This window comes from Nuphar pumila, chromosome 6 (assembly GCF_984573655.1).
Source record: "Nuphar pumila chromosome 6, dmNupPumi1.hap1.1, whole genome shotgun sequence".
NCBI classification, from domain to species: domain Eukaryota; kingdom Viridiplantae; phylum Streptophyta; class Magnoliopsida; order Nymphaeales; family Nymphaeaceae; genus Nuphar; species Nuphar pumila.
Window position 1 is genome coordinate 15,814,989 of NC_143254.1, and position 72,089 is coordinate 15,887,077.

General features: G+C 36.5%; 1 pseudogene; it reads left to right on the plus strand.

Annotated features, from left to right (window-relative positions):
- The first annotated feature begins 39,748 nt into the window (after positions 1–39,748).
- On the plus strand, positions 39,749–40,225 carry LOC149834093 (E3 ubiquitin-protein ligase RHA2A pseudogene; annotated as a pseudogene).
- The last annotated feature ends 31,864 nt before the right edge of the window (positions 40,226–72,089 follow it).

Sequence of the window (72,089 nt, forward strand, 5' to 3'; positions counted from 1 at the left end):
ATAAAAAAGGAAACCCTTAATTATAGGGTTGGACAAAAGGGGTTGAACCTCTTAAAAGTTTAAAAAAGATTAAATTCCATATCAAGGTGTATTATAAGTTACAACTCTATTGTATAATACTTACAATGAAGGACCATGCAACCCTGAAACCAGTTTGAGGGGTACCATGTCGGTTTTGTACCACAGTAAAGATTTCTATCCTGTTATACATTACGATGTTTACAACCATATGTCATTGGATAATGCAAATTAAAAACTTATTTTTCCATCTGTTTTGGTCTTTAAATTTAACGAGTGTATTGTGTAAGATCGTTTCTTGCTTGGCCAATCCTACAGTTTTCCATTTTTTTTAATATGAATAGATCATGGTGGTGATTGATTATTGTCATAACGTTTCTTTTATTATGATACTTGACCTTATATGCATATTGCAAGCCACCAAACAAACAATGCAAGGGGGAAAAGTTTGTTGAAAACACAACTAAGGCAGGGTGGTTTTAAGCCAATAAGAGCTAAATATCTAGAAGTTATATAAAGAGTAAGAGGGACATGGAAAATTGATGATAGTTTTGGAGAAAGACTTTGAAAAATTGTCCACTTACGCTTAGCAGCATGCCAATGATAGCTACAAATTTATTTCATGCCTCATGCATTTTCACTAAACCAATCAACATATTGGTTCTGGGGATATCCCAAGACCTTTGTGATGATTCTATGTGTATATTTCAAGCAGTAAAGTTCACCTAAGTCTATGTAGACTTATTTAAATATTGAATTAATTTGTCATTTGTGTAGAATTTACTTAAAAGTTGTTTTAACCCATATGAATTTGAAAAGCTGAATAAAAGACCCATTGGTTCTGGGAGCCTTAACATCAAGCATTTCCCAAAGAATTTGATTGCTCATATCAATTGGTTCGCTAGACTTCCAACATTGGTTATTCTCCTGTTCTCATAGCCAACACTCTAGACTGTATTAACTTCAACTGCCCTCTCATCCATTAAGCTAAGACTCCAATTCCAAGGCTACCATGGTTCACGGATAAAGGAGAACAGATCCCATCATCTGACCTATGATAAGATCCATCTTATGTTTAATCTTAGCCATCCAACCAACGGCCAGGCTTAGTCCACATTCTCACCTGGATTTCAGTTGGACATCAAGGATCAACATAGATCCTAAAGAGAGGATGTCAGAGGATAGGATCCACTTTATGAGTAAAATGACTTGCTTTCCACTCCATTCCAGCCATCTTGCTAGAATGGCTGCTGCCACTCCATAAGAGTTATCTAAAAATAATTATTAGTATTTTTCTTAACTTTCTTAGGAATGGAAAAAAAATTGATAAATGACGGGAAAGGATGCTTGCGAAGACATGACAAATGAGGGTTACCCTATTTTGCAAATGAAAGATATCTACCTAATCATCTTGGCACCTTATCTATCTCTTAGCTTGTCCTCTGCTTCACATGAGATCCATTTATGAAGAGATAAGCCTAACTATCTCATAGTAAAGAGTTCTCAACTTACATCCAAAGATTTTACAAGCTGCAACCACTCGTCTCTTTTTGGACATTGAAGACAACTATATTGCATTTTCTTCTCGTTAATTCATAATCCAGATATAGATGCTCAAGATAATACTAATATCTCCATAGGTTGTCTATAGAGGCTATATAAAAGATTATTCGCATAAATTTCTAACAGTCTGGGATCTTGGTGTTGCCACCTGATTTCTTTTGTGGGCTATTTGGTGCTTATTATTTTTCTTCTTTCATCATTCCAAATATATTGGATGATGAGTTTTAAACTGCCCAAGAACACTGAGGCCAAAATTGAAAATCTGCTTTATTCTCTCTTGTCAGATCAAGTTGTATTCTTATCTCTCTTGTCACATTGTTTGTTGCAGAAGGATTTTGCAGTTTTAAACAGTGATTCTTCAGTGCAGTGCCTGCTTCATTCGATCCTATGCACACTAACATTAGTCCTATGTTGGGGGAATGAAATCTGTTTCTCAATTGGCCTGGTCTGGTCTTTTGTTGGGTGGGCGATGGCAGGCACTAGCTGGCCCGGTTTCCTTTCTCATATTGCTCTTGTTTCGGCTTGACAGATCTACCCCTTCATTTCGACCATTCAGGGTCGTTGGTTTCTCTAGTTTTATGTCTGTTTTTACGGCTTTATGTTTGTTATAGTTATGCTTTGTTTGGACTACCTGTTATCTGCGTATAATGGGTATGATATCTCATCACGCGCATTCATATGTTCTTTGTGGTTTATCTGCTGAATCAATAATACTTAATTTTTATTCAAAAAAATTTGAAAATCTGCTTTGTAATTTCCTTTAGATTGACCAGAGATGCAAAAACATCCTCATCTTTTGGCATGGCATGATGTTTGCAAGCCACTTGGGATGGATCAAAGCAAACATATAAATCATTGTGCAGGATAGTTGGAGAGTGGGCTTCACAATTAGAGATCATGAGGATAGGAATTTGCAACTTAGATGTTTATCAAACTTTGTCTGAAGGGAATGGGATAGGATAGGAATTTGCAACTTAGATGTTTATCAGACTTTGTCTGAAGGGAATGGGATTTGTGGAGACATTCTTTCATTAATTCCCATAAATTTGAAAGTGGTACCGGGATAGTCTCGGCGGGACTTAGTGGAACCCATGAATCGTTCTTTAGAAAAAAGACATTCGATTCAATAAATGCCTCATTGTTTTAGTGATCTTGTTTATCAGTTTGCTTGTTTCAAGTGCAATTAATTAACATTCTCGGTGTGGAAATCCATCCGAATATGGGAAAGAAGTCCACCCCTTGTCAGGATCATGGTTTTTAGAGGCTATATTTAAGGTTTTAGAGGCTTATGCTTTTATGCCTCATGGGTTGATGCACCTCAAGGCCTATGCCTCATTGATATATAAGGAAGACTATGCCTCTTACTTAAAGTGGCTTAAGCGTTTATATGAGTACTCTTAAGCCTCTATAAAAAAGCTTAAGCTTTTAAAAAATGAGTTGTTCATTAAAAAGTCTTTGTGCAATTTAGTTACTTCTAGGGTTTTCTTTTTAATTGAAATAAAGTTATTTAGAAAATAAAAAAACTTGATGTAACTACAATTTATGTTGATAAAAAATAACTTGATATTTTAAATTCAACATAAATAATCACCAATAAAATTGTAAATAATTCAGATTTAAGCTTGATTTAAGTGGATGACTCTTATAATGATTGACTTGCTTCATTATATAAGATTTAGGTTGCACAGCTACCACAAATTAACTAGAGTAAAAGAAGCAGTTAAACAAAAGATAACCATATTTCATATTAATTACTATTTAGTAGAAAAGGACATAGACTAATATTTAACAATTATGTTAATACATTAATTTAAGAAATTCAATTTTCACTATTGTCTGATTTTGCAAAACATTAAATAACAAACTCTATAGTTGCTTATATTTATTGTTATTTATGTGTCATATAAAAAACAATATTATTCAATGTGTTAATTTTTTTGGATGAATTAAGCTTTAAATCTCAAAAAAATATTAGGCTTATGCCTTGTTTATACTTTTCAAAAAGCCTCACGCCTTTAAAAAGCATGGTTTGGGTTGGAAATGATGTTCTCTAGTTCTAAAGAAAATGATTCTGAGGAGAACCAAATTCCCATTTGATTGCAAATGTGAGAAAATGGTTCTTTTATGATTGTGTGAGAGATCGTGGTAGAGAATAAAGATTCGCCAGTTTTGAGAGAGTCATGGTAGACCCTCCAACTCCTTTTCTAGATTACAATGGGGGCTCCTCGTGGTTGGTAGGAGCTGTCAGTGCACAGCTCTCTATGGTGGGACACTGCTGGTTCAAAACCCCAATGCTACATTGAATAATAACTGGTGGGGGTTTGCCTAACCCCAACTCTCCTTTAAAAAATGTTGTTATTTGGTTCAAAATATACCTCTTTGGAACCAATGTTCTTAGCAAAATAACTCTTTCTTCTAGTCTTTGAGAAAAGTTTTTTTTGAGGGAATTGCCCACTTTATGAAAAAGAGCTTAGTCTCATATTGATCATCTTTGGAAAACTCCATGAGTTTAATACGAGGAGAGTTGCCTTAGATGGCAAGGCCCTCAAGGGGCATTAGATCTTGGGCTTATCAAATGAATTTTGAATATAAATATTACATATTGATATTGATTTGGATTTCGTTTTGGCTTTGGTTTCTGTTTCAGTTTTGGTTCAGTTCGATCAATTTGGATTTGGTATTACCTTTGCCCTATCTTTTTACCACTCTATTTATGACTTACAAAATTCCTCATCTTGCAAAATTCATTTGTGACTTGCAAATTTCCTTTATGACTTGTGGAACTCATTTGTGACTTATGAATTTCCTTTGTGCCTTGTGAATCACTTTTGTGACTTATGGATTTCCTTTGTAACTTGCGAAATTCCTTTTGACTTGCAAATTTCTTTTATGGATTGTGAAATTCCTCTTGACTTGCGACTTGCAAATTTTCTTCCTTTGTGATTTGCGAAATTCCTCTTGACTTGTGAATTTCCTTTGTGACTTTCAAAATTCCTTTGTGTCTTGGGACTTTTGAGTTAGCCGCAATGTGTCTATACATTGGGATGGTATTGCATGTGGCACCCATGTTTGGGTAGTGGCCATTCATGATGGGCCAGTTATATTGCACTTGCTTTGATTCTGTCAGTTATTTTTTATGGTCCCAAAAATATCAAATTTAAGAGACAATAAAAGGGAATGCAAGAATGGATTCTTTGTTTTTTGGTTTTCCTGTGGTTCTTCTTCTTCTTCCTCTCCTCCCTTACCCTGAAGTTGTTCAGGATGGCAAAAAGGTCAAATTTAAGAGACAAAAAAAGGAGTGTGAAAATGGACTCTCTGTTTTCTGGTTTTCTTGTGGTTCTTCTTCTTCTTCCTCTCCTCCCTCACTGTGAAGTTGTTTAGGGTGGCTATATCATAGAGGCTAACCTACATAGTTTCAGGGGTGGTTAGTATAGCACGAGAAGGTGCAGGCTTGGTTGTATCCCAAAAGTGAAGTTGTGCACAACTCTGTTGCACTCAGGTTCATTCCTAGTGGGGAAACTATCGATTATAAGAGAGTGCATTGTTGCATGCCTCCAAGCATCATTTCCACCAATCAGAGCAGAAAGGGTTTCATTTCTCCTAAAATGGTTATCGTACGAATCGTGCAGAAGAGTGTAAAAATTTTCAACAATTTAAAAGAGACATCATGTTACATGGTGACCGCGTATATAGATATTTGATCGATCATACGAAATCAAATGAAGTAAGGTACATTGTTAATCCTATTATTGTTTTGTCCTCTTGGCAAGAAGCTATAGCCTACGCATTTTTTACCGAGCGGTTGCATGCTCATACATACTTGTTCTTACTTATGGAGGAACTATGAGATTTCTAGTGGGTATTCCTTAATCTCTTGAAACCACTTTCATATAGATGGATTATATTGGTGTTTTCCATCATTAAAATATAAAATATTAGTGTTACATGCTTCTTTCTTTTAGCCTTATTTTTAAATCCAGATTTGGGTTTTTTAGATCTACTCTATGATCCATTTCCATATCCTAATCTATTTTAAGATTTTTATTCTTGCAAGATCCCTTAAGTTATGTGATTTTTGTGATCTGAGTTTTAGTGTTCACTCAAGGTCATGTATTGGGTCTTTTTCTACATGAAGCATGTTTCTCATGATCTTGGATCTATGTCCATTTTCATGTTTTTGGATCCATTTGAGATTAATGTTCAGTTATGTATACTAATTAACCATGAAAGCTTAATTTTATATGTTGTGATGATCGAAGATCATTATTAATTTTTGATGGGTCTTGTTAGTGGCATGGTTTATAATCCCTTGGTATTGGATCCATATTAATATCCCTTATGATGTTAGATTCTTTTTTAGATTAATGATTCATATCTATGCAAGCTGAATTTATGTGATTATATACTAATTATAGTTGAAAATGAATCTTGCATTGGGTTCATCTCATATTCGTTGAGTTATGTGTTTGAATCTGAACTCATATCCATTTGATTCATTTATCTAGATCCTATTGTTGTTAGTGTACCTAAAAGGGTTATATGCATATGCTAATAATTTTTATTTGTGTGGAGGTGGTTTAGACCCTCCAAAACCATTTTGGTTTAGACCCCTTTTTTGTTATGTTTGGATCTTGACCCATATTCGAATTTGTGAATCCTAGTATGATTTTAGATCTATATTTGTGAGTTAGATTAACTTTTTTATTCGATATGGCTATTTTGATCGGATGTATCTTGATTAATAAATGTATGTAATGTGGGGATTATTTGGGTATGGATTTGTGAATGCTCACATCTTATTATGTATAGATAATGCCCTTATTATAATTGTGAGAGACATTTATTTAGTATCTCAAGAGTTCTTTGAAGTGTATATCCAAAGTTTTTTCTTAAATGATATGATGATTGACTCAATAGCTCTTTGATGTATATATCCAAAGTTTCTCTTAAATGACATATGGCATTGTGGCTTTTTCTTTAACCCACCTATATGGACCTAAATGAGACTCTATATGCTTATGTGTTAATCTAAAGAAAATTAAGATATTTATTTATTTCTTGAAAATGGTTCATGATTCTAGCATTGGATTTTCATCCTTGATTCTATTTTTGAGAATATGAATTTTGATGTTTCTTGTGTTGCAAATTAACTTTAAATTTAAAAGTATTTTTCATTTATTTAAGATAACTCTTTGGCCTTTTGTAAATTAAAATGAGATTGTTTGAGAGACACGTGTGGTTATATTAAAAAACCATATGACTTAAACTGTGCATATACATGTATTGGAACATAAGAGAGTTTATTGTGTTTGATCCTTAGGATCAAGAATGAGATATTTTATCATGTTTCATGTGTTGCTCTCATTTTGTGATAAAATGAGTAATGCTGATTGGGAGTGCCAATTCATGTATTCATGTGACATTATACCCAATGACATACTAATGGTAGAAATGGTTAAAGATGCTTTGATTCAGATAAAGGGTGAAACATGGATTTAGATCTTTGATTCATTCTTATATATGTAAATTACACTTTATTGTGAGGATAGACATATAGTCTTTATAAAGACTATTGTGGAGCCAAATGATGACAATATGGGTATAAAGTTCTAATTTACCTATGTAAATGTCCTACCTTTTGAAATTTGTATAGTGTATTCACCGTGGTGAATCTGCTCATCTACTTATTGTATGGTTAGTAGGTTAAACTTACTTGATGTCTTGAGAGAACTAATTGTTGAAGGTTAGTGTGACCTTGTAAAATCCAAGTTATATATTAAGTTAATGATATTTTGCCTGCACATTTAACTTGAGAAGTATGTTAATTATTGAATGAGATCCTTAGATGCTTGAAAGTATGATTATGTTATGTTTTGTTTATGTATCATTATCAAGCATGGATCTACATGTGTAGGACATCATAGTTAAAATGGCAAAATAATTTCTCAATTATAATTAGTTTAATTTTTTGCTAGATTGTTAAATGAGTTAAATGAGATCCGTTATACGTGCCAACTCGTGGGGGTAAGAATTGATTTGATAAGATTTACAAATGTATTCATATCTACCATGTTTGAAATCCAAGAGGGATCTTAGTACTCATATTTTCTTTAAAAAGAGAAAATCTTTCAAAAATTTATTTTATGAGTTGTTAAAACTTAAAGAGGTTAATCTATTGATCTCGAGAAGAAGTTTTTAATCTTGAGATATCCACTATATTTATATAGTGATGAATTTGAGAATGGTTCTCATCGAACAAGGATATATCATTTTGAAAATTAAGTTTTTTGTTATCCATGAATTTTAATATATTTCATATATGAGATTATGAGTAACATAATGGATTGTAATGTTACCTCTTGCCTATTTTCATGTTATGAGATTGATTTAATGTGGTGTGTGATAATTATAGTATCATGCAATAGATTATAATCCATTCATATTGAAAGGCTTTAGAGAGAAGTCTAATCTTTTATGTATGGTTTGATCCGAGTGTTATTTTGTACTAGAAGATATTGGTTCTAATTAAAGTGTGTAGATATTATTGAGAATTTTACGTGTGATGTGTTGGAACTAAACCAATCATATCTTAAGTGAGATAAACCAAATGATTGATAATCTAGAAAAATAAGCAACGTACATGCTATTCTTGTTATGCCCTAAAAATTTTGAAATTATGAGACAAGATGTACTTAAAAGTACAATGATGCGAATGACAAATTTTAATCTAATTTTATTGGATAGATGAGTAGATGAATTTTATTCTTGTATATCTAGATGTTCAAGTATCTTGGACATCCAAAGACATGGTGACAACCCACTCGATTTCGTAAATTCAAATGAGGGTACTAATCTTTATGTAATGCCCCAATTTTGTAAACCAAAAATTTAGATATTTTTTTTAAATCTCTTAACACGATTTTCAAGGATACAACGAATTTTTTTTTTAAACGCAGTTCAAGCCTTGAGTGGGTTACAGTTCTCAACTCACACGTGTAAGACTAAAATTAATTAAATTAATCCATTGATTTAACTGAAGTCAATTTAAACCACTAGTTTTTCTTAATCAAAGTTTATAAAAGAATAAAATTGTCTCAAATCATAACTACTAAAATAACTCAAGTCCTCCCAAAATAACCTGAAAAGAAGGTGACTCTCCAAGAATTTCCATAAGCCTCTCGCCATCACTAGCCAACTTACTCGCTAACGGAAAATGTTAAAAGTAGGATAAGGTAGGATGCACCCTACAACATAAACATGGAAATAATACAAACTCACAAAGCATACATCTTTTCAAGGATAGTTAATTCCTAGCTTGATATTAACATAGCAATCAAATATCATAAAGTTCCTGATTACCACAATATTAATCATAAGCGTACATGCATTCACAACTTACCATCATTACCCTTAAGTATGACACCTGCATCCACAACATTAGTAATTAAGATCATATCATAACTACATAACCAACATATGCATATAATCCAAACCATACATGCAATGCATCGACATTTATCACTTAAATTCTTGTGAATCTCATTTAATGCATTATTACATTATTGCTTTTTCACTATCCTGTGAGAGTATACTCTGAGGAACTTAACTCCAACTCAATAATCACATGGGGTATACTCTGAGGAACTTAACTCCAACTCAATTTTGGTTACATTTCTCATTTTTCTAGATGGGTTGAGGCCTTCATCTCCCATCGTGACACCTCAATGTAGCTTTAATGGCGGCTGGAACACCTACCTAGGTATGAGAAAGGATAGAGAAGAAAATGAATTAAAAAATGAGGGAGAGAGAGAGAGAGAAATGGGTGGGCGTTGGGATAAGAGAGAGAAGAGAGATTAGAGGGAGATCCCTCTTAACAAGGAGAGGTGGTTTCCCCCAAACCACCTCCCTCTCTCTCTAATGTGGGCCCTACCAGGCAGGGGTGTCCAGCCCATTCCCCAGAAAATAAGGGAGAGGTGGTTTCCCAAACCAAACCATCTCTCATCTCAATCCTTGTGGACCTCACTAAGGGTCAACCCCTATTTCCTCTCTTCTTCTTTGTTTTCTAACCCCCACTAACATAATTAACTAGGTAACTAACCTAGTTACCATGTGGAGTCCACTAGGGGGGCATCCCACCCTCTTCTAGAATCCTTTATTAAAATTTATTTCTTTATTTATTTGAATTTCATTTACATACTCAATAAAAGATAGAGTTACCAAACTCTGGTAACTTCTCTATTTTACTAAATCTCCTAATTCTCTTTGTTTAGATAATCATTCTAAATTTAAATGTTATGGGACCCACTTGAAAGATTTGTATGCATATTGAACTCGCCACTTGGCATAGAGAGGGTGTAAAAGATCACTATACTCCTTGCCACCTTCACACCCCCTATGGGCCTCCACATTGACACATGGCACCCCATTGGGCTGGGCATGACCCACTGGGCCCCATATGTCACAAGTGGCATCCCACAATGTGTCTGGATTGGTTCCAAAATACAGTCCCATCATTTTTTTTCAAAACAGTTTCGGGATTCAATCCTAGTTTAAAATGAACCAAAATGGATGTCAGTCCATTTTGAAAAATGCATTTTCTAATCCAACCCAAATACAACATTGCTAAATTTGGATCTCCCAACAAATCCACAACCCATTTTGAATCTAACTAGCGTCCAAATTCAATTTAACCTCTTGATTTTCACTTGAATTTAACTTGATTTTAATTTTGAATTTCGCTTTCACTTTGCATTCGACTTAGGCATTAATTCAACTTCAATTTGCATCTTAAATGAACCAAAATTACTGAATTAAATCATACATTAAATCAAGATAAATCAAGAACCAATTTCAAGTCATAATTATACGAAGATCCATTTTAATTCATTTTTAATTCATTTATAAATCATCAAAAAATTGTGGGTATTACACTTTGCTAGTATCAAAATTACATTTTATATAGTTCAATATAAAGGTGAAAAAAATGAACTTGGAGAAATCTAAACTTATAAAGTCTAAAGCATAATTTTGTGAACCATTACTCAAGCAAGGAGTAATGTTTGTTGATTATGAAAAGATCGTGCAAAAAACTACGCAGATCCATAAACGAAAGGTCTTTCACGAAAAATCTTAAGTGCATATGAGGGAATGAGATTAAAACCCAATAAAGAGATTACTCTTGATAGGAACCCTTCTAAGTGACTCTGATTGCCTGAGTTCTTGGCTCAAAAGGAAGAACAAGTCACTGAAGTAATTAGGTGAACACTATAATATATATATATATATATATATATATATGTGTGTGTGTGTGTGTGTGTGTGTGTGTGTGTGTGTGTGAAGATAGAGTAGTATCTTCATGTCCCATTCTGATATAAGTGCTCGAAAAAACCTGCGTTATGAGGATGAGTCTCTTTTACTCTTAATGTGATCTGTAGTCCACATTGGCTAAGGTATTTGAAACAGGTTTTCACCTTTAATAAACTCACCTATATGAGTGTGAAGGTGTGGGTCATCTTCTATGAGATGAAGGTTGTCTCTAGAACATTCATGAAATGGGATACTGCATAGGACCTTTTTTAAATGCAGCATTTATATATTTATGACACAAATAGTTACTTGAAAAGAGTGTGTGTGAATAGGCTCAAGAAGTTCACATTTGGGACTAAGTTCAAAGTTGCTAGCTATTTAGTTTTTGAGACCGTGTGAATCTTGTTCACACTAAGTGCAGGTTCAAATCGAAAGGTACCTTCATTTATGCATATGGCTTTCATGAACAGCTTTGCTCTTCCCTTCTATCCTATATTTTGACCCACATGGGGGGGTTTTGTTATTTGGTTCAAAATATACCTCTTTGGAAATAAGGTTCTTGGCAAAATAACCCTTTATTTTATCTACTTTTTTAGGAAAAGCTTTTTTTGAAGGAAAAGCTCACTTTTTGAAAAAATGTTTAATCCCATATTGATCATCTTTGAAAAACATGAGTTTAGTATGAGGAGGGTTTCCTTAGAGGGCAATACCCTCAAGGGGCATTACATCTTGGGCTTGTCAAATGAACTTTGAATATAAATATTAAATATTACATATTGATTTGGATTTTTATTTGTCTTTGGTTTTGGTTTTCCTTTGGGTTTCGGATTCAAATTTTGATTCGGACCTGTTCGGTTCGATTCGGTCACGGTCTCGATCTTGGCCTTGGATTTGGATTTGATCTGTCTTTTTACCACTCTATTTGTGACTTGAGAATCTCATATATGACTTGCAAAATTTCTCATGTCTTGCTAAATTCATTTGTGACTTGGTAATTTCTTTTATGACTTGTGAAACTCATTTGTGACTTATGAATTTCCTTTGTGCCTTGTGAATCTCTTTTGTGACTTGTGGATTTCTTCAGTGACTTGTGAATTTCCTTCCTCTGTAATTTGCGAAATTCCTCTTGACTTGCAAAATTCCTTTGTGCCTTGTGATCTTTGGGTTAACCTCAAGGTGTCTACACGTTGGGACGGTCTATGCATGTGGCACCCATGTTTGGGCGGTGACCACCCTTGCTGGGCTAGTTACATTGCAGTTGCTCTGATTTTGTCAGTTACTTTTTATGGTCCAAAAAAGGTCAATTTTAAGAGATGAAAAAAGGAGTGCGAAAATGGGCTCTCTGTTTTTTTGGTTTTCCTATGGTTCTTCTTCTTCTTCCTCTCCTCCTTACCCTGAAGCTGTTCAGGGTGGTTGCATCATGAAGGTTAACCTACCAAGTGTTAGGGATAGTTAGTATAGCACCAGAAGGTTCGGGCTTGGTTGTATCTAAGAAGTGAAGTTGTGCACAACCTATTTCACTCGCTCAGGTTCATTCTTAGTGGAGAAACTGTGGATTTTAAGAGAGCACCTTCTTGTGCACCTCCAAGCATCGTTCCCACTGATCATAGCAGAAAGGGTTCCAGTTCTACAACGATTGTCTGATTGTCGTAGTCATACGGATCATGCAGAAGAGTGTAGAAATTTTCAAAAAAAAAAACTCCTTTTCTAGAGTAAATCTCTCTCTCAAAGTGATTACAAATGTGCCCTTTTCTACCATTGAAAACCCAGGAATCCATGAAAATTATGAGGTTTTCTTTGCATCACAGACAAACGTCAGATATATTGGATCTGCAGAAAACACTTGTTCCTGACGTGTTTTAGTTCTGTCTTTATTATCTTACCCTGTTTAGATTGAAACACATATTTATGACCCACAGAAACAGGACAAATAGTTGAAGTAATACTGATTTTCTGTTGCAAATACGTTTTTATGTCTTTGCTGCTCGTACTTCTGCAAATACTATAATTTGACAAGTTGAACCACAGAGCCAAACCTGCGTTAACCCCTGTGCTTATATCTCTGTTAACGCCTGTTGAAATAGTGTTCAACTGCTGTCAAGATTGTGTTACATGAACTGTATTTGGCGGTTACTTGATTTTTTCTGTTTACGCAGAAAATTGTACTCATTTGTTTCCTGCATGTATTTTCTGTTCAAGTACCTGTTAAAAAAGTCGGATTTTTTGTTTGGGAAAGAGAGATCTGATCTTTCGAGAACATTTGCTGTGTTTACTATTTGAAATCTGTTCTTATTTAAATATTGGATCTTTTAGGGGGAAATTCACAATTGAATATTCGGGCGAACCGTTTACATATCACTGTTGGGATGTCCCTTTTTCGATTGAAATCAACCCTATTGCGTTTAATTTTGAGAATATGAAATTTTAGATATCTTTAGGGTGATTCTCATATATATATATATTATCGTTTTAGTTTGCCTAGGTTGTAGTTTCGTTGGATTTTGCATTCGATCAAAAAATGACTAGGATGGTTCCGCTTGGCAAGGAAGGAACCATCCCAGCAATTTTCCGGCAAATAATTGGTCGGAAAATGGCTGTTGTGTAGGGTTTTGAAAAATAAATAAAAGCACACATTCTAGCCACTTTTTGGCCGGTAGAGTGCCGGAAAGTAGCCAGCCATCGTGAAATTAAAAAGATGATCGAAATGGCACCATCGTCGCTGGAGATAGCTGGATTAATGTTGGGATTGGTAGAGGGCGTTGGGGATGAAGTGAAAAGGGTGGCGGTGACCGGAATGATTGGTGTGCGCAAAATCACTCCTGATAGATTCACCGATTTGAGTGTGGAAGTGGGGCCAATTTCTCCCCTCTGCTTGTGATTTCCATAGAGAACGATAGGTAGGAAGACCAGAATGTCATACGATTAGCCAGCCTTGTGAGACGTTCCCCATGCAACCCCCCGGAAGGAGGCCTTCTTCGCCTTCTATCTACGCTTCACTTAGGGGACGTTCGGTTGGATTATTCAGAATCGCTTTCTCAGGGGAACCTGAGAAAGCGATTCTAATAGCCTGAAATCTCATGTTCTGTTGAACATGAGATTTCAAGCAACCCGTAATTTCGAATCACGGGATTTAGAATCAGAATGATTAGATTTAGAATTAGAATGATTTCTTCATGTTCTGTTGAACATGAGAGATTTCAAGCAACCCGTAATTTCGAATCACGGGATTTAGATAAATCTAATCATTCTGATTCTAAATCCCAGAGCAACCCGTGAGATTCTCAATGTTCGTGATTTCTAATCAGAATGTTTAGAAATCACGGGTTGCCTGAAATCTCATGTTCGGTTGAACATGAGATTTCAGGCTATTTTCTCAGCTCTCCTCAGAATCATAGTGACATAAATCTCGGGATAATATCGCGAGAAATTGCCTGAAAGTTTAAAACAGCAATTTCTCTCAAGATTTTCAAAATATCACGAGATTTATGAAAAAACATAAATACCACGATTTAAACCTGATATTTATGTTTTAAATGACTATTTATCATGAAAAAACCGTGTATTTTTATTTTTAAATATTTTTTCTAATTTTTTTTGTAAAGATTTTGCTGAAAAAAATGCAAGATTTATGAAAAATTTTCAATTTCTCGCAAGTTTTTGAAAAAACGAGCTCAAAAAAAGCGATTCTGAATTATCCAACCAAACGTCTCCTAAATCTCACCAGTTGTCCTGGGATTTAGAATCGGAATCATTGTGATTCTAAATCTCGTTGAGTTGAGGCACCGGAACATACCCTTAGTGTTTTTTCTGGAAAGTAAACTTTTTTTTTGAAAGGCAAGAAGGGGTTAGGCAAACACATTTTTCAGGATTCTTTTATATAGATATTACTGCTCTTGGGACTACAGAGGGTTTGGGATCCTTTCCGCTTGAAGGGGGCGTGCAGGTACTAGCTGACCGGTGTTTGACGATGGGTCTACCGGAGATTTTTTTTTTTACCCCATCATTACGAGATCACCGCTGTCTGGCTGATTGCATAACCTTCGGGAGACGTATTCTGTTTCCCGCACTCCTCAAATCGTGTCCACCCGTGTATGTGTGAATTGCTTGGTGTCATTCATCACCGAGTCCCCTTCGCGTTATTATCCTCAGATGTTCTTCACTTTGCACTGAAATCAAGAAAAGAGCATCTTTCAAAGCGGCCATGGTAAGTCCATGCATGGGGGCCATTGTGCCGTGAGGGCACCAAACATGTACTTGTCCTGGATTGGACGGTCGTCCAAACCACCCGAGAAGCCTGCAACAACCGTCCACCGGTGGGGTTCTATGAGCTGATCATACCGGTTACTTGTGATGGAGATCTTTGCCCGGTTGTTTGAAGTACTGATCCGTATGGCCTTGATCGGCACTTTCCGACTGGACTGTTGTTTTCCAACTATTGATGCCTAGGATTTATTTCCTGGAAGTAGGTTTGCAATACGAGGATTTCTGCATCCAATGCTTGTCTGGTCATCCATGAACATGTTTCCATCATTCACCAGCATCGATCCTTATTGAGTTGCCCCTTCCTCCAATTTCCATTTCGGGGCTGTTGCTGGCGCCATTTGGGAGTTCAGGGGGTTGCTTTGCCTGCACTTGACTGCTAGTTTCCCTATTAAGACTACTCTCATCTTCCCAAGCAGCCAAAAGGGAGACTCAGCCTACCTCCACTCTTACCTTCTTCTCAAACTCAAATACAGCACACCACAAGGACAAGTCCACAATTTTAAGGGTGGTAACAGGCTTTTTTTAGGAGGGGATTTGCTTTTTTAGATTTGGGTATGTATTCTGAGTAAGCCCTCTCCCTCTTTTAAGGAAGAGATTGAGGCTGGTGGTTTTCACCCTTCTGGGTAGTCGTTACCTAGCTCATGTGGGAATCACCGAGGTAAATTGTTTCACAGTGAAGCTTATCCAAATGAAGTGCATTCAAATATGCTTCATTTAGATAAGGCCCTCCACTGCTCGGTTTCATGCGTTGGAGAGAGAGTGGGCCCACCTCTCTCCTCAACGCATGAAATCCTGCATAAAATATGGCCACTATGGTCATATATGACCAACATCTCCCACTTAGCCATGTGAAACTAATCATGATGCAGGATTTTATCTTCCACTATTAGAGTATTTCACTTACATCAATATTCCTCGAATGAGTTCTATTCCTTGGTTACTCATCCAACCGTACGTCTTATCAGACATATCTTAATCTTATGCAAGATACATGTTTAGAGAACATTTCCTCTGATATGTTCTTTGTTAAATGATCAACAATCATACCAGATGTAGGTAAGTATTTGACTTTGATTTCATTCCTTTTAATCATATCGTGAGTATAATAATATTTTACCATTATATGTTTACTTTTGAAATTGTCTGCTCCACTCTTTATAAGAGAGAAGACGGTTTGGTTATCACAATAAATTTCGACTAGCTCGTTGGTTATATTCGGCTTCAAATCATTAATGAAGTGGCTTATCCAAATGGCAAATATGGCAGTTGCATTGTATTCAATATATTCTGCTTCCTGAGTATGTTGAGCTTTGTTTCTTACAAGACCAGAAAATCGCTTCTCCTCTAAGAAGAAAAATATATATCCATAAGTGCATTTACTATCATCTCTGATGCCTGCAAAGTCAGTAACAAAATACTCAGTTAATTCTAAAGAATTAGTTTGAAAACATAATTTTAAGTTTATAATCCATTTTAAATATCGAAATATTATTTTTACTACTTATGAGTGAGGTCAACCAGGATTACTTTGGTAGCGATTAACGAGGCCAACAACAAAGCTGATATCAAGCCTTGTGCATAGCATAGCATACATCAAGCTTTCAACAACTTGTACATAAGGGACATTCAGTCTTTCTTGTCTATCACTAGGATTATCATTCTTACTTAATTTGACACCTTTTACCACAGGTGTTCTAAAAAGCTCGCAATCACTCATTTTAAAATTTTTTAGTATATGATTTATATACATGTCTTGACTCAAGCTTAAAAGTTTAGAATTTTTATCTCGGATGATTTTAATTTCAAAAACATAGATGTTTTTTCCATGTCTTTCATCTTAAACTGAGAATTTAACCATGACTTGGTTTTCACAAATCATATCTTCTCCCCCATGTCTTTCATCTTAAATTGAGAATTTAACCATGACTTAGTTTTGACAATTACATCGTTATCGTTTTTAGTCAAAAGAATGTCATCCACATATAGTGAGATAATAACAAATTTACTCACTTTTTCAAACATAAACACAGTGGTCAAATTTATTTGCCACAAAACCTAATAATGTAATTTCCTTATAAAACTTTAAGTACCACTGATGTGGTGATTACTTGAGTCCATACAAGAATTTTTTCAACCTATATACTTTATTTTCTTTGCTTTTTATTATACAGCCTTTAGGTTGTTCCATAAAAATGGTTTTCTTGAGCTCACCATTAATAAAAATGGTTTTAACATCTATTTGATATAAATCTAGGTCGTAGTAAGCTACAATAGCAAGAATTATCTTGATTGAGGCAAATTTTGCAACATGTAAATATGTGTCAACATAATCTAATCCTTCTTTACAAGAAAATCCCTTACCTACTATCCTCGCTTTAAATTTATCAATGCTACCATCTGACTTGAATTTTTTCTTTAAAATTCATTTACATCCAATGACTTTCTTTTTCTCAAGTAAATCAGTGAATTTCTAGATCTATTTTTTCTCAATAGACTCAATTTTCTTATCCATGGCTTTTACCCAGACTGTTGACTCACATGATTTTATTGTCTCACTATATGATAGGTTATCTTTCATGTCATCTATGTCTAAATTATAGCATAGTTCCTCTGACAGGTAGACATAATAATCATCTAAATAAAATGGAGGAACTTTAGACCTTTTGTACCCCACCTGAGACTAATAAGAAGAAAGTGAAGAATTTATAGAGGGTTCGTCATTACTTAAATGTTCTTGCGAGTCATCAGAATCATAATACAAATCAAGAGGATCGTCTCCATTTATTTCAGAAATAATTTCTTCCATGTTTTGATCTTCCAAGAAGATAACATCTCTACTTTCGATTAAACCCTTATCTAGATGGTAAAATCTATAACCTTTGGATCCTTTGGGATATCCAATAAAAATACACCTTATAGATCTGGTATTAAGTTTATCCCTTAATCGTTCTATAACCGTTATATGAGCTACTAAACTCCATCTACGAAGATGACTTGGGTTAGGTTTTCTTCCTATCCAGGATTCATAAGGTGTATAGACAGTAGCTTTACAAGAAATCCTATTTAAAATATATGTTGTTGTACGTATTGCTTCTCTCCAGAATACTTTGGGTAATAAAGCATTAGATAACAAGCATCTAACCATGTCGAGAAGGGTCCTATTTAATCATTCAGCCATACCATTTTGTTGAGTTGTGCCTGGAGTTATAGTTTGAAGTTTGATCCCATTAGCTTTACAATATTAAGAAAATTCATTTGAAGTATATCATTCTCCTCGATCAGACCGAAAACCTTTAATTTTTCTAACAAGTTGGTTTTTGATTTCTTAACGATATTCTTTAAATTTATCTTATGCTTTATACTTATAAGTTATAAGGTAGACATAATTATATCTTGAAAAGTTATCAATAAAAGATATAAAATATTGCATTCCTTTATGAGTTTGAGTCCTGAAAGGACCACAAATGTGAGTGTGTATGATTTTCAATAATTTATATGCGCTAATTACATTATGTGAAAAAGGTTTTCTTGTCATTTTTCCATAAATACAGAGTTCATATCTATAAAATGAAGATTTATTAAAGTCGGGTATTAGATTTAATTCAACAAGTTTATTCATTTTCTTTAAATCAATATGTTCAAATCTTTGGTGTCAAACATTTACATTCACATTAAAGACAGTGTTAATAAAAGCAAAAATTAAAGGAATTTTATTCATATCATAATCATAAATTTTGAACAGACCATGATGTTTATCGAAGACCCCATCAAACAAGACTTGGCCGTGTTTTTCTATAGTAATCTTTTCTGGTAAAAATCTTACTTAAAATAAGGCCAGAACATACACTAGATTGCGTCTCATGGATGGTACAAACATGACATTTGACAACAGAACATTGTTTCTAAAAGTTTCAATGTGATAAATCCTGACACCCATAACATCAGAGTAGGTGTTGTTGTCCATGTACACCTGATGTTCACCAGGTTTATATTCGATCATGTTCACTATTCCTTTCTTGTTCATTGCTATATGATGTGTCGCCTTAGAGTCCACCCACCATCCAGAAAGTGCCTGGTTCGCATATGAGCTTTATGATATCACACAGATTATATCGCATCTCTCCTTTTGCTGGTCATTTTTGTTGTTTCTGTCATTATTGTTCGTCTGACTCCAACAATCTTTCTTAAGTATCCAGGTTTTTCACACTTGAAGCACTTTACCTGGGAGGCGGTTGCCTACGGCTTACTGAATGTTGGACATTTTCTGTTATCAAATTTACCATTACCTTTAAAAAAAAATCTTAAAATGTGGGTGTCTAGAAGGGTTATGGCTGCGGTTGGGAGCATTTTTTGTGAAGTGTGATTCACTTTTCTTGTCTTATTGTATATATTGCTGCTCAATTTTAAGTTGAGCAGGAAGTACTTAGAGGGTTAGATTTTTTGAGTTTAATCTAAGAGCAGTTTGCAGCATCTTTCATAAAAATGGGAGAATATGCAGAATGGTGGATATCTGCATACGATCAGGAATCACATTCTCAACTATCATCAAGTCCTTTTCCATTACTAATATTTTGTTCACATGGTCAACTATGTTATCATTTTTTTATATCCTGCATGAATTATATTACTCAAAAAATAATTGAATGTGAGTTTCAGAGATAGCATCGTATTTCCTTGAAATAGCATCAATCATAGACTTTATTGTAGGCTAATCTTCGAACACCTTAATTAGATTGTCATCCATGTAGGCGAGCATAATGGTTCTAGCCAACATGTTATCTCTTTTATCTTTGAGAAAAGTTTTTTTGTCTTCTTCGGTAGCTTCATCACCAGGGTTCCTCATTTAAGTAGTGAGGGCATTCTCGGTGCCTTCTAAGGTTAAAACAAGAGGAATCCTCCTCTTCCAAATATAAAAATTGATTTCATTTAGTTTATCAGTTTTGGCCGGTTCGGTTGCACAAACCTTACTTGTCATTTTTCTAAATTTAAGTATTTTATGATGGTAAAGTATGATAAATATATGCCCAACATTCAACAAATAGATAAATAAAACAATATTAGCCATGAACTCATAAAATATCATGTTCATATTCAGCAAATTCATAATATCTAACTTATTTCGCCATGCAAATACAAAAAAATTGTATGACAATCACTTTCTTCTTATTTCAACTAAAACAAAAATCAATGAGACAATTTGCAAACTCTGAACACTTTTCTGTAATTTTAAAAAAGTCAGAGGTGAGTACAGCAAAAGAAAAAAAAATAGATCCCCCAAAATAGGACTTAAAAAAAATCCAGAGGGTTTATGCAAAAAATAAAAAATATAACCTGTTTTGAATATATGTCAGAGTTTAGGTCTCTTTTTAGAAATTACCAAAAAATTAAGAACCTGTTCTGTAAATTTAGGAATAGAGACGTCAAAAATAATAAAAAACATGGGCAGAACAATATCTTTATTATAACAGGATAGAACAAACATTAACATAAAAGAGTAGGGACAAAAATGTAAATTAACTGAGCAGGGGCTTGACCGATAAATCTAGAAAAGACCAAGACAAATATGTAATATTACCTTGAAAGGGATTTGACTATAATTACCAGAAAAAGACCAGGGATAAATAAGTAATATAACCTTGACAGGGATTTGATCAAAATTATAAAAAAAGATCAGTGGTAAATAAGTAATAGAACCTTGGACTTTCGAGAAAACCAGAAGCTTTAAGAGAAAGCTTCTGGTCTGGTGATTTTGAATTTTTATTTTCTTCAGTCGATGAAGAAGATGTCAATCATCCAGTCCAATTGACTTGTCGGTTGGGATGCCGAAAAGCAGGGATGATGGTTGTGGTGATGAGCCAACAACGAAAAAAAATAGGTACTCCCCTTTACCAGTGGGCTGACGGGGTTGTCAATGGGTCACTGGAACGTCCTCACCCACCATTGTAGTAGTGGAAGATGCGGTGGCGACGAAGAGAGGAAAATGGTCATCTTCTCCCTCAAAACTTTTTCCTCCCCTTTGATTTTTTTTTTAAGAACAGGAGTCACTTGATATCGACGACCAACTGTGTTTTCTCTTCTTTTTATTTTTGTCATTTTTTTTATGTATCGAGGTCACCGAGTGTCGGGGACCTTCTGCAACAAAATTTGAGTGAAGAGAGGTCGTCGGTTAATGGCGACCCCTCTGGAAAAAAAAAACTTTTCCTTGTTTGAAAAGAGAGAAAAAAATGTTTCTTTTCAGGGTTTTTTTTTTTTTGAGTAGAGAGGTCGCCAGATACCGGCGACCATCTAAAAAAAAAAACTTTTCCTCTTAATCGAGACCGAAAAAAAAGAGAAACCCCTTCCCCCCCCCCCCTTTAGTTTTGTTCCTTTTTTCTTTTTTCTTTTTTCTTTTTTTGAAATGATCACTACCAACAACCGGTGCCGACGATCGAAGACCCTAAAAAAATTTGGTGAGCCTCTGGTGTCTGACGCAGACCCCAGATGGGGTCTGTGTTCTACTTTTTTTACTTTCTACCTACTCGAGAATGGCCGCAAACCCCAATTCAGGGTTTGTTGTTTTTTTTAATTTATATAAAAAAAAAGTCTCAAAAAAATGTGAGGTTTTCCCCAAATTAAAAAAAAGTTGAAGGATTTTTTTAAAAAAAAATTGTTTTTTTTATTGTCACGAGAAGACCTGATTCAAATCTTTTTTTTAGATGCAGACCTGATTCAAAGGTTTGTTTCTTTTTTTTAGATGCAGAGACGGAGGTCGTCGGAATCCACCGACTTATACGTCTTATAAAAAGAAATGCTCCTTTTCAAAGAAGAGGTACTAACCTTTCTTTTTATTCCTGTTTTGATTTTTGGTGTTTGCCTGAACTGCGAACGATGAACGACGACCCTGAGCGGTGATCTGCAACCCCGATGATCGACGAACTTGAGTTGTAACAAAAAATTATGAACGAGTCTCTGAACGCAACAAGAACCCGAGCTCTGGTACCACTGAAAGATCAAAGTACTTGATGCGTGCAGACGAAAGAAAGAACAACAGTGAGGTAAGGCCATAACAAGCCTTCTTTAGGAGGGGGTCTTCTTTCTCATATTTATGTATGTATTCTGAGTAAGCCCTCTCTCTCTTTTAAGGGAGAGATTGAGGCTGGCGGTTTTCACTCTCCTGAGTAGCCGTTACCCAGCTCATATGGGAGAGAAAATCAGTAAATTGTTTCATATCCAAATGAAACACGTTCAAATGTGCTTCATTAATTTGGATAAGGCTTTCTATTGGGAGGTTTCACGTCTGGGAGAGAGAGTGGTCCCACCTCTCTCCTCAATGCATGAAATCTTGTGTGAAATATGATCACTATGGTCATGTATGACCAACACAATTAATGAAGGTCGTTCATGTTCTAAACTTCTCTATTAAGAAAATGGCATTTCTGTTGATGTTTTGAAAGACATTCTAAACTGAGTTTTGCTAAGTACCTATGCGCTGGCCTTGTGCATTATTTGACCAGGTTAAAATATATTTGTTCCAATTTGCCCAAGACCCTTTGGACGAAAAATGTTTATTATTTAGATTAGAACAATTTACAAAAAGCCTAATGTTTGATATATTTACAAAAACAGTCTGTCTTTTTAGTACAAACACCTGCTTGAGTTTGTAAAACAATTCTCAAACACACGCCCCTTATGCCCACCATGGTCAGTTACGTGCAAATACCCTCACGTTTTTATCATTTAACCAAACCTAAAAATGAGGATTTCTTTTCTTCCAAAAAAAACAAAGAGGGTTTTTCAGGGTTTCTTTATTCATTTTGTTTGAGCAAACCTCTGCAGAGCTTTTACGAAAGAATGAGAACAAAGAAAGGTGAAAGGAAAAGAATCAAAACCATTGCAAACAGAAGGTATAAAGTGGACTAGAAAAGTGAAAATGTTTGTGGTTGGTGTGCCTTGATGCTAAAGGAGAACCAACAACATGATGCACATACTTAACCCATGGTAAACCCACTTTAGTTGAGGGAGGCTTGTCTTTCATTGAGCATTATTTTGCTAACCCAAGTGGGTTTTTTTTTAGGAAATTTTTAAAAAGGAAAGCTCATTTTTGCAAATATATCAAACCTTAGGCATGTTTCTGTAAATTTTTCTTTAGGTTATTTTAAACATCCGTGTGGGACGCAGGAACGTCCCTTACGGTTATGGCAAGGTCCAAGCTGGATGTACTTTCCGGTGAGCACGAGGAACCTCTAGGGTTTTATCAACTAAAGACCTGTCAATATGCAGTTGATGATCGATAGGGAGTTTTTCCTTAGCTTAACCCTTAAAAAAAATGCAGAAGAAAAAATAAACAAATCATTTTCAAGTTTGATCTCAAACTGGAAACACAGATCCAGTAGGCTATGACATTCCTAGATTGGTTTTAGTGGACCTTCTAAACTATACAAACCCACTACCAGACATACATTTAGATATACATCCCAAAATGGTGCCTGGATCTTATCAGTGTAATATAGAAAATATATATATATATATATATATATATATATATATATATATATATATATATATATATATATATATATATATATATTGCAAAAGCCCTTTTTCAAATTGTGATATATTGAAGATGTTTTGACAAAATCTCAGGAAACATTGCCATATAATTGTAAAGAATATATAAAAATACAAAATACTGCAAAAAGTATTTATTGTGTTCGTATCGATAGCATTCTATAAATATCCCAATTTTCAAGCGTATATCAGCCTTTGTAGATATCAAATATTGATAATATATTAATATCATGGATTGGAGTTAGATTTTACATGACATAATCCAAATTAGCATGCTGCAAAGAGAAGCCTCCACATGCAGATCATGTGATCCGGTCCATTCTACTACTCGTTGCCCAACAAATGCATAACCTGCCAGTCCTCTCTGACTGGCAGGTGGACACTTGGCACCAAACAAGTGGATGAACAACGACAGAGCACGCATGATCCAACAGATAGTCAATAATAATACAGCAACTAGAAGAAACTAGAACATACATTAGCCTCTTATTAAACCAAAGGACTGGTAATTGAAGACACAACTCAAAGCCCAAGGTCTCAAGCATTACCAAGGAGATGCCCCACCATCCTCACCATCCTCATGGTCCCCCACCACTAGGGCCACCATTCCCACCTCCAGATCCATTTGCACCACCGCCACCAGGGCCACCATTCCGACCTCCAGATCCATTTGCACCACCACCACCCGGGCCACCATTCCGACCTCCAGATCCATTTGCACCACCACCACCCGGGCCACCATTCCGACCTCTAGATCCATTTGCACCACCACCTGGTCCACATCCACCCCCAGGACCCTTTGGGCCACCACCACATCCTCCTGGGCCATTTGGACCCCCTCCTCCAGACCCTTTTGCACCACCACCTCCAAGACCGCACCACCCGCCGCCTCCATGGTAGTCCTTACTAGCAGGAAGTTCTTCATAATATAGTATCATGGCAGCTGCTCTTTGTGTTTCAGACTTTCAGTTTGTGCAATAAATATTGGGTGTATGTTGGTGCTTCTTCTATGTATCTAATATAATCCAGTATCTTGATTGTTGTCCAACTCTTGCTGTTAGAAAGTGCATGTGATGTGGTAATGTTTTGAGTAGCATGTATATATTTCATGTATGGACCGACCATATGGATTATGATGCTTGATCTTAACCCGAGTTTGTTTTTCACAAATCCATACTTCGAAATGTCAGATGAGTTTTCTCGATCAATTTCACGATAACAAAGGCTTGAAGCTTATGAGGGTTCCGCTCATTTGGTAGATGCAACTCATCAATAACATCAAGCTAAAAGGAAGTCACGAGTTCGAAACATGAGCAGAGCCAGTGATAGCGGCCGAGTACTTATAAAGTGTTCGGCCACAAGCAACTGCCCCTATTAAAAAAGGGGCCCTAGGCCTCGTTACAAACCCACATGGTGCATCCATTGCCATGTGGCCAAAGCTGGGCAAGGGAAACCTGGGGGCCGGGTTTCATACCAATCAGTTTGTGAGAGTCACGTGGTTCTCTTCATTTATCCCCCCAAAAAAAATAACTTGAACAGAAAAAAAAAATCTCAAACATGTACTTCAGTTTTGCAAAGTAATTTTTTTCTTCAACAATTAGTTATGGCGTCAATTTCTTAAATGATTTTTTTTTCTGAAGCTTACAGGAAGAAAGCAGTTAGGAAAAAATCAATGGAAACAGCTCATAAAGATGTTAAATATCCTCTTTTTTTAATGAATAAAGATGCCACGTATCAAAAGAATCATAAAGTCCAAAGGACGTAAACTTATTGCTTGACAAGTTTCCATGGCTATTATTGATTCTGTGATTCTCTTTGCCACCGAAAGGAAAAAATAAAAAAATCCATGATTTGTTAGAATTATTTACGGGTTCACATCTATTTTTGGAATCAGCACATCAAAAAAAATGTATTTTGAAAATTAAACCTAGATTTCAAGGGCAACTAATACATCGTCAAAGATTAATTATGTGAATGGGGAGAGGTCTGATTCAAAGAACTACTCCAATCACGATCTTCAAGTACCACATAGCAGTTCTTCTTGGTTGATATGATGTTAAATTTGCAAATGACGATATAAGATTTGCCAAAGGTCCTGCGGATATTTTGCAATTTGAATCGTGTCATAGCTAGATGGGTCAGTATATAGTCATCCTTCGGCCTTTTTCTTTTTTCTTTTTATTCAGGCCGGTGTTATCCCTATCCTGCTCCAATCATCTCTACCTTTAGGGATGGCAGTGGGGCGGGGTAGGGAACAAGGTCTCCACCCCTGCCCCGTCTCAAGATTAGAACCTCCATCCCGGGCGGGGATGGATTTTAACCTCCACCCCTGCCTTCATTCCCGTTTTATGTCCTCCATCCCCGGTTCAAACAGGGATGAGGCGGGACGGGGTGGGGCTATTGCGGGGAAAAGTGGCGGGGACGGGGATGAGGCGGGTACAGGGCGGGGAAAAGTGTACGTCCATCCCCGAACGGGGATGGGTTTTAACCTTCGTCCCCGTTTCATACCCTTCATCCCCGGTCCAAACGGGGCGGGGCCCCGCTTTCTCCCGGTCCACTGCCATCCCTACTACCGTTATATTGAGAGGGTTGTGTATGTTCGCCCCCGATGATTCACTGAATCCCACGTCTGTGTTCGGGGCTTTGAATGAGCACCACGTATACAAGCACATGGGGCTCGTATTCCCGTGTATGTTGACATAACTTTGCATCGGACTCTGGTGTTGCTGCAAAGACTTAAGTACCCTTTATTGCTATTTTTCTCATAAAGTGATGGTTTGAGAAAATGACAAAATGCCTTTCATTCAAAAAAGAAAAAACAAATAGTTTAAAAAAATGACAAACATGTCCTCCATCCAGAAAGTCGAGGATGATGTTGACTCTTCAAAGTCTTCTTCTTTTTCTGTTCAAAAAAAGGACAAACATGTTTTCTTCTTCTTTCTCCGTAAAACACTGTAAAACCCTTTCTCTCTCTAGAGAAGAAATCAAGGGAAACAAAGAGTTCTTCCTGGAGAAGGCCATGAACATCAACCCTCTCACTCTCTCTCCCTTCTCTCTCTACTTCTGTGCACATCCAACAGACGATCCTACATTGCTGCATCGTGATCTTCTTCTTCTTTCTTCTTCGTAAAACACTGTCTCTCTGTAGAGAAGAAATCAAGAGAGGTAAAGGGTTCCTCCTGGAGAAGGCCATGAACACCAACCCTCTCACACTCTCTCCCTTCTCTCTCTACTTATGTGCCTGATTTAGAGTTTTTGCCCTTACAGGAGGGGGGTCCGGGGGCTCCCCCCCGGCGTGGATCCCGCTGCGCGGTCAGCGGGCGGGGGTCCAGGGGGGGCCGCCCCTGGCGGGGGGCAGCGCCCTCCGGACCAAAATTTTTTTGGGCCTTCCAACAATGATTTGTAGTATTATCGGGCTTTCCTACAGCAATTTATAGTATTTGTAGTGTCTTCCGTAAATCGTGAAACGCTATAGCGATTTGTAGTGTCTTCCGCAAATCGCTATAGCGATTTGTAGTGTCTTCCGCAAATTAGGACCAACTTGTCAGAGTCATATTTCCCTAACCGGAGGTCATATTTCAAATCCGCGATTTGTAGTGTCTTCCGCAAATCGCTATAGCGAGCGATTTGTAGTGTTTTCCGCAAATTAGGACCAACTTGTCAGAGTCATATCTCCCTAACCGGAGGTCATATTCCAAATCCGTAAAAAGTGGTGTCTTCGTTATTGAGTCTAGTTTATTTCTGTAAATTTTCAGCAATTTATATTGTCATTTCATTCCCCATTTTAACTTCAACGATACATTACAACCACAATCATCAAAAGAAAGATTGCCCAAGCTAAGAGTCACCGTTCTCGCCCTCCTCCTCGACAGCAACCCAGTCGGTGCAGTCGCGCTGAGGATGGCCAGCAGAAGCTCCACCACGTCGTCTTCTTCTCCCTAGCGAGGAGGTCTCAGCGGAGCCGTCGTTCCGGTGACGGGTGTTCATCTCGTTCCGGTGACGGGTGTTCTACGAAATGTAAATCCCCCCTTCTGTAAGGGCAAAAGGCCATGAACACGCTGGGAGGAGCCCTCAGACCCCCCTTCTGTAAGGGTAAAAGCTCTGAATCAGACTCCATAACTCTTCAAGTTGAATGATGCTACCTACACTGGGAGGAGCTCTCAGACCCCCCTTTTTGTAAGGGTAAAAACTCTAAATCAGACTCCACAAGTCTTCAACTCCAGGGAAGATTTCTTTCTCGGATAATCCTGCAGTGCAGAGACTGGGTCTTAAATAATCATCTTCGGGGCACTTAAGTCTTTACAACCACTCCTTTTCAAGAACCGTCATTTTTTTTTGCACCAATGGAGGAGAGGGTACTTAAGTCTTTGCAATCACATCAAACTCCAACGCTAATTAATGCTGACAAACATGGGGATACGAGATGCACATGCTTACATACGTGGTGCTCTTTGGGACCCCGATCATGAGATGTACCTAACTGCCCTGTTCGGGGGGGGGGGGGAACATATAACCTGCTTCGCGTTATATTCCTCCCTGGGATCCTTTTTTTTTTTTTGAAAGAAATGAATTCATAGATCAGCAAGGAGTACAGAGGAAGTGTAGGGGTGTGATGAGATGTTACGCCCGCTACACCAGAAGAATGCAAGAGCCGGAACAACCCGCTAACAGTACAGTCAGCAAACAGAAAAAGACGCCCCTGAAGGACCAACAGCAGTCTACAAACAGAGTACAGAAAAAAATGCTGGAAGAAATTACAGGGACGCAAGGTCTATAGTTGCAAAACATCCCTGCACGATCCTCAAAAGTGTGCTCTCGACCTCCCAATCCAGTCCATCGGTCCACCAGACCACTTCGATCGAGCCCTGTCTGCAACCTCTCATCTCAATCGGTCAAGAAGTGCGCACAATGGTCGTGAGTGCCTCGAAACAAGCGGTGGTTGCGTTCAGTCGAAATGAGCTTCCATACCAAAAGGGACCAGATCACACGCCATACAAACTTCCATCGTTTCCCTTACTCGTTCAGATGTGGCGCAATCAAGATACCTCTCGAAAAGATGATGTCGCCGCCCCACTTTAGATCAAGGTACGTCGCCCCAAGCTTGGTCCACCAGACACCTACTTATCATGATCTCCTTCCGTTTGGTATTTTTTCATCCCAAATGTAGATTCATCCCCTGTAATATCTTTATCTTGTCCGTTGAGTAACATTTTATTAGATACGTTTGTATTCAAAATGCTTTCAGTCTCCCTCAAACTAAGCCAACTGCATATGTCAAGTTTTCTCCTCAAAACTCCGAATTGTAATTTTCTCAATGCCTTAGTAAAAATGTCTCTAAGCTATCTCTCATATTTCACAAATTTTGTGATGAGATTTTCATGAGCTACCATCTCTCTAATATACTAAAAGTATATCTGAATGTATTTTGATATATTATAAAAGACATGATTTGTTGACATGTGAAGAGCAATGATATTGTCACAATAAAAAGCACAAAAATTCCAATGTCACGCAATAACGAAAGCAACCAAGTGAGTTCTGCAACAGTTGACGCCATAACTTGATATTCAGCCTCAGAACTGGACCTTGCAATAGTATTTTGTTTCTTTGCACTTCATGATATGCAATTACTAATAAGAAAAGTGCAAAATCCAGTAGTGGATCTTCTAGTGATTCGACAACCAGCCCAATCAACGTCGCAGAACACATAACTCAAGGGTGCTTTGAGTGAGAATTTTCATTCTGAAATCAATGGTTCCTTTGACATACCAAAGAATTTGTGTGTGCATGAACTAACTAACAAAGTTCACTCCAAAAGAGAGTTTTGGTCTTATGATGGTGAGGTATTGTAGAGAACCTACCATACTTCTATATAATGTAGGGTCTTCAAAGTCTTGATCATTCTCCCTATTTACCTAACCCTTGAAAATCATTGGGGTGTTCATCGGCTTGCATTCAAGCATTTTGCCCGTTCCAAAATTTCTTTAGCACATTTAGTTTGACATAGAAACATTTCATCTTTGTTATAAACGACTTCAATGCCTAGGAAGTAATAAAGTTTCTCTAGGTTTTTAACAGGAAATTCTTTTTTGCAATTCACCAAAAAAATCGTCCATAAGGATATTGTTGTTTCTAATTAAAACCATATCATCCACATAGATCAGTAAAATCGGGATATTTTGTTTGGAATGAAAAGTGAACATTGAGGGATCCAACACACAATTAAAAAAATTATAAGAGAATAAGAAATTTCTCAAATGTTCAAACCAAACATGAAAAGCTTGGCGCAACCCATATAAAGCCTTCTTGAGTTCACAAACATGCTTAGGATATTTTTCATCTTCAAAACCAGAGAGTTGTTTCATATAAATAACTTCATTCAGGGATCCATGAAGGAAAATATTTTTCACGTCTAACTATTTGATAACTCAGTTCTTAACAGTAGCCACTGTGAGAACAACTCTAATACTTGCAGGGCGTATGACTGGTGAAAAAGTTTCTTGAAAATCAATCCCTTCGATTTAATTGAAACTGTGTGCAACTAAACGTGCTTGAAGTCTATCCAATATTTCATCTTCTTTTAGTTTAGTTTTAAAGACCCATTTTGAACCCACTATGTTCATGGACGATTTTCGTAGAACTAAGTCCCAAGTGTGGTTAGTAGCCAACACTGCAATTTCTTCATCCATGGCAAGTTTTCATCTTAAATGAGTCAAGGCCTCTTTGATGGACTTCAATTCTCTTAGAATATAATCATACAAAACATGAATATTAAGATATTTGAGATTTGGTTTGAAGATACCTATCATACTTCTAGTCACCATAGAGTGTGAGGTTTGTGTCTGTTTCTGAGTAGCCTCAACATTTTGCATTGAAAAAACCTGATGTTCTTCTAGATCCTCCTCACGATGATGATCAGACTCTATGTTAACACCCATTTCAACTTGTATTGACTATTCAACAACATTCAGAATGATTGTTCTCTAATCGGGACATTCATTGGTATTGATGGAAAGTTGCTCAATATCTGTCTATGTTAGGACCTTGACTATTGCTAGTTTGATTATCATGTTGTTAATGATCATTGAAGACCTGCATATTTTTAACAAGTTGTTGGTTATCATAAAAAGTAACATTTTGATTGTCTATGATATCAAAATCTTCAGTACTTGCAAGAGATTTTGAATGGTTGTCAGTCTTTCAGTTTTCAAAAAAACCTTTGTGGTTCCAATCTTCACTAACCGAAAAATCTCTTGAATTGTCTTCATCTTTATATAATAAATGTGGGTCTTGGTAAAGCATATTATACTCGTCAAAAAAAAACATGTCTTGATATGTGTATATACCCAGTAGCGGGGTGAAGGCACTTGTAACCTTTATACTGCACACTATATCCCAAAAAAATACAAGAAACATATTTAGGACCAAATTTACTTTTTTCATAGTCTCTCAAATATGGAAAACATTGAGAACCAAAAACACGTAGGCTCAAATAATCCAGTTGTATGTCAAACAATCTAAAATATGGAGAATTCATGTTCAAACTAGAAGATGGGAGACGATTCATTAAAAAAAATGTTGTCGAGAGCGCTTCCATCCAATACCTTTTTGGAATGGCACTATGAAAAATCATGGTAAGACCCAGCTCAGTTATGTTTTGATGTTTTCTCTCTGCAACACCAGTTTATTATGGTGTTATGGGAAACGATATTTAGCATCTTATGCCAATATCATCAAGATATTTGATAAATTTTTGACTTATGAACTCACCACCACCATCCAATTGAGACACCTTAATCTTTTTATTAAACTGACTTTCAACATATTTATGAAAGTGAATAAAGCTTTCAAAAAAATTGGACTTTCACTACAAAGGGTATATCCATGTGAAACTTGTGTTGTCATCGATAAAAACTACATAATAGCGATAGTTATCGCGAGACAAGGTGGAAGCTGGTCCTCAAATATCAGAATAAACATTTTCAAAAGGTTCTTGAGCTATATTATCAGAATCTAAAAATGATAGGCTGCAAGCCTTGCCAAGTTGACAACTAGCACATATGGTGCTGTTATTGTTGAGAATAACATCAATAAGTTTTTTTTATTCAAATATTTTACGGTGCTCATTTGTAGATGTCTAAGTTGCTTGTATCATTTTTCTTCTAAAACCTTTCAGAACCATGTGGAGAAGAATGCATGAGGACCTTCGCCAAATGCATAGAGACCTTCTTTTCTACTCCCCTTAGCCACTATTATCCCCGTTTTTCTGTTCTTTATAATACATTAAGATGAAGAAAATTCAAAAATATATGGTAAGCTTGTTGCTAGCTGGCTAACTAACATAAGGTCTTTTTTTAGAGAAGGAATATATAAAATATCTTGTAAAGGGATATAAATTGAATTTGCCTTAATACTAGCACTTTTAGTGTGAGTAATAGGCATTTTTTTGCCATTCTCTATCATCACTAGGTCAATGCCAATTTACCTAGGTTTTCTGACATGTGTGTTGTAGCTCCTGTATCGGCAAACCATTCATCATCTTGACTCTCGAACATCGTCATTGCGGCCAAAGCTTGAGACACATCTTTAGGTTGAAAAGTGTGGTTGAAACACTTCAATACAAAGTGATTTTTCTTATTGCATATATGAAAAATAACATTCAGTTTCTTTCCTTTCTTTTTTTCATTATGCAGTTGAGATTCACCATTTTTCTTTGAATCATTGGAACTTTTATTTTGAAAAAAATGGCCCTTTGAGTTAAACTTGGAATAATTTTCTTGTAGGAAAGGACAAGAGGCTTCAACATGGTCATTACAAATGACTCATATTTAGGACCGAGTCATTGTAACAACCAAAAAACCTTATAGTCTTCAACAGGTTTGCCAAGAGCAGCATGATCATCGCAAAAAGATTTAAATTTTGAATATAGGTGTTGATGGAATCTATACCTTTCTTGATAATAGTCATCATGTGCATGAGGTGAAATTCTCTTTCTTGAAACTCTTGAGCAAAGGTGACGACTTATCCATATCTCCTTCTATGTCTTCAACCCAACAACAAGTCCGAGAACACTTTCAGACAAGATTTCAATGATCCAGTCTTTCAAAAGACGATCTTATTTTTTCCAAGTTGAGTATTAAGGATTGATAACCTCCTTCAATTCTGAATTAGCATCAATGCTAATATGAATCATGGTTGACGGCATAGGTGTCTCGTCGTTAAGAAACCCCTGCATATCTTGGCTTTCGATTAAAGCCATCATTTGGGTTCTCCACAAGAGGAAGTTGGAGTGAGACAGTTTTAAAGAGACAAAATTTGACACATTTAGTGTTGTGAGATATGGATATATGAAAGGCTGAGACATAGGTAAAGCCATGGAAACAAGATAAACAAAATCGCCTCGATAGCTCTGATACTATAAAGAGAAAAGAAACATAAAGAGAAGGAAGAAGACACAAGATATGCGATATACATAGAAGGCAGAAGGAAAAGTGACGCCAATCCAAAATGGAGAATCAAATGTGAGATGGCTTTTCCTTGATTTTAGGGATATAGTATCGATGAATCCTAGTAAGGTCGTTCTTCAACCTCTTTTGGAGTCTCACGCTGAGCAACATTATTAGGGTAAGGTCGTTCTTCAACCTCTTTTGGAGTCTCACGCTGAGCAATAAGGTCGATCAATTTTCAACTCATTCGACCCTATCACAATCTTTGAGTTATCGATCTTTGTCATCTTATATCGACCAACCATCTCCTTCATTTTAGGCAACTTATCTTGATCTCCTGAGCACAGATGTAGTTTTATCCCCTGTATTATCTTTATCTTCTTCGTCAAGTAACATTTTGTTAGATACATTTTTATCCAAAAAGCTTTCACCCACAAAGCATGTTTGGGTTTCCACCATGCAGGAGATCACAAATCCTTGTACGTAGAGAGAGGATGTTTCAAAAGAGCCATCACTAGTGAACGTCCACCTAGGATGGTCATCATGCTGCGCAAGTGAAAAGTGCAAAGACTGAGTCGTTCTGTGGGGTTTCTATTCTAGGTAGCACCAAGTCATAAGTGCCCTCCAAAGGTGACCAGACAAGCTTAACCTTAGAGAACTTCCCCCTTCTCACTTGGTAGAGATTTGGGAAGGCATCTCTAAGGCTTCCATGGCTCATAAATGGTCTTGCCAAAACAATGTGGTGTTGCTGTTTTCAACCTCCACCTGCAACACCTTGACTAAAATCAGCAAGAACCGTCACCCATCCTTTCCAAAATCCCAAACCCTTCTTCCATTTTTTTGTTATTTATGAACCAGTTAGAAGGCCAACCAGCAAGTTCATATTTTTCAATAAAAAATTTTGCAACTCAGTCCTCCTACAAGCTAAAGCTAGTTCACAATCAGGACATATGCAAGATAACTGTGGAGAAAGACGAAGAAAATGAGAGGAATCAGGATTGCTCTCTTCAATAGTACAAGGGGGGGGGGGGGGGGGAATGGATCAGATTTTTTCTTCTTAAAGATAGATCTTAAAATAAGATCTCCACGTCTATTCTAATTGGATCTGGGTTCACATTTGGAAGTCTTTCTATTGGATGTATATTTGACCTGTCTAATACTATGTTTTTGTGAAACCTTTTCTGACATTAATTTTCCTTTCACTGCATCCAGTTGAACTATAAAAAATTTAGATGTGAATTCAACTCTACTAAACCAGATCTAGTTCACATATGAATTAACATTTGGACCATCAATGGTGTGGGTTGCATCCGACACCTGTCATCTAGGGGGTCAACAGGCTGGATCTTCTCGAGAATTGGGTGGATTTTGACTCATATCTAACTAAGAGGTTCTGGTACGAGTCTGGACAAAGGTCTGACCAGAACTATCATAGGAAAAATCATATTAAGGTCTGATATGAATAACATAAACCAAACCTAGTCCTGATCAGATCATACCCAACTTTTTGACACCCCTACACCCATTCCTCAAGATCCCGCTAGAAATTTGAAACCCAAAAATCACATATTATCTTCATTAGCTTTAAACAATTGAACTTTTTAGATAAAGTTTTTTTTTTTTGGGGTACGTGTATGGGCGTGTTTGATTACGCGATGTTGCTGGGACAATGGAAGACAAAAGAGGTGAAAACCACAAAGAGAGTGTGATTAGGGCTTTGGAAGTTCTCAATCGGAGGACCAAGATTATTGTTTAAAAAAAAAAAAAACTAGTCCAGCAAAACAAGATGAGGGACCTAACATGGATGCTTGCAATAGGTTTTCCAAGACCCTCAATAAAAACAGGGGATTAGTGTTTCAAAGAACCCTAAATCCGAAACAAATAGTCTCTCAAACGAGAGATATTCACATGAATGCAACCAATGAAGAAGAATTTGCTGTGCACACTCAATTGAAAATATGTGCATTGCAGATTCCATATGAATCTTTGCTGTCATGTATGTGCATATGTGATTGCAAAACCTGATTTTTAAACCTGCTTATATGCATTGTGCATATGGCTGTGTATTTTTTTTTTAACAATTTTGGTATTTGGATCCAATATGAGATCCACATCCGACTAAATTCAACAAGTTTTAAGCATATTTTATGATTTGGGTTCATGATATCCATTTTGCATGTGTATATTAAATGAATATAAATTTCTTTTTTTGGCAAAATATGCAATTTTTAAACATTTTGGGTATTTAGATCCATTATGAGATCTATATCGGGGGGCTAAATTCAATATGTTTTAAACATATTTTGTGAACTGGGTTCAATAATATACCCATTATGCATGTGTATGTCAAATGAATATGAATTTTGATTTTTTGGCAAAATATGCAATTTTTAAACATTTTTTGGTATTTGGATCTAATACAAGATTCACATCTAAGTTTAAAATCCAATCCAAACACTGATTTAGTGGAGTGGATTGGGCCATACAATCCTAAATGAAGATATTCGGCCCATTTTAAGTATGTATCTGATTTGTCCATTATGTATAAATCAAACGTGAGACACAAGGAACATACTGTCTTTGCTCGGTTGAAGCAAACATTAGAGAAGGATAATTTGTTTTGTTTTGAACAGAACGTGTTCTCTCTGGACAAGTGTCCTGTCCAAGCTTCGACAAGCAGTCAAACACATCCTAAGGGTCTTTCAAACGAGAGGGATAGATAAGGTGATTTAACAAAACAAATTTATTTTTGCAGATTAGGTCATTTTAACAAAAAAAAATTGCATTTGAAATCACCAGTGTCCATTCCTTTAACCATCACTGCTATGTGGGTAAGCACATACTTGGGGTGTGAGTGTGTGGCTCTCCATAAATCAAACTGGCTTAGATTTGTGCCTAGTGGACTAGGCAGCTCTCAAGGAGGAGGGGATGATATAGGCCTAATTTTGAAATAAATAGGTCAGGGACCCACCAAGGGAGACATGGAGCAAGTTAAGAACGGAGAATCCCTTAATGGTTAATGGTATGTGATAATCGGTAGAAGTTGGGCCTAGGCCTAATTATGAATGATACGAATCCAATTGATGAAGACCCAGATCCATTGTCAGATGCTAGTGAGGCAAATCCAGATCCAAGCTCCAAGTGCTAAAGCTTATGAGACCCACACCTAGGATGCCACCTCATCCTTCTAGCGTTGAAGACCAAGTTGCCCCCTCTAGAAATTGGCCAAGTGGGACCTACCTGTAGGAGGCCTCCTCCTGAATTAGGCCAAGGTGGCTCAATGGGACCCACTTACTTTGTGCCCCAACTATAATTAGAGACCATGGACGTCGTCTATAGGGGGTCTTGAAGTCTCCTTGAATTAAAGAAGAAAAAGAAAGTTTAAGGGAGAAGCCTAATTCTAGTGATGAGAACTATTTTTTGAGTTAGTGCTAAGTTAGCCTAATTAACCCGTCAAGGCTTATCTAAAATCAAGATATATAGTTCAATCTTTTTTCATCCTCATAATATTATCTTTCTTGCTCCAAAACTTGAATCCATATTTGCTCTCCAAAAACTTCTATTGCAGTATATTTACAATGTATAAATTCAACCCAATAAAGAATTTCCAAAAAATATATCAATAGGAAGCTTACCAAATATGCAAAGTTCCAACTCCTCAGTCTTACAGAGACCAACTTCACCTTCTCTTTTCGGTTTACATAGGACCTCCCAAGCCATCAAATTAGGCCTTCTCCCCATTTTCTTTGAAACCTTGGAAGATGGAATACAAAATACAGAGATAGAGGTCAGCATATTTTGAACGATAAAATGCTCATCTTGCAACTGGTCAGCTGGGAAACCTGAGCAATCACTTCAGTGTTCACATTAAAGGGCACAATAACTATGATGCCGCCTATATGAATCTTATGGCCAGAAAATCGATATGATACTGACTTGAATCAGTTATTTTTTTAATAAATATAAAAATAACTTAAAATTATTTTTTTATATTATTTTAATAGTTTTAACATGCCATGTTCTGATTGACACATAATATTTTTTTAATTATTTTTGGTCTATTCCGAACGATTCACTTGAGAATCAAAATCGGCTAATTCGCTTGATTCCGATACTGACAACATTGGTTTTTATGAACTATAAAGTTTGGTAATCTACTAAAATTCTTACCGTACAGATGTTGTCAGAAAGAAAGTCCCAATTGGTTCGACTCATGGTTAGACCCAAAATTTTCTATAAGTGAAATTGAACATTTAGAAGAATAAACAAAAATTCATACTTTTAATTATTATAAATCTTATAGTAATTAATTAAATATTTCAAAAAAAAAAATGTCCTTATAATTTTTTTAAATAACCTGTCAAAACTACCTCATCGCTTGTGAGCTCAATGGTGTAATCAAAAGATCAGGTGCAATATGATTCTCTAAATATTTGTGCATTAAGCACATGATTACCCTCCATCTTGGGGACAAGGCCTGTCAGTTGTGGGGCCCAAGGCCTGATGGAGGGCAATCAGGTGCTTAATGCACAAATTTTGTGCCATGTGATTGCACACGATGAGGACTCAATATCTTTGAGCTTGATACAGATCGGGTCCAGGCTCGAACCTCTAATTGGATCTTAGCTGGTTCCAGGCTGCATATGGGTTGGAGAGTATATGTGGTCAGATACAGCCCTCTCTATTCCTTGAACCACAAGCAACAGATTTCCAACAGAAACAGATAGACCTTTTTCTCTAGCAACATGCTGACGCGAGCAATTGTTTCTGAATCCAAGTCAGTTTCAGGTCCAATCCAGAGTACAAAAACATGACTTTTTTTGCAGTAAGGATGGATCCAACAAATTTGGATATGAATCTGGTCCCAAGTGCTGGTAGTCCAAGACAATACATACAAATGATGGCTGTCAAAATCGAGACTAATAGTAAGAAAGGGATATCTTTGGACTTGCCTAATTCCAGCCAGGGTGTGATCTTGGGTAATAGACTGGTTCAACGGTTCCGGGTCACAGTTCGTTAAGAACCAAAGACTCGGATACGCGTGGGTAGGATCATTTGAGCTCAAAGTGGTTTGTATATACTCAGAACTTTGAGTTGCGGATTGGCAGTGCCTGCCCAAACTAGTGAACTCGGTAGCCATGGCTAGCTCGTATCCAACTTCCAAGTGGGTCTGGGTTTGGACCAACTTAGCTCAAATGTTACTGAACCTCAAGTGTTGATCTGATTGGACTCTATATGAACACATATAGGATCCGATTATTGTGATGTCGGATTCAACTTCCAATTTTGTTTAAGAAATTAATTTGTCATCCTAATCCGATATGTAGGATTGCCTAATAATTAAGGTCGGTCAAATTGGATAAGTGGACCATTGCATCCAGATCGATGGGGCCAAAATGGATCTGGGCCTTGACCAAACGGGTCCAATCTGACCTGCCTTTCCACGAGCAACACATGCAAACCAGATTAATTAATAAAGAAATTACATAGTGATTTCATTATAAGTCCATCATTATCAACTAATTGGGCAACAAAAAATATTTAAATAGCAAGGTTGGCCGATATTGAAATGAAGAATGACTTCTCTAGTAGAGAAGTTCAAAGCTAAGATCTTGCTAGATCTTGATCCGGTAACTTGTTGGATTAAATTTAGCACAATGATCATGACAATTGACGAGTTCTCTGGTGGAAGTTCAAGCCCAAGATTTTGGGAGATCATGATCAGAGTTCTCATTTTCCATTCTTTTCTATTTAATTACAGCTATAACTTCGGTTACTTTAGAATCTTTGGTGTCGCCTCAGACTCGGACTTAACCCAAGCAAATGCAGTGACATTCTAAACCAAACGAATCAATGTATTAATATAACTGCACCGTACGTACCCCCATTAATTACCCAACTCGGCTCAACTTGGTTGTGATTTTGGCTCGTAAATACTCGAAAATGAGTTCCGAGTCGGTCACACATGGCCTTGGTAAACAACCGAGTCATTCAGATTTCGATTCACAAAACGGTCAAAACAACTCCATCAATCATTAAAGAGTATAGGGTGTCAACTGGTCGGGTTTGGTTAGGACCCAGGTGAAACCAGAGTTAGACCAGATTTTAAGGTATGGTTTCGAGTTCGGACCCAGGTCTACTATAAGAGAAACCATACCTGGATCCGATAAGAACTGCATGAACCAGACCCGGTAAAATAATATTTTTTTATCATTTTTACATTGAAAATTTGTGGGTCTTAATCGGAACTCGGGTTGGGTCCGGGTCTGGTATAAAATTTCACAAACTATACATGGGTTCATGTATTAATCAGACCTTCAGGTCTGGACCCGGGTTTTCTTATTTGTCACCATACCTGAACCCTTTAGGGTTTGGTCTGGGTTGGGTCCGGGTAAACCCGACCCGTTGACACCCCTATTAAAGATTGACAATGGAGGAAAAAGGGTGCTTAACTCTCCAAATATATTGGGATTAATGTTCAAAAATAGCCGTATTCTTTTTATTATTCACGCGTCAGCCAAAGATGGGTGACCCTTATATATTGATTCAAGTTTTCATTATTAGGAATACTGCGACCCCAATATCTAGTGAGAGAGAAAGAGAATATGGGGATTTATGGGGGTATGAGTGATGCTGCATCTGATTCAATCCCTGTATTCATAGCTGTAATAGCAGCCAGTTGGGTCTCATATTTGAGATCTCTTCTCTTTCTCTTCCTGAAGTCACTTGGATTTCTTCATTTGAACAACCATGAGTGTTTGGATGAGGATCTGGGTCTTGGCTTGGCTAGGATTATAGTTTTGGCAGAGGAATTGGAGAACTCAAGTTTTGGATATGGGTTTTCTGAGGAAGAAGGTGGGGAGGACAGCAAGTGTGTGGTGTGCCTTTGTGGGATGAAGGAAGGGGAGGAGGTGAGGAAGTTAGGTTGCTGTCATGTCTTCCACAGATCCTGTTTGGATGGCTGGTTTGGTTTATTGAAGATAAATTGCCCCCTATGCAGAGCCCCATTGATGGAGGAGGAGTGTGTTAGGGCTAGAGAAAAACAGGTCTCTCGTGAAGTCTTGGCATGGTTCTACAAGTGATGATGATGTTGATGATGATGATGATGTTGATGATGATGGTGGTGGTGATTGTGTTTTTTGTTTTTTCTTTTAGACTTTGTACTTGTTGATTTTTGGAATGCACAGATAGTGTTAAACCGTGTGCCTTCTTCACCAAGGGGATGATACGATTCAATCCTGATGTATGGCATGCAACGATGCTCCTATTTTCTGCAGAACCTTGCCCTTGTGTCTCTTCCCATGTTGCAAGCATTGTGATGTCGAGTGAATTTTTTATACCCTAAGTCCCTCTTCCACATTTTGTATTCGTGATATCAGCTTCTCCCAACAAGGATTGAGGTTCGGTGCACAGGCAGTCCAGCCCGGATAAGCTCGGTAAGCCCGATTAAGCTCGGCTCATATAGTTATATAAAAAAATAGATTTTATATATGTATGTATGTATTTTATTATCTCTTTCAAAAAGCATTTTACATAAAATTTAAAAAATTTTAAAAACCTTTTTAAGTTAAAAGGTGTTCATCTTGAGCCGAGCCGAACTGAATTGAGCCAACACAAGCTTGGCTCGAACCCTGTTCAACCATGACCAAGGAATGTGGACGGATGATGCATAGTATGTGAATAGATGGTGCATCATAAACATATTATCTTTTTCGACATATTATTGGTATGCATGTTTCTGTCAAATCTCCAAATTTGTCACATCAACGAATACATACATCTCATCATGTATGACATTGCATGATATGCTTGTTTTTTAGATCGGATCAGGTCAGAGGTCCCTTCGCTACGTACGGTTCATCTATAGAATGAATGGCCAAATGCAGGAGGTTTGGTTTCTTTTCAACAGTATTCTTTTATGCACTAGATGTGTTTCATCTAAAGCATCAATGGACCTGAAAAAAAAAGAAGAAAAAATTTTGTGGGATCTATCTATCTAAGGTACAGGCAACATGGTCATCACGTTTAGGAGGCCATCATCATCTAACGGATGAGCGGTAGTAATGGGACTTCTGAGATATTACTCTGACCTGATCTGCTCTCCTCTTTATTTAAACACATTAATTCTTGAGTGATCAGGCTTTTCTTTCCTTTTTCTTTTCTTTTTACCACACTGACATTATGTTCTTTAAACTTTCCATCTGTGCGAAGCCTGTACTACTGACAAAAGAAACAGAAAAAGATTCTTGTGTTGCACATCAAGAAATGATGAAGGGCTGTATGGTAGATAAAATCCAAAAGGGCTTTCTTTCAAACGTCTTGTTTTAAAAATGATGCTTTATGTCATCAGTGACGAAGGAGCCTTCCATGACAGTCACCCTCTTGTCAACTTGTTGGCACATTATATGTGTTGCTAAAACTAAGGACCACCTTTTGTTTAGTTTTTTTTTTTCCTTTTCCTATTAATCAAGCTTTCTTGTAGTGGTAACTCTGGATAGAACAGTAATTTTCAAAACTAGAATTGGGTGCAAAGAGCATTGTATTTGTATGAAGCATGAAGCTCGAGTGGTAAAAAAAAATGCCCTAGGCCTTATTTGTTTCATTCAAATGCAAAAGAAAGGCTTTTCATTCGATTAGGCACAGATTTTTAAAAAGTTCTGCCAGCTCGGGCCCATGTGAAAGCTTTGGTAGGAAAAAGTTATTAATGGAAAAATTGAGGCCCACTGGTACCAACATAGCACTTTCCCACCATGCATATGTTTGTTTCATTCATGGTGGGAAAGTGTTACATCAGGTTGTCAACTCAGTAAGTTGCATGAAACAAACAAGGCATTAGTGTATGATTCGAAAAGGTTTAATAATCATAGGAAATGCTGAGTAAGAAGTGACAATGTATAAAGATAGAGAGAGAAGGTGGTAGCTGCTAACCATTTTCTAGCTAATTGTCCTGATAATAGGGCTTTTAAAGGTTTTTTCCATGTATTACTTAAATATAATTATACTGATGTGTTTGGCATGATCGATTTACTAGGAAACGACACTTGGATCATGTTTTTTTTATAAAAAAAATATGATTTTTTAAGCCTTGAATATTTAGAAAAATCTTAAACCGTTAATTTTTTAAATTAATTAAACAATATAAAAACTTAATTGTGTATCAGAATTGGATGATCCAAAAGTCCATTGCTATAAAATCAAGTATGTAGAACACATCTGTATAGTCATATTTAAGGAAAGCATATATATATATATATATATATATATATATATATAGAGAGAGAGAGAGAGAGAGAGAGAGAGGGAGAAGTCGGTAGCTGCTAACCACTTTTCTAGCTAACCATTGTGCTAACCAGGCTTTCAAAGGGTTTTCCCCCATGCATTACTTAAATATGAATCTACAGGTGTGTTCGACATGGTCGATTTACTTGGAAATGATACTTGGATCATGTTTTATTGATGAAAAAATAAAATTTTAAGCCTGAATATTCAAGAAAATATTGATCCAAGAGTCCATTCTTATAAAATCAAGCATGTCGGATGCATCTGTATGATCGGATTGAAGGAAAACATGAAAGAACCCTAGAAAAGTGGTTAGCAACTACCACCTTCTCATATATATATATATATATATATATATATATATATATATATATATATATATAGGGAAATGAAAACCTCACCAATGAAAAACCCTCCCAAACCTTCCCAATGAAGTTTTATTGGATTTTTGTTGTTTTCTTAAAAATTCTGACAGATGTGATCTATATGGTTGTTTTTATAGGTATCAGCTCTTGGAGCATTTGATTCCAATGTATAGATAGGTTTTTATAAATTTCAAAATCAGCTGCGCACAATTTTTATAAATTTTTTAGTCTCCAAATATTATTTTTTCTATCCTAAATTCATGATCCAAGTATCGATTTATTGTAAATCAACCATGCTTCCTTTTCGATTTCTAGTTGAAACTGAACATTTGTTTCAGAGTTCATTCAGTAATTTATATTATCAGTTACATTAGTAACGAAAGATTAATCACTCTAGGCAACTGCAAGAGCAATTAATATAATGCAATTTTGGCACAGCCTTTGCGTATGAGGGGTCTGCTTTGGTCCCATAAATGAAGGTACAACTCTTGAGTGCCGAAGTTTGTAATGAGGCAGATCAAATGTCAAAAGTTTTGATGATTATTCTTATTTAAAATACAAATTTTGAGGATTTTTAATTATTCCAATCTGTTGGTGGCCCTAGTAAATTAAGTGAAACTCTTAGTTACACTGTTTGTTATGTAAGCTTTCAATTGATTTTAACAGTCAGTGATGGATGCTAAGGACTTATGCCACAAGTATCATTCTGATTGTAGGCTATGTCGGCTGGATGCTTCTACCTGTTAGAGATGAGGCTCTAGTTTTTAATACATGATGAGAGTCTATTGCATAAATGGATTGATCCCACTGAAATGTTGAATGCCATTGTTGTTACACTTTTTGTGTAATAGTTAATCAATTTATTTTGGTAATCTGGTACTTAACTAGCTAGCTTGTTTGTGCTGAGGATAAAGTTCTTAACTAGCTTGTTTGTGCCGAGGAAAAAATTATTTTAATTACGCATGTAAAAAAAATCACTACAAAAAAATAGTTGATTAGCGACGGAATTTAGCGACGGAGTTATATCGTCGCTACTTAGCGACAGATTAACGAGAGAAATGAATCCATCGCTATATTTGTAGAATTTTACGAAACTAGCGACAGAAAACATTCCCTCGCAAAATCCGTCGCTAAGTAGCGACGGATTTTGCGAGAGAATGTTTTGTCGCAATAAATACGACAGTTAGCGACGGAATTGCGACGGCTAAGATTCCGTCGCAACATAGCGACGGCCTAGGCGACGAAATATTTTCTGTCGCCTTTTTTGTTTTTTGAATTACGATGGCTTAGCGACGGAATTAATCCGTCGCTAAGCCGTCGCTATATGTCGCATTACCCCTAATCCCAGCCCTCTTTTTCCTTTCTCCTTTCGCTGCTCCCGCCCGCCGCCCTCTCCCTCCTGCCGCCCTCTTCCTTCCGTCAACCTTCCGCTGCCGCCGTCGCTGCCCGGAGCAACCGCAGGTACGTAAATGGATTGGAGGTCGACCCCCTGCTTTTTCCGGCAGGGGGTCGACTCTGCCAGGCGGTCGACCCCCTGCGTTTTCCGGCAGGGGGTCGACTCTGCCAGGCGGTCGACCCCGGTAGGTGGTCGACCCTCTGCCGTGTCCGGCCGGGGGTCAACCCTGGTAGGGGGTCGACCCCCTGCCGTGTCCGGCCGGGGGGGGGGGGGGGGGTCGACCCCCCGCCATGTCCGGCCGGGGGTCGACCCCCCGCCGTGTCCGGCAGGGGGTCAACCCCGGCAGGGGGTCAACCCCTTTTGATGTCCGGCAGGGGGTCAACCCCCTGCCTTGTCCGGCCGGGGTCGACCCCCTTGCCGTCTCCGGCCAGGGGTCAACCCCCTGCCTTGTCCGGCAGGGGGTCAACCCCTTTTGATGTCCGGCCGGGGGTCGACCCCCTGCCGTGTCCGGCCGGGGGTCGACCCCCTGGTTTCTTGCTCTTTTTTTTCTTTTTTCAGAAATTAGGGTTTTTATTTTATTTTTATTGTTTAGTTTTCTTTGATTTTCATTGATTAGGATTTTTTATTTTGATTTTCATTTATTAAGCAATTGAATCAAATTTCTTAAATTAAGGCTATTTGTAGTTAATTTAATTAGGGTTTTTTATTTGATTTTGTTTTATTAGGGCTTTGAATCAAAATTTAAAAATTAGGGCATTTTATAGTTAATTTGATTAGGGTTTTCTTGGATTTGATTAGAGCTTTTATTTTTATTTTCTATGATTAGGGATTTGAATCATAATTTTTTTAATTAAGGATTTTTAGTTAATTTGGTTAGGACTTTAAATCAAAATTTTTTAATTAAGGCTTTTATAGTTAATTTGATTAGGTTTTTTTTATTTATTTAGAGTTTTTATTTTTATTTTCTATAATTAGGGATTTAAATCACATTTTTTTAATTAATACTTTTTAGTTAATTTGATGAAGGATTTTTTTGTATTTGATTTTGGCAGGTTTTTTCCTTGTTTGATTAAGGTTTAAATTGTGGCTTTTTTATTTAATTTTATGGTTTATTTTTCTTATAGTTTATGATGTTTTGGTTTATTTATAATTTATTTTCTTGTATTTTAAGGTTTTATGATTTAATATGGTCGAATAATTTCATGGTGACTTCATTTTAAAACATCATTTTTTTTTGCAGATTTCTCAACAGAACTTGCTTGTGCCCCGCCACCCGTGGTAAGTAAGTGACAAAAACAATGCAAATCGGGTAAATACCCGTGGTGAGTAAGTGATGCAAGCGCATCACATGTTATTTAATTTATTGAATATAACACTTTATTGTTCACACACTCACTTAGTTGTTGATATCTATGACTACTTTGTTGGAGTTCGGAGATCATGCTGAGCATGATTTTAATGTATGAATATGGAAGTGTTCTTATTTTTGGAGTACGGAGTCCATGCTATGCATGGTAGTAGTTAGTGGGATATTGAAGTGTGTTTGCTGCAGGTACATGTTTGATATTTGTTTGATATGAATTATTTCGATGTATTGCAATGTTTGATGTGATTGTATCCATGCTTACATGTAGTTACTTTCAATTTGATTATGTCTTCCATGTGAAATTGTATACTGAAAGCATGCTTCAAATGAATGTATCGTGTCATGAATAGTTTGCACATGAAAATATTAAGTTATCAATGCATGCATCATAATTCTTGTGATTGTATGACATCATATATTGCATGATAAATTTGATATTTTCTTCATCATAGTATTCTGATGGTTCTCTTTTAACTGGTTAGGATACTATTCGTAACATCATACGACAGAATGACTGCAAACCGTGAATGGATGTACCGTAGGATAGTAGACAATGAGTTATCGCATGAATATATGGATGGTGTCGACAGTTTTATTGAATTTGCAACGGCAAGTGTCAGTACGGTAGATCCCACAGGTCGGATTAGGTGTCCCTGCAAGATTTGTAAGAATAATCGATTTGTAGAACCTCATGGCGTTAGACATCACCTATACAGGAAGGGTTTTGTGAGTGATTATCAGAACTGGACGTTTCATGGAGAAGAATTTAGAAACGATTTTGATGCACGGGTGAATGTGGTGCACGATAATCCATATACGAATTTGATATTTGATGCTGCAGGAACAGAACTGGGTTCTGCTATGAGTTCTAGTGATGTAAGAACTGTCGTAGATGAAGAATCACCAAACGATGCAGCTAGTAGATTTTATGATTTACTTAGAGATGCTGATGAGCCACTTTGGAACGGTTGTGAGAGTCACACTATCTTGTCTGCAGTTCTTCAACTAATGAATTTGAAGTCCGAGTATAATTTGAGTCAATCATGTTTTGACCGTTTGTGCATGATTGTGAAGAGTATGTTGCCTAAAGATGAGAAATTGCCACAAAATTTCTATCGTGCGAAAGTTATGGTCAACGCTCTAGGTATGGGTTACAAAAAGATTGATGCTTGTCCAAACCTCTATTTAAATGCATTGTAATACTTGATGTGAGTTGTATTGCAATACTTGGTGTGAATGATTAAAAATTTTATTTCAATGTATTGTAATACTTGATACGAATGATTCGAATGCATTGTAATTTATCTGAATGTATTATAATTTATGCAATTAACGAATGATTTGAATTAGTGCAATACTTGATGTCAATGATTTGAATTATTTGAATGCATTGCAATGCTTGATGTGAATGACTTGAATGCATTGTAATACTTGATGTGAATTATTTGAATGTATTGTATGACATATGTTATTTGTTAGAATATGGTTCGTGGAGGTTATAGTGGTCGCTCATCTAGTAGTAGCCAGGCTCAACCTTCATCTTCACGGGCTCCTGTGATAGGTATATCATATAACTAATTAGATGCTTGATTAGTTCAAATGCACATTCTGAGAACTTGGTGTGTATTTTTTTACAGATGATGTTGCGCCTGTATACGACCCACCTACACCAGTTGATCGCACAAGTCAACAGCCAACACAGGAAACAGGGTCTTCACAGGCTGGCACAAGAAGACTCATTCGAATAGTGTATATCGATAATCGACCGTAAGTATTTTGTTTTCAATTATTGCATATCTTTTAAATATTTTATATTGATATTTACTGTGTAACAATTCATGTGCAGCACGAGGTTTGAGCCACAAGAAGTAGTACGGGAGATTAGGAATTCACTTCTTCAACATCTACCAGGACCAGTTGCTCAATGGAAAGAGTACCCAAAGGAGGTATTAGACAGATTGTGGTCCTCATTCATGGTATACAGTTGTTCCTCATAGTTAATGTGTTTCATATTTAATTTATTTAAGCAATGTCTACTAACTTTCTGAAAATATTTGTAGGCTTCGAATCGCTTTGCAACTACGGTGGAAGAAAATGATGCAAGGAAGGTGTGGCAGAAGGTGGCTGCCAATCGATTTGCAGACATGCTGCACACTATGAAGACTGCAGCAAAAAAAGCATCTGGCGTAGTAGATGATCCATTACTGTGGAAGGGCCATGGTCCTATTACTATCAGGAGAGATTACTGGGATGAAATGTGCGATATGTGGGTGGGAGATGCATTTAAAAATCGCTCTGCGAAGGCTTCACAAAATCGATCGAAGATGCCCGAAGCCCATCTACACACAGGTGGATCTAAGACATTTGGGAGCCACCTAAAGAAAATGGTAACTCATCAATATATAATATTAATTTTATAAGTATAGTTGCAAATTTGTGTACTAAATCTTTTGTCATTTAACTTCGCAGGAAGCAGAAAAAGGAGGCAGTGTACCATATAAGGATGTGTTTGTAGAAACACATAAACGGAAGACCACGGGAGTCTTCGTATCAGAGAAGGCGAGAACGACAACGGTATGTATTAATTCTATTAATAATCATTGCAATATATATGCAAGTCATCATAATGTTATCATTAATTATTAATGAATACTTTAAACATTATTTTGTAGGAGGCATATGAGCAACAAATGGTAGAGCGATATGGTGAAGACGCTACTCAGCATCCATCATTTGATCCTACAGCATGGGTGACTGCAGCAGGTGAACCCAAAAAAGGTCGCGTGTTCGGGTTTGGGAGTAATATGAACACTTCACCAGTTATTGGTTCTTCCAGTTACGGCTCACCAACTTCTTGCGCCGACATAAGCTCCAAGCAGCCGACTATTCTTTCCGGTGATGATGTACGCGAGATCATTAATGAATCACTGAATAACTACTTCCAATACACCGTCGCCCCCTTTCTCCGAAATGAGATCAAGGCCGCTGTTCAGGATAGGGGATCTTCGATTCCAGGTCCCTCTCAGGTATAATCACATATATAGTTTTTTTGACTATCTTAAAGCACATCTGAGCATGGTAGAATCACATATAGAGTTTTTCTAGATGCCTTAGAACACATATGAACATGCTATAATCACATATTCAATTTTTTTACTGCCTTAGCACACATATGAGCATGATAGAATCACATATATATATATTTAACTTTTTGTCTGTCTTAGAGCACATATGAGCATGATAGAATCACATATAAAGTTTTTTTGATTGCATTAGAACACATAAGCATGCTATAATCACATATTCAGTTTTTTTACTGCCTAAGAACACATATGAGCATATTATAATCACATATTCTGTTTTTTGACTGCCTTAGCACACATATGAACATGCTATAATAACATATAGAGTTTTTTAACTGCCTTAGAACACATATGAACATGTTATATATCATTTATGATAGAATCACATATAAAATTTTTGGCTTTGCCTGCCTTAGAGCACATATGAGCATGCTATATTCACATATTCAATTTTTTTACTGCCTTAGCACACATACGAGCATGATCGAATCACATATATAGTTTTTTGCTTGCCTTAAAGCACATCTGAGCATGGTAGAATCACATATAGAGTTTTTTTATATGCCTTAGAACACATATGAACATGCTATAATCACATATTCAATTTTTTGACTGCCTTAGCACACATATGAGCATGATAGAATCACATATAGAGTTTTTTTATTGCCTTAGATCACACATGAGCACATGATAGAATCACATATAGTGTGTAATTTATTTCATTATATTTTGTTTATCAATACTGACTGTTCTTTTCTTGTGTAGGCTGCTAGCGATAATCAGGGTAGTGGAGCTGAAGGGACAGATAAAGACAATGAACAAGAAGACGCACAAAATCTTGGCGATGATTAGAGGACTGTGTTGAAGAAGTTCTATTTTTTTTATTTTTCCTAATTGTAATTGTTGAATTGTAAATAATTAAACTTTTTAGTTTTAAGGTGGAACGATTAATTATTATAGATACTTGTTATATGAATTTTTTTGTGTGGTTTGTTTTTTATTTACAGGAAATATAAATTGTACAGGAAATATAAATTGTACAGTTCTCCGTAATTAATTTTTAAATAAATTTTTTTTGATTTTTTTTCGTTTTTGCGACGGATTAGCGACGGATGATTCCGTCGCTATTCATATTAATCTAGCGACGGCTTAGCGACGGAATTAAATCCGTCGCCACGCCGTGGTCGCCGTTTAGTACCGGCGGATTGGCGACGGAATATAGCGCTCGTTATTCCGTCGCAATTAGCGACGGACTTGGCGACGGAATAATTCCGTCGCCAGTTAGCGTCGAAATATTCGCGACGTAAGCATACTGTCGCCGCGTTGTCGCTAATCCGTCGCTAACATGGTTAGCGACGGATTAGCGACGGATTAGCGACGAAAGGTGGTCGTCGCTAATCTACTGCTCTGTTGTAGTGAATATACCATGGCCGTAGTTAATAATCATCAATAACTACTATCATCAACTACAGCCTGCTGCCATACTTAATAGTCTACTGCTATTAATTACGGCCTATGGCCATAGTTAATGCTATTAGATATGGTATTATCTACTATCGGCCGTTGGCTATAGTCAAAGCTTATTTACTATGATTTTTTTAGCATTAACTACGGCCCACGGTCATAGTTAATAGTATAAAAATTTGTAGTGCCTTGTGTGATTTTCTTGAGGAACTGTCATGTTCTTGATTGAGTTAGAGTTTGGGTCTATGATATGTGGTGTAACATGGAACGAGATATGTGTTGATGTTGATATTTGAGAAAATTGTTCTTGCTACATATAGATTGGGTGCTGTTTGGTTTGACTCACATGTGCAAGCAATAGAGCAATGCTGGAGAAGCCTTTTCTAGCTGCTGCTTTTTTTTTAGAGTTTGATATAAATGTGAAAGCGCTTCAAGTAAGGAGTTGTTTGATGTAAGACTTTAACTATGGGATGAACAACAACAAAGTTGGCTTGAATCTTGATTGAATTCACAAGGAAATTCTCAAGATCTTGATATTGTTTACCTTAGAATAGAAGTTTTGCTGGTATTTTACTTCAGTTCTTATTGTTTTTGGTAGCGAAGTATTGTTGAGAATATAAAGAAGTGTTGGAAGTCGTGATTTGGTGTTGGGATCTTGTTTGAAAGGAGAGTGACCAAGTTTTTTATCTTGTGAGGGAGCCTATGCAGTCCATGCCAACCTAAACCAGACTTTGAAAATTGGCCAACTTCTAAAATCTAGTTTTCCCAAACCCCGAGGAATCTACCTTTGGAATTTTTACTGGACCTTTCCCCACTTGTCTACTTCATTCATACCAGTTTGCAGATTTTTTTTTTTTTTTACCTGCACACGGAGATAAAAAATCTGTGGTGAACCTTATCCCAGTCATACCAGTTTGCAGAATTTTTTTTGTTACCTGGACACCGAGACAAAAATTCTGTGGTGAACCTTATCCCAGCCAAACTTTCACCAACTGAACCTATCTTATCCTGACACGTTTACATTGTCCATTTGCAAAACCCAACCTAAACTTATCCCATTGACCTCAAATTTTGACCAAAGACCCTCAAGACACCCTAATTTAAGACCAACCCTAGCCTGGCCTAATTAAAGCCAAAATTGAGCCCAAATCTAACCCACAAAGCCCAGACCTGAACCTAGCACTAACCACCCGAGCACCAGAGTTGGTCAATGGAGTGAGAGTTGAGCTTAATTGGGTGAGTTTCAACAGGGAATACAATCTTTGGAAGAAAAGTTTGGAGGAAAATCCACATAAATTCAAGCCAATTTTAATGGAAAGTTCGACCACTTCACCCAATTGATACAAGTCATGATGAGCCGACTAGGTCAAAGTCCTACACCACAAGATGCTACCCCTCCCTCAAGTGCCTAATGTCCAAGCAAGCAATGGGTGGCTTAAAGGGCACCATCTACTAGCGTGATTACTACAAGGCAATCAAAATTGGACTTCCCAAAGTTTAATGGAAATGACCCTACAAGTTGGATTTTTGAAGTGAAAAAAAAATACTTCAAGATTGTGAACGTACCGGAACAAGAGAAAGTCTACCTGGCTATAATCCACCCATAAGGTGGTACTCATGGTATTAGTCTCAAATAGAGATTCCATCTTGGGAATCATTTGCAAAAGCAATCATAATGAGGTTTGGTTCATCAACCTTTATATATCAACTATAATGTCACATTGTCAAGAATAAAGTTATAAGTTGAAAGCATCATTGATTATCAACCCTGTGATGGGTTGGTCACAGGAAGCCCTTATGGGCATGCACCTTCATTGTTGGCCTTAGGCCTGATATTATGATTGAAGTCCGGGCCTCTAGACCTACAAGTTTGATGCAATGCTATGAACTAGTAAGGATTGCTGAAGAGAAGCAAAACCGGCTAAGCGAGAGGCGCATACGCATGACCGGTACAAGCAAGTTCGGTCCAGTCATGTGCCAATCAAGAGGGTGAGCAAGGATGATCAAGAAGGTTCAGATGTGTCCAATCAAGTCAAGGTCTAAAACCTTAGTAAAGAGAAAATGAATGAACTAAAGCGAAAAGGACTATGTTTTACTTGTGAGGAGCTATGGCGTTCTGGTCACAAATGCGAGGACAAGCCCTTTGATGTGGTGGTAGGCAATGAAAGAAAACTACGATGCAATGATAGGAGTCCAAAACTCCCAATTGAGATCCAAGGCACTATGTTTTCCATAGATACTTATATATTTTCCATGAAGGACGTGGACTTGGTACTTGATATGCAATGGTTGCAATCCCTTGAGTGAGTGACTTGAGATTTTCAAGGTCTTAAAATACAAATTTCTCATGAAGGTAAAGAAGAGGAAATCCATGCAAACAAAGCCTCACAACTTGAGCCTAATCAATCCAAGGGTGAAGATTGCTAGACAAAGCCCATAAATCTTTGTCTTGAGAACTCTTAACGCCAAAAGAGCCTCTCAAATCTGAGTTAGAGGCTATGTTACAGAAGTTTAAGGAGGTTTTTAAAGAGACTAAAGGTTTCCCTCCTCAAAGAAGCCATGACCACTTCAATCCAATTGAGGTTGAATACAAACCGGCTAATGTGCGCCTCTATAAATATGCTCAAGTCCAAAAGAATAAGACAGAAATATTGGTTCTGAAAATGCTTCAAACTGAAATAATTCAACCAAGTAAGAATTCATACTCTTTCTCGGTGTTACTGGTGAAAGAAAAAAGATAGATCTTGGAGGTTTTGCATAGACTAAGTCCTCAATTCAATCACCATCAAAAACAATAACTTGATTCTCATCATAGATAAGCTCTTGGATGAACTTGATGGAGCAAGGTACTTCTCAAAGTTGGACTTACGGATCTGGATATCACCAAATCCAAATGGCACCCAAGGATATAGCAGGTAAGATGAAGGTTCTTTGATCGAGTCTTATTGTTCCCAATTTATTCACACAATACAAATTTTTTTAAACAAGTCAGCTCGAGCTTGGCTTGGGCTCGTGTTCAGCTCAAGTAATTACGAGCCCGAGCCCGAGCCCGAGCAGGGTTCCATTCTAAATGAGCCAAGCCTGAACCCTACACGTTTGGTTTGTTCGGCTCGCTTACTAGCCCTAATTATAAGTTTAAAGTTTTTCATGAGAAATTGAAAACCTAGTGAAGATTTGTGACTGTGATGACTCGAGTTAGCCACTCCTGGTACTTGTGAGTGAGCACCTAGCATCCTTGCTTTGGACTGTTTTTCATATACCCGAACTAGCCATCTGAAGTTCCAAAAATAAAAGTTAGATTGGTTTCTAAAAATCCACACACAAATAACATAAAGCTATCAATAAAGGTTTGAAAAAATAGCTTAAAACAGGGACACCATCTCTTGGCCAGTGCATTTTCCAAAAAAAAGACTTTGATAGCATATATGTCACATCGATGAGGTTAGATTTGTTCAAAAAGTTGCAATAATGAGATCTTGTGGTAATGGTAGAAGGCATGATACAGGGATAAGAGAAACCGGATTGTTGAAATTCCCATTCTTTTTTTTTCACAACATGCTATCAAAGTCTTTTTTTTTCGGTAGTCCATTTGCCACTAATGTTTCTCCTTCAAGGCCAGTTAGAAAACAATGTTTGCCCTTCGCCCCTCTGAAAGGGCAAGAGGCCAAAGTTAACGATGTGACAGCAGCCACTTGGAAAAGACACCATGTGACAAATATTGTCAAATATTTTCAATATGCTGTGATTTTGATGAGGTATTTTTAAAGAATGTTTTATGATGTTAAAAGCACAATATTTAGAAAAGAATGCCAATTTCGAAAACATTTTTTTTGTAATGCAACGTTAGTGTGTTAGAAACTTTACTTCTTTTCATTTTCCATATGTTTACTGTAGTTGTGTATGTGTCTCATGTTTTAAACGTAGTAAAAAGTCTGAAATTGTTTTAAAAACATTTTTGAAAAAAGCAAATTTTATTTAAAGTATTGCAAGATTTTTCCATTAACTTTTTTTTTTCGATAACGAGATTTATGACTATGGGCCAGGCCACCTGCATTGCCCAAAAGTGCTCTGGACAAAGGCACCAAGTTGATGATGATGATCACTGTCAGCATCATCACAGTCACTACATCTTGTCCCATGTATGCAGCGCTGGACTTATTGTATAACCCCACCACTTGCAAAAGAATCTTAATATTTTTTGGAAAAATGATTGTCCTGTACATAAAATTTATATATTTTTGAAATGCCTCACAATTTCAATAAATTTGTAAATGTCTTTTTTAAGATATTTTTACCCTTTGCAAGTGCTACCATTTGAATCTCCTTTAAGCTGATAGTCAAGAAGGTCCACAAATGTGTGGGGACATTCGCAAGCTAGCATGCAAATCTCTTTTTAAGTGGTTGATCTTCAAGAAAGTTCAAAAATATATGAGAACATTCGCATATATATATATATATATATATATATATATATAACATTCACGAGTTACCATGCAAATCTCTTTTAAGTAACTAATCGTCAAATAAGTCTGAAAATATGTGAGACAATTCACATATATAGCTACCATATAAATCTCTTTTAAGTAATCGATTATCAAGGAGGTCCACAAATATATGATGACATTCACATATATAGTACAATATTTGTGAACTATCATATGAATCTCTTTTAAATAACTGATTGTATGTGTAGGAACATTCACATATATATAGTATATATATCACATTCGCAAGTTATCATATGAATCTCTTTTAAGTAATTGATCGTCAAAGACCACAAATGTGTGAAGATATTCACATATATATATAGTACAATATTCATGAGCTACCATGCAAATCTTATTTAAATAATTGATTGTCAAGAAGGTTCGCAAATATGTGGTGACATTCGCATATATATAGTAAGATATTCATGAACTACCATGCAAATTTTATTTAAATAATTGATCGTCAAGGAGGTTTGCAAATATGTGATGACATTTGTATATATATAATAGGATATTCGCGAGGTACCAAGCGAATCTTTTTTAAGCAACTGATTGTACTAGTGAGGATATTTAAAGATCCAAATAATGGGACAAAGGATTTTTGTGGACCTCCTTGATCACCAATTACTTGAAGAAGATTCTCATGATAGCTCGTGAATGATGTACTATATATCTCTTTAACGATCAAATACTTAAAGGAGATTTGCATGGTAGCTTACGAATATATATATATATATATATATATATGTGTGTGTGTGTGTGTGTCATCAAACATTTGCAAACCTCTTTGATGATCAGTAACTTAAAGAAGATTCATATGGTAGCTCACGAACATCGTAATATATATGTGAATGTTACCACACAATTGCAAACCTTCTTGATAAGAAGTTACTTAAAAGAGATTCACAGGGTAGCTCATAAATGTTGTACAATATATATGTGAATATCGTCACACATATGTAGACCTCCTTGATGATCAATTATTTAAAAAAGATTTTCATGGTAGCTCGTGAATGTCATTATATATATATATATATATATATATATATATATATATATATATATATATATATATATATATATATAAATGTCATCACAAATTTACAAGCATCCTTGACAATCAATTACTTAAAGGTCATTTGCATGGTAACTTGTGAATGTCGCACTATAAACATGTGAATGTCCCCACACATTTGTAGACCTCCTTGATGAGCAGTTACTTAAAAGAGATTCGCATGGTAACTCGTGAATATTGTTTTGTATATACGTGAATGTCGTCACACATTTGTGACCTCCTTGACGATCATTTAAAAGAAATTTGCATGGTAGCGTGCCAACCTCAAGATATTAATTCTCTAGTGCGAAGAATAAAAATATCCTAAAAAGTTGGGCATTTACTAATTTGGACATGAGGCAGATTTGTGAAATTATGAGACATTTCGGGAAACGTGTCATTTTTTTATACAATACGCTCATTTTTCATAATATTTTTCTTTAGGTGAAAATACTGCTATTACAATATTTTACGTTCTCATCATAAAAATTTCTTTGAAAAAATGAATAATTTGCAAGCTTTATTCCTTTTATAATCGACATTTTCAAATTTTTAGTTTATATATAGGGTAAATATTAGGGGTGGCAATCGGGTCGGTGGGTTGGGGGGTCAGAAAACCTCAACACGAACATGACCCGTTTATTAAATGGGTCGGATGTGGCAAATATAAACACGACCCATTTATTAAATGGGTAACCCGACACGACACGGCTAACCCGTTAATAAATGGGTCGGGTCAATATGACACGATTATACGACACGGCAACCCGTTTATTAAACGGGTCAACCCGATAACATAGACATTTTTGTTTACAATTTGGTTTGATTCGGACTATTTGTCAAATAGGAGTTAGGGTTAGATAAGTTAATATATATATATATAAACAGGTTGTGGGTTGACGGTTCGTGTAAACGGGTTGACCCACTCGCCTAACCCGTTTATTAAATGGATCAAACGGGTTGGCGAGTTGGCATACCCCTATCACGAACACGACCCATTTAATAAACGGGTTAGGCGGGCCGGGTCGGGTCAGATTTTGCCACCCCTAGTAAATATTGGCTACTAATGAAGGAACTAATGAGTAGAAATCATTCTTTTCTTTAAGAATTCCAAAAAAAAAATTAAGATCAAAGGTTATGAATGTGATCTACATGGTTTGTTTAGTATGAAACTTGTTTTGAATCATGTGATTATGATAAATAATTAGGTTTTATAGGGGTCAAAAAATCAACATCCCGCAAATGTGCCAAAATTTCATATTTTTACATCAAGAAAAGAATGATCCAAGACATTATCCTTAGCAAATAAACCATGTTGAACACATCTATACAGTTAGATTGAGTTGATACAACTTGCACCTAAGATTTCTAGCTCATTAGTTCCTTACCTTTATTAGTAGCATATATTTTCTCATATATATATACACCTATGATTTATAGCTCATTAGTTTCTTACCCTTATTAGTAGCATATATATATATATATAAAGACACCATTTTTTTTTACTGGTTATACGATCCAAGTAGGATTTCCATTGACTCAGTCCAGTTAAAAAACTAGATAGATCCATTTTGAGGGTGTAATCTGCAAAAGGTGAGCAAAAGACATGTTTCTTTTCTATTTCTAACTACACTACAAGTGTCACGGGCTTACTTGAGGAAAGAAAGATGACACCATGGCCGGCCGGAACAACAAGAGTGATGTCTAGAAAGTGCAGTCCGAAATTAGTTGTGCAGTCTGAAATTAGTCCAGACGGTGCCACCGTTTGGAAAGTGGTCTGAAAAATGCAGGTAGTCCGAGCTGAGTAGTCCAGTTGCCGAGAATGAGAGTTATCCAAAGACAAATTATTATCACCCACCCATTAGGATTTCTGGAGATAGAGTCCATCTAAGGATAATATTCACAAATCTTTAGCCTCAAGAAAACCTTAACCAACCGGGAGTCTAATCCTAAATCTCTATCCCAAATCATCTAAGAGTCCTAATTTATCTGAATCCTAAACCCCAAAACCATTAAGGAGACCCATCCTAGCTAGAGTTCATCCTTAGAAACCTAATAGGGGTCTCTCATCCCCCATATCAAACTTATCTCCATATGGTCAAAATCATGCAAAATGGTATCTCTCGGGTTTGGACTATACATTTGGCTGTCGTCTGAAATTATACTGCATCTTGCTTGGAAGTGTAGTATGGAATCATTGGTTGGGACTACACATTTGGCCGCTATCCGAATTCAGACTACACATTTATTGCTGTCCAAATTCGGACGGTACCTCATCTTGCTGACTCAGTTGCAGAAATTAGAGATAAGCTTATCTTAAGCCCATTTAAACCTTACTCTTATCTCATTTACCTGGTAAGCTACTTAGAACTCATTCTAATGAGTTAGGATAGGATTAGGAAGTTTAGAATTAGCAACACTAGGTTCCTTAACCTCTAGAGGCTCTTCCCATACCTCTATAAATAGCTGCAGGATTCCCAGTTTGGGGACCATCTCTCCATCTTGAGCATCCTTCCATCTTTGGACCTCTTGATCTTTCACCATCTTCCATCTCTTTATTCACCTGCAACCTGACACCCGAAAGCTCTTGAGCCTAGCATCTAGCTTTGCTAAAGAACGAATCACACCACACAACAATGCAAGCACACCTCGTGTGGTCTACATCCATGAACCAAAGAAAAATATTATTCTCTCTCAAGCCCTCTCTTCACATCTCTCTCTCTCTCTCTCTCTCTCTCTCTCTCGAAGAAAGAGGGCTGAGAGGTACTCTAGGGCTACACATTTTTCCTGGGGGAGATTGAGTCCTACAAATATATAGTTTCTCATTGCTTTTTTAGAGTCCAGTTAGGTTGATCTTCACAATCTTTTTGAAACTTTCTTGGACTTCTTTAATTAATTTAACATCTCCTTCTTAAACATGTTCTCCTTGTACTGGACTAGATCTTGGATATGGATCAGGTTTTGGACTTGAACCTGATCATCCACTAACAACACCCCTAAGCTCAATGACCTAGGTAGGTTATTCAGCTTGGTACCCAACATGTTGAACCGAGCAACAGAGAGAGGTTTAGTCATAATATCGGCAACTTGATCAACAGAAGATAAACAATTGACCTGAAGATGCTTGTTGGTCACATGATCCCGCATGAAATGGACATCAATCTCAATATGTTGCATAATAGGATTTGCATCAAGATACATGGCTCCAATATTGTCACACCACAACGTGGCTATGGATAAAACAGGGACATGCAGATTACGAAGTATCAAAGCCGAAGAACCTCTACAGCAGTGTTAAATAATGATTGATATTCAACTTTAGTACTAGAGCGGGCAACAGTGCACAGTTTATGAGCAAACCAAGATATAAGGGAGTTGCCTAAGAAAACGACAAATCCACCAATGGACTTACGATCACAGATATTTCCTGCCCAGAAAGCAGAAATATTTAAATCTGAATTCTTAGGAATAAGAAGACCGAATTGCAAGGTATATTTGACAGCGAAGAATCTGCTTATCCCTCGTCCAATGAGAAGTAGATGGTTTGTGCATAAACTAGGGCACTTTATTTACAGCAAAAGCAAGATCAAGCAGGGTAAGAACTAGATATTGTAATGCACCAACCACCTGACGATAGTGTGTAGGATCCTCAAACGGTTCTACATCATCTACAAAGACGATGCCATAGATGTGGTTATTGGTTTGGCATCTGACATATGTGTCTGGTCCAATAAATCAAGCATTGTTGAGACAGGCATAAACCTGTTGATGCCAAGGAAATAATGTAATGGTCACAAATCCTCAATGACAAATTCAGATCCCAACTGAGAAATAATGTCCAGAACATAAGAAAGAGAATTTTCAGTAATTACAATATCATCAACATAAATCAGAATAAACACAATGACCTAATCATATTGTCAAATAAAGAGAGAGGTATCCAGGGAGAGACGGCAAATCCAATGCTCAGGTAGTGACTTAGCTGCTAGTACCATGCTAGTGGAGCTTGTTCACTACAACAAATTCATTTTTTACTGGCGCAATCATTGTGCTAGTAGATGCGTCAGTAAAAGCCTTGTCGGTAAAGGTTTTACTAGCACAATTTACATTAGCCAGTGAAAATCTTTTTCACAATCTCAAAGTGAGTCACTAAAAATACCTTTATTAGCACAAATATTTCGTGAGTGAAAAACAGAATTTTGCCAAGGAAAACCTTTTACTGGGTAAAGCTTGTGCCAATACCTTTGTTAAAATATATGGTTTTTGCATACTGTTATGAATAAGAAGTTCTTATTTTTATATAGTGCACGGTTTGTGTGAGAGCCTTTAAAGTTACTTTTCAAAGCTCTTTTGTCTCTTCATCAGCTCATTTTAGAGCTGATTCTACATGGTATCAAAGCCAGCCATTGGGAGGTGGTCTTGCTGATTGTGTTGGCTGCACAGTAACCTCATTACGGGCAGTGCGCACCAACTGTTTGATATTCCGTTCAAGAAGAGTTGATAGTGGCTGTTTCTTGAAGATTTCTTCATTGTGGTGATTGTGCGCTTGAAGGATTCTTTATTGTGGTGATCGTCTTCTACTTTGGATCCACATCATGGCCGAGTTTACCGTCAATCACTCCAACAACAACTCCAACTTCGTCCCCACATTCAAGCTTGATGGAACAAACTACATAGTATGGGCTGGTCATTTGGAGACGCATATCAAAGGTCAAGGCCTTTGGGGCTACGTAAGAGGTACTAATCCCGAACCTAAACCTAATCTTACTAAAGTAGAAGAAGGTATTGAAAAAATTCTTAAAGGAGATGATTTGACTAAGGCCATGGAAGAATATTACAAGAAATTAGATGAATGAGAAATGAAGAATTCTAAAATCATATCTTGCATGATTAGTGGAGTAGATAGTCAAATGGCTACCAATATTTTGAATTTTAAAAATGCTTGTGAAGCTTGGAGCTATATAAAGGGTATGTTCACTCGAAAGGATATGGATCATAAATACTTCCTACAAGAGAAAGCTGGAAACACAAAACAAGGTGATAAAAGTGTTAAATAGTACTTTCTTGAGCTTTCCGGTATATGGAATCAATTGGCTCAATTTAAGCCTAAGTTTGAAGGGAAATACCTTGATATGTGGCGAAAGCAAGTTGAGGAAGATCATTTATTTGCTTTTTTATGTGGCTTAAGACCCGAATTTGAACAAACTAGGGCTGCCCTTCTTGCCTACCCATCTCCTCCACCTTTACATGAAATTCTTACAAGGCTTAATAGTGAGGAGACTAGACTTGATATGAGTAAAACTAGTGAAAGTGTGCTTAATGTAAGTAACAATGAAGAAGATAAAGCTCTTGCCGCATCTCGGCCGGGATCCTATGTTAAACCTTACAAGTCTCCTCATTTCAACAAATATCAAGGTCATGGAAAAGTTCATCAAAGCAAAGGGGGAGAATATCCAAGAAAGATTATATGTCATGATTGTGGGGAACCAGGTCACATAAAACTCGTTTGCCCCAAGTTCAAAAGAGAGAAAAAGAAAGTTGCCGCTCCAACATATCCACAATACCTCAAGGAAAAACAAGAAGGAGGATCGTCATCTTTAGCCTCAATGTCCTAGGCCCAACTAGCGGAAGCACTTCAATCACTTCTCAAGAATTCCAATGCTATGTTGGGTGCCATGGTTTCAAATGTGGCCACTTCTTCTCCTTCGGGTATAATTTCTTGGCTTCTTGATTCCGGTGCTTCCTTTCATATGACCCCTAATGCATCTATTTTATCAGAATGTAAAGCAAATTTTATGGCTTCTTTTGTTTCTACCGTGGATGGCTCTTCTCTTGAAATCAAAAGTATTGGAAATTTTGAACAATGTCTTGAAAATTCAAAAGGTTTTTCAATTCCAAATATTAGATATATTCTGAAATTAAACTTAAATCTTCTATCCATTTCCCAAATCTCGGACTTAGGCTATGATATCTTGTTCTCATCTAAAGGTTGTTGGGTGCAGGATCGTCAATCCGGGGAATTGATTGGGGAAGGGCATAGAAAAGGAGATCTTTACTACATGAGTCATTTGAAGATTCCAAAGAAAGCATTTTGTAATTTTGCAATTCAAAAAGAAATTGATATTTGGCATCAAAGGATGGGTCATCCCAATGTAAACAAGCTTTCTTAAGTTTGTATCTCAAGAAAATTTTGTATGCCAAGATTGTATTCATGGAAAAATGAAAAGATTTCCTTTTTACAATAGCAACTTTGTTTCTAAAAGGCCATTTGAATTAATACATTTCGATGTTTGGGGCCCCGCTTCTATTATGTTAAAGAGAGGTTTATCTTATTATGTCATTTTTGTTGATGATTTTACTAGATATTGTTGGATCTTCTTCCTTAGACACAAATCTGAAGTTTTTAAAAATTTTAGGATGTTCCATAATATTGTCAAGAATCAATTTAATTCTAACATTGGAACTCTTAGGTCCGATTCCGGAGGAGAATACTTGTCAAATGAATTTAAGAATTATTTAGAAACACAAGAAATTCTTCATCAAAGATCATGTCCTTACACTCCTCAACAAAATGAGTTGGCCGAGAGAAAACATCGACATATTATAGAAACCACTAAAACTTTGCTTGTTTCCAAAGACATTCCTAAAAACTTTTGGGCCGAAGCCGCCCTTACCTCAACATATCTTATTAATAGACTTCCTTCATCCACCTTAAAAACTATTTCTTCTTTTGAAAAACTATACAATATTAAACCCGATTACAAAAGACTAAGAGTTTTTTGGTGTAAATGTTTTGTTCTTGCTAACAAATATGACAAACTTTCATCAAAAGCAATACAATGTGTTTTCTTAGGATATTCCGAAACTCAAAAAGGATATAGATGTTACGATTTCAAAAATGATAAGCTCTTTGTGTCAAGAAATGTATACTTTATTGAAAGTAAAAACGGATTTGATGATTGTAAGTCTAAGGAAGATGACTCTTACTCCTTTCTTTATGATTTGTTGCCTAAATATGATGAATTTGTGGATACAAATGAAAATTGTGATAAACATGAAATTGATCCTACTAATATTTATGAAACCTCTACTAATGTTCGTGAGGACCCAACCAATGTTCATGCCAAAGAACAATCTAATAGAATCATTAGAACTTATTCTCGTAGAGAAAATATTCCAAACTATTTAGGAGAACATCAAAGTTCTAGAGAACCTAACTTGAGAAGATCTCAAAGAATGCAAAGAAAACCTATTAGATTTGTTTCCTATGAATCTTTTTCACCTAGATTTAGAGCTTGTCTTCTTAGTATTAATTTTTTTTTAACCTGCTATATACAATGAAGCTAAAGACTTTGATGAATGGAGAATGGCAATGAAGATAGAATTAGAAGCTCTTGAAAAAGCCAAAACTTGGGAAATACAAGAATTACCCCAGGGGAAAAAGACCATTGGGTATAGATGGGTTTATAAGGTTAAAACCGAGAATGATGAAACTTTAGAAAGATACAAGGCTAGACTTGTTGCCAAAGGATACTCTCAGAAATATGGGATTGATTATGAAGAAACCTTCGCACCTGTAGCTAGGATGACTACCGTTAGAACTCTTGTGGCTATAGCTTCCATAAAAAAATAGAATATTTATCAAATGGATGTTAAGAATGTTTTCTTAAATGGTAATCTAAATGAAAAAGTTTATATGGAGAGACCTCCCGGCATGAACATCCCTTCAGGAAAGGTTCTTCATCTGCGCAAAGCTCTTTATGGACTTAAGCAGGCACCTAAGGCATGGTTTGATAGATTTAGTAGTGTAATTATTGATTTTGGTTTCAAAAGTTGCTATTCTGATACAACTCTTTTTGTTAAGAACTCTGATGCAGGAAATGTTATCTTACTTCTATATGTGGATGGCATGATTATTACTGGAGATGATAAAAAAGGCGTAAGGGAACAACAACAACAACAACAACAACAACTACGCCTTCATCCCAAAACAATTGGGGTCAGCGATATGAACCAAAAAAGAAATTCATTTTGGGTCTTCCACATGAATCCTGGCTTAAGGGAAATTAAAAAAAAATTGAAAACTCAGTTTAAAATGTCTGATCTTGGCTTTTTAACATATTTTTTGGGAATTGAAGTTGTCTACTCCCCAAGAGGATATATTTTGTCTCAAATTAAATTTGCCACAGACATTGTCAATAGATCAGGTATCACTTATGAGAAAGAAGCTGAAACACCAGAAACTGTTGGAGTTAAAATGAAGATTGATGATGGAGTTCCTCTAGATAATCCTACTCCATATCGTCAACTGGTTGGAGCCCTCATGTATCTCACCATCACCAAACCAGATATTGCAGATGTAATTCATGTAGTCAGTCAATTCCAACATGTTCTTACATCAGTTCATATGGTTGTTGTTCTCAGGATTATCCGTTACATCAAGGGATCCATCTCGAAAAAACTTTTTTTGTCTTCATCATCATCTTTAAATCTAATTGTATATACTGATTCTGATTGGGGGGTGATCCAAATAATAGACCACCTATGGTTTTTGTGTATTTTTAGGTGAAAGTTTGATTTCATGAAGGTGCAAGAAATAATAGAAGGTATCACTTTCGTCAACTGAAGCAGAATATCGAGTTATGGCTACAACTACTATGAAAGTGGTTTGGTTACGTCAATTACTTTTGGACATGAGGCTCATCAGTAAAGAACCAACTAAGATTTATTGTGACAATAAAAGTGCTATCTACATTGCTAGCAATCATACTTTTCATGAAAGAACTAAGCACATCGAAATAGATTGTCATTATGTATGAGAGGAATTTTTTAAGAAAACCATTGATTTGTCGTTTGTATCTTCAGAATTCCAGATTGCTGATTTCTTCACCAAAGCTCTGTCAGCTCCTAGATTCAATTTTTTGCTTAGCAAACTGTCGGTTTTGACACCGTCAGTTTGAGGGGGGATGTTAAAATATATGCTTTTTGCATACTGTTATGAATAAGAAGTTCTTATTTTTTATGTGTTTAAGTGCACATTTGATCTCTTTATTCCCCTTGTGATTGTGCCTTAGTGCGCGGTTTGTGTGAGAGCCTTTGAAGTTACTTTTCAAAGCTCTTTTGTCTCTTCATCAGCTCATTTTAGAGCTGATTTTACAACCTTTATAGGCAGTAAAAGACTTTTACTGGCGCACTTATTTGTGCGCCCGTAAAAGTGGCATGCCTTAAAGTAAATGCCTTTACTATCGTTAATTTAGCGTGTAAAAGTGACAAATAGGAAAAAAAATTAGCACTTGCCTCATCTTGAGCTAATAAAGTATATCAACTAACAAAGAGCTAATTGAAATCTTTGTGGTTTATCAATGCTCTTAAAAAATCAGATAATCTACTACCTCGTCAGGGTGATGAAGTGACAGTTGAATCACAGTCGGGTGCCATGATTCCCCAGGTGCAAGAGGAACATTGTAAAATGTGACACCAAATAATGACTCCACAAGAACTTTAAGGCCCTCAAGAAAATGAGATAAGGGAAAATATGATGCTAAAACCTATCAACCATAGCATCAATAAGATCTACTCTGAAAAGGTACATGGACTTCTGAGAAGTTGCTTTTTATTTAAGCAGAAATCAGAAGTCACTAAAGTTCGATACTAGCAAACAGAGAGATAAAGGAATTAAAAACAAATTGCCTTGCAATAGAACTAAATGAAGATAAAAGGTTACCACTGGATCTATTTTGTAGGCAGAAGACTTAATCATTCCCGTGAAGTATGCTTCATCCCACGGCTCATCTCCACTTCTGTCTCCACAAACCTGAGACTTGACTTTCCTAATCATCTCCACATCCTAAAATGAAACTTAATCATTAAAAGTGCTGAAATTTCAAGATCTAGAATTGACAAGATCAAGAAGTACCTCATCTGCTCGACCCTTAATAATATTATTCAATTCAAGCAAGAAGAACATCACAAGATCTGGAGATGAAGCCATTGTAGGTTGCAGTGTACATTCAGCATAAGATTTACACCCCATTATCTGCAGAAAACTTTGAACCAGAATAACAAGTGGAATATAAAAAAATAATATAAATGGACTGTTATTGCTTACAAAGAAACAGGTAACCGTAAATGTTGTAAATGTTTTGGGAACTGAAGTGCATATGAGAAAAGGAATGAGTTTAAAGGAAATTGACGCTCTATCCTTACATTCTAAAGAATGATAACAACAAAGTGAAGGCACATAGTTTTCAAATGCACAAGTTGTTTGTGCTCACATTGATCATGTGTATGTGCTAAACAGAATGAATTGGACAGCTGTTTCATATATAGAGAAGAGAGATACACGTTTCATAATAAAATTGAGTTAAGAACAACCTGAAATCAAACTAAAATGAATATGATGTTAAAAACAGTGCATGCTAACTAAAGTGCTCAGGTTTAGCATTCTGAAACTCAAGAAGTCTATTGTGAAGGATCGGTTTTTGCCTCGCATTTGTACTTCACACCACCAATGATTGCTCATTATCAGTATCTCTGTGATGATTTATATCTTATTAGCAAATTTTATGTTTATTTTCTTACCATGCAAAAATTGGCTAACATGATAAAGACATTTACTTCTGTTGTTGCCTTCCACTTAATTTTATTGTCTCATTATCCAGTGATGAAATCTAGGGAAAACTAATTATACCTTCATACATTTGATACTAGAAAATTTTATGACAGGCTATCAACTAGGTGCCTACTTATCTATTGATGGAATCTAAGAAAAAATGACTGTTCCTTTACACTATCAACTAGGCTTTCCAGTATTCAATGTGGAGGATCGGTTCTCGCAGTATCAACTACAGCTTCTGCATCTTACCTAGAATTATAGTAAATCAAAAGAACAGGTCTTCTAAAGTGAAAAAGGATCTCCAAGGAGCATATTTCTTATGGTTTAATTTATATTGGTTCTGGAATTACGAAATATAAGTCAAGTGGTGAGAATGGTCAATCCTTCACCTTTTCCCACTCCCTATCAGATAATGCTACTCTTTTCTTGGATGACACCGAGGGAAACAAGAATCATGAAACAATAAGGCTATAGATACTTCAGGACACAGACAAGTTTATAAGATTCACAAGGCTAGTCTGGTCATGAGAGTTTATGACAACTCAATAACCAAAAGCAGGAGCGAGAATGAGACTTGAAGCAATACTTGTAGCAACCACACAAAATAAATTAGATAAACAAATATTAATTACATTAAATTTTGACCTTGATAAGAATGTGTCAAGATTAACCTATAAGATTGTTGACAAATGTGAAACGTAATGAGATTTTTGCATAAGATCAATTAATGAGTTTGTTAAATGTCAATATGCTTTGTCTCACTGATGAAAAGTAAACGGTTTCTCTACAAAGCATACCTACTGCTGTTTATGAGACCGTAGATATGCAGGTGGCATATGTATGTACGTATGCCTAGGTATTAATTCATGTGCGTTTTTGCATGTAGTTAACAAATTACAAGAACACACTGTAAGTAATACATACAATAGTCTGTCCTAGAGGCCCCTTCTATAGCATTTGTTCCTACATTGTACTCAACATATGATCTACACAAGAATCAGCTCTTGAACCATGACTCAGTTTTGGTAACAGAACTCAATCAGAAGCATCCGTCCATTAAGGAATGTCATAGCACTAAAGATGAGAATAAAGTGGCATCACATTTCACAAGTTGTGGAAGGAACCACACGCTTTGGAAAGTGCACAAATCCTATATTGCACAAAGAAATTTTAGAAAGGGCATGACCAAGTTATTATTAATACTGGCTGTACATGTCCCTAATGGCAGAATACAATGTTTAGAATTTAGAGAGAAGCGAGAGTCAGATGCTCATACCCATTATGCATTACAAGTGTTTTACAGAACATTGACTTCCAAACTCTATTAATATGTAAAACTAAGCATTACATTTACTGTGAGAAATGACAGTAAGGTAATCATGATCAGCAAAATAGCCTCACCTGTGCAAGCTCATGACGAGCTGCTATAAGCTTGTCAAGGACAGCAAGATTTGCAAATGGAGCAGAATTCCCTGTGATGTATGCTTGTTTCCTGGCCTGCATACATACTTATTTAGATGGTTTTAAGATAATTTAACACTACTTCATCTGGTAACAGATAATCACCATGAAATAAGTACTTATTCTGACTGACAGCAAGGCCTTCAGAAAACCATCACAATTATTTGTGAACTGACAATCACCATTGATCACCTACTCGCAAAGATGCAAACAATATTGATGGGTTTTTCAGTCCATAGAACCCACAAATTTTTATTTGAAACACGGTTAATCACCCTAATTACTTGCAAGATTCATTCTCAAGCATATTAGTTTCATTAAAAAAATTGTCACAGATATGGAAAGTAACAAAAAGAAATTCAATATAATATAAATCTTTAAGGCCCATAAGTTACTCCTAACACTGGATATACCTGCCTATGAAATGTAGCATGTTTTATGATCTATTCTGACTGCCTGAATTAGGAGCCCACATTATAGGGGCATCTTTTTCATCTATAAACCTTCATATCCGTCCTTCACACAACCCCCTACCACCATAAAAATTTCCAGCACAAGAGCTATTGCTGAGGTTGACCTCAAGAATAGCTAAAACCTAATCTCTCCATCATCAAATCCCTAAATCTCCCATAAATCGATCGATTAGGCAAATGTTCTAAGAAAAAACATAGAAGCAGAGAGCCTATTGACCAAAACACTAATCTGAAGCACACAGAAAGAGAGAACGAGAGAGATCATAGAGAAATCAAAGAATCAAAGCTAGGTGTTGTATCTGTACCTGAGACTCCAGTGGAAGAAGATGAATGGAGGTGGTGCTCGATCTTATCACCACGGGCTGCCTTCACGGTGAAAGGGAAAAAGATGACTCCCGCACCTCTACCACTCCAATAAAAGACAACACAGACTAAGGGGTTGGGCGATGGGTAAAGGAAAGGGGTTTGAGGCAAGAGAGAGAAGGAGGGGAAAGGAAAAAGAGAAAGCAAAAAGAAGACGAGAATGGGGAAATGAAAAGTAAAAAAGAGATGATGAAAAAGAATTTCTCCGCCCGCGGAAAAAAAGAGGAACCTTTACTGGCGCAACTAGGAGCTGAGCCAGAGAAACCGTCATTTTTTTGGCGCAGTGAGTCGCGCAACCCATTTTTACTAAAGTAAAAATGGCGCTGCCACCAATGTGCGTCAGTAAATCCCTGATTTCAAGTAGTTGTTTGAGACCCTGCAAGGCCTTAGCTAACTTTGCACAACCTGTAACCTCCTGTGCTAAAATACCACGAAAAAATCGTCATGAACATCCTGCCTATAGCAATAGTGAGAACAGTTTTAACCGTATAAGCCTTTGCAACGAGATTAAAATTCTCAAAACTGTAGCCTTTTGCAACCAACCTCGTACCTTTAAAGAGAACCATATGCCCGTCTTTTTATTTTATAAATTCACTTGCCATTAATATAAAGTTTAGCTAAAACAAGAGTTCAAGTACCATTTTTTAATGCTCATCTTTTAATGCTTTAAGTCAGTGAGGTTCTTTATTAGCTTGGACTAAACAAGTTGGTTCAGAAATTCAATAAGGAGAACTAAAGGAATGAGATGTCCAGAGATATTAAAGGTTTTGGATTTAATGGATCTAGTTTGAGAACGAGTGACCATAGGGTGCTGATGGGAGGGGGCAAAAGAAATTTGTAGGTGAGATGATTCTTGGACAATCGGATCAAGAAGAGCAAGGGTCGATGTAGAGGTCAGCTCTATAGCAATTGGGTCTGATGCAAACTGCGGTATAGGGGTAGAAGACAGTAAGGGATGGAGACTTGGAAGGGGTGGGTAAGGGAGAGAGAGCGATTCAGGTAAGTAAATAAAAATAAGTAAAAGGATAAGAGACATGGTAGGGGATGGATTAGGTAAGGCATTGCTCTTTTTAAGCTAAAAGTCATACTCATCAAACTGAACATTCTTGCTAAAATAAAGACTTTTTCTATCACACAGTCTGTAGAAATATCCTTTGCCTTGGGTGCTATATCCCAAAAATGCTCATTTAGTACTACTAAATTGTAGTTTATGGGTATTAAAAAGGCGCAGACAAGGAAAACAGGCACATCTAAATACTTTTAAAAACATATAGTCAATAAGAAACTTAAACTAAATTTGAAATGGGTATTTGTGATGAGTGACAGTAAAAGGGATTTTGTTTGTCAAATAAATCATTGTAACAAAGGCATAATCCTAATATTGATACAGTAAACCAGCTTGAGCCGTAAGAGAAGACTAATTTTTATAATATGTCTATGTTTTCTCTCAACACAATTGCGTGTGTAAGCAGGTTAAATACTACAAGACTTTAAATACATTGAAACCGAACAATATTGACTGCCCCAATCAAATTGAAAGGATTTTATTTTTTTGCCATATTTATTTTCTATCAACTTTTGAAAAGATTGAAGCATAATAAATAACCATGTGAATCTGAAAAAGGCATCAACAAAACTCACATAATAAGAATATCTTTTAACACCAGGAAGAAAGACCACACATCATAAAAAATATTAAATCAAGTGGTCCATCAACTTTATGTATAGACGATTCAAAGGGTAAAGTATGACATTTTACTCATTTGACAGACCTTAGATACATTATTATCATATTTATCACTAACTGAAAAACAATGTTTATTTAAAGGAGACCACACAAAACGAAAAAAAAGGATGTCTCAGGCATTTATGCCACTGGTTAGTAGTAGTCTTTTCCTCCTAGATATGCTACTACTTTAACCTGCCCATCTTTCTGCACGTCCAAACTGTGAAGTCCTTGATTACTGTAACCTTGCATTATTATTTTTCTCATTTTTCAATTCTTAACCAAACAATGATCACGCTAAAATTCAAAGAAAACATCATTGTCTTTAGTGAACTTTTGCACAGATAAAAGATTGTGTGTAATATCAGGAACATGAAGAATCTCTTTCAAGGATAAGAATTTTTTAAAATCAAATCACCAACATGTTTAATTTTTAAGGAAGAGTCATTACCAATTTTTATGCCTTGATATTTTGATTGAAGAGAAAGATTATTCAGATTAGCTGTAACATGATGCATTGCTCTAGAATATGAAAACCATGTGTCTTCAAACATGACATGATGAACTTCAGGTACATTAGAATCCTTCTAGAATTTGAACGTTTTACATTGCAAAGCGCCATGCCCTTGTTTTCTGCAAACCTAACAAATAGTATAGGATTGGGCAGTAATTTGTCCATGATTGCCATACCTATATTCTATCGAGCTCTACCAAATTGTGGTCCACCTCCTCTACCTCTATTAGAGTTAAATCAATTTTGATTGGACCAATGTCCTTGATTAGATCCAGAAGTATTCGGCTTATAATCAAGATTGGCCAAATAATATAAATTTTTTTTGTACTTGACGAGGTTCGCAAAAAAAAAATGTGTGGACCTCCTTTTAAGTGAGTTTTCTTTAACTGCCGAGTGGAGCAACATATAGCACAAACTTTGTGAGCTTCGCACATGTGGAGGGTAAAAAGGTTCTAACTAAGTTTGATATTTACTGTTTTAGTCATCAAATAGATTTAAAAAATTGTGGGTTTTTTTAAGAAAAATGCATCATTTTTACCGTACAGGCCATTTTTTGTTATATATATATATATATATATATGCAATTTAGAAGGTTATAGTTACCCAAGTGAAAGCTTTGGCACTTGATACTAATTAACAAACACAGGTGTGTAGTAAGGCTACTGAAATTAAACTTCGAATTTCTTTTATTTTCAAATTTTTTTCTACATCGTATGCCCACCATCGGGACAGTCACCATTAGTTGGGTCGAATTTTCATAGTTCATTTGTATTTGGACATCTAGTCTTCGATTTCCACTGGTATTATACTAATGACTTGCCATGTGGGTGTGCTTATGCACTAGTCTGCCACTATGTATATGCAGGGTTAGGGCGCAGTGGGCCCCGTTCTTCGGCAAGTTTCTCGTCCTCAAAAAAGAAAAAAGAAAAAGAAAAAATACTAATAAATGACCTGCGATTCTCAGAATCCAAGACAGTGTCCTTATGCTAGAAAAATTCTGGAAAGATACTTGAATCTTTGCCGTTCCTCACCAGTAAGAACTTTGGAATGTAAAAGCCCCCAAAGGCTCTCCTCAGTACGGCCGACTTGCACTGGCAGAATCAGAAATTTTATACAGGGGCACACACACACACACATATATATAGAGAGAGAGAGAAAAGAATAAGATACTAAATGACCAAAATTAATTAGTTGGCCCCATGGTCAGTGAAAGAGAAATGCAAAATGAAGGACCAAACGACCAACAAGAAATCTCTTGGTTAATTGATTGAGGAAGATTGTGTGTTTATATCAATGTTGT